Here is a 68,514-nt window from a genome sequence, read left to right on the forward strand (position 1 = left end):
GTGCCATGTGTGACCTACTAGTGGTAGGCTAATGGTTCATCCTAATCATCCCTCTAGCAGGATCGAGATGCACCTACATACCCCCACACCCTCCGTGACAGATGGGGGACACTCCAAGACCTTGGAACAAAGGTTAATAGCCCTACATAGGTATGTGTACTCATAGGCCTCCATGGTGAACCCCCTCTGCCTATCCAGGGTGGACAAACCCACAATAATGGCCCTCACACTCCCTCACATGGGTGGGTAGACCCACAACCAAGGCCCTCATTGAATGAGATAGGAGATGAAATCTAACAAAACCACCAAGTGTCAATCATGATTGCTATAGTGGCTAATGAATCCACCTCTTAAAAGTGTTGAGCCACTATTTGTTGAGAGTTGTGATGCCATGAGCACATGTAGAGCAAAGGTGTGAGCAAAGGGCAAGCTACCACATGGCATGGAGGATATATCCCACATGTGAGCAAGCAAATGGATGTAAGTACCCTCACCTATAAAAGGGAGGCTCATTTGAAGTAATATAAATCAAGCACTTTGCACTATCTCAAGATTCTCTTTATGAGTCCAAGCTAATCTATCTTGGAACCTAATTGACTTGAGATACATGTCATGAGCACTCTCTTCATCATGTTTCCACATAGGTTCCATCCACCTTAGAGTGCTCCATAGATCCTGAGGCACACATGTTTTGTCATGGTATCAGAGCATAGAATTAGTTCCCTAGTTTAGCTCATTAGTAGCTCACTAGGATTGCTTCCATTCCTAGATTAGTTGTAGGCATGTCTTAGGAGCTCATGTTTTTCTTCTAGGTTAGTTTCAATTTTAGAGTGAGTTTTTTTTCTTAAGTGATCTTTGTGAGAGAAAATTCCGTCCATAGTCTTCGGCTCTTTTCGATTCTTCTTGTGAGAAATTCATGAGTGAGGTTCTTTGAAAGAGAGGATATGTATCTGTGAGATTGAAAGGAAGCTAACATCCTGAAATAGATCATGAGCTCAAGGAGACGAGATTGAGAGAAGAAAATGTCTTAGGATCAAGATATAGAGGGAGATAGATTTCACGGAGAGTTTGACCGAAATGATTCAGTGTTGTTGATGAAGGAGTATATATTTCCATGTCCAATCCTATAGAAAAGGCAAAAGAAAAGTTCGTTGCCCATGCAAAGTATTTGCCCTGTGGAGGCTCTTCATGAATGGACCCTGCAAGGTGCCGCAACACAGAAGTATAAGCGAATCCTTCAACAGCCAGTCGCCACGGACAGTTCAACCACCTGCAATAGGCTGCACCGACCATCCTCGACTGAACGACAGTATTCACCGCAACAACAACTCTCAAACTCTGAGAGAACATAGTGACAAATGACCATCAGTCGACGGCTTCCTCAGCAACTCCAACTGCGCATCCACGCTGGGCAACAAGCTCCTACGAGGCTACATCTCTAGCATCTCCATCGATCTCCCTGTGACCTTCCAGCACACAAAAACTGACGTGATTGTCGTCGCCTTCTCTAGTCAGATTTCTTTCACAAAGATTCCAAGGTTCTTTACCAAAAGACACGTGGTAGGATAAGAACTAATCGTGGTTAAGTTAATCTAACTACAGTGAACCTTGGTTGAGTTTCCAGTCACTAGGGTTAGTTCAACCTTGGTCAATGGTCAAGCAACCTAAAGAAACCATGGTTAAGTTAACTCACCAAAAATAACCATGGTTAGGGTAGGATTAATTAAGTGCCACCTAAGCACAGAGTCCCTTGCTAAGCACAGTATGGAATTCAACATGTGAATCCCTATGCCACATCATCAGAGGCCCTCTTCTTCACAGAATCTTTGACAAGCCATAACTTGCAATCCAGGAAAAATTTGGACATGCTCCAAAAGGGAAAAGTGATCGTCTTTTTGAGCTCTATGCGCTGTCAAATCAGAATCATTGTATGCAATTAGACACTACCAATATTGAAAGTAATCAATTGGTAAGACCTTTGCAACAAATGGAAAAGCGACGCATGAATGCAAAAAGCATGCCAAAAGTGCAAGTGTATGAGATGACCATAGCACAAAACATGGCATCCACACATAAAGCATTAAGGCACATGGAAGAACAAAGCATCATGCATCAGGCTACGTTAAGAGAAGAAGACAATGACATCGACATGAAGCATTGAAAAGTAAAATCCTTGCCAACCTTGCCCATATGTTTGAAATCAAGCCTGACCATCTGAGAGTAGCTATGAAAGCACCCAGGGGAGGTATTGACATGTAAAAACCACACTTTACCACCTTAAGTAGCAATGTATGCACTAAGGGGAGGTGGTGAAATGTAACTCACATCTGACCACCTTGCAGTAGCCAAAGGATCATGGCACCAAGGGGAGGTGTTGAGAGTTGTGATGCCATGAGCACATGTAGAGCAAAGGTATGAGTAAAGGGCAAGCTGCCACATGGCATGGAGGATATATCCCACATGTGAGCAAGCAAATGGATGTAAGTACCCTCACCTATAAAAGGGAGGCTCATTTGAAGTAATATAAATCAAGCACTTTGCACTATCTCAAGATTCTCTTTATGAGTCCAAGCTAATCTATCTTGGAACCTAATTGACTTGAGATACATGTCATGAGCACTCTCTTCATCATGTTTCCACATAGGTTCCATCCACCTTAGAGTGCTCCATAGATCTTGAGGCACACATGTTTTGTCACTATTGACTCTATCAATTACTCTGATTCCAAACTTTGTAGGTAGCACTTCTTGGATCGGTTTGACCACTTGATGCTTCCTTCTAGTGAGATAGGAGTGAGGATTGCTACACTTGGTGCTGTTGATCAAAGGTTTGTCGTTGCTTCTATGGAGAGGGGCGACGTTTATAGAGCTAGATAACTATGCTTATGATTTGGAGCTAGATAATTATAATACTTATTATAGTGATAACACATATTTTTATATTTCTTGGGAGCTAGCTAATTAAATTTATTATGATCTATGGTGTCAAATATAATTTTAGTGATTGCTTAGAGCGAGGAAAATTTTCATGATTTGTACATTCTTTGACATGGCTAACACGTTCCAAGCTCAACCATACTTGGTATATGTATTCAATAGGATCCTATGGAGTAGCAAGAGATTTTAGGGGGCAAATATCATGTAGAACACCGAATTCACACTATATTTTGATTTTCCATTATTTTACAATTTATGCAGCTAGTTCAAGATACAATGGTTAACCGATATCATAAAAACCTTCAAATGTTTAGATTATACTCATAGAGTGCCTCTAATCATGAATGAGTGATACCAATATATATTTTTTAAATGTAGAGCACTTATATACAGGGTAGTTCAAAACTATAGAAATAAGATTTAATGTGCAACTTGTTTTAATAGTTGAGATCAAGATCACTTAATCTCGTTTAGTTGTAGCCTTTTTTGTAATGTGATGAGTTTCCCTTATGATAAGATATGACACTTTGTGGCTATTATGTGTAGTATATAAATATGGCTATTTCAATGTAGCCCACTAGGCTAGCCACTCTATTTAATTGCTAAACCAATCATGCCGAAATTATTGATTAACAACAGTTAGGTGTTTGATATACTTATAAACACTTTGTATATAAAATGATACTCAAGTTTTTTATATACTTATAAACACTTTGTGAAAAATGATAAATCATTGAAATCATTTTTATTTTCAAGCATGCTAGAAAACGATTCATGTTTGAGTACTATCTAGGTAAAAAACTATGTTACCATACATTTGTGAGCATTTTGTAATCACTTGTAATGATTTTATGTGCCCTTCTATTTCTAAAAAATAGTCTAGTGAGTCTACCTTAATCTAAAGAGAGAAAATTGTCAAAAACTAGATCTACATCACGTTGTAATTTTTTTGCCAAAACATAAAAAGGAAACCTTTGAGTCCCATTATTGTACCAAGTTGGTGTTAAAACGTTTAATTCATTAAAAAAAGTCAAGAGAGAAATTTAAATAGCTCAATAATTATTCTTTATTGAGATCATCTATTGGTGATCATCTAGTGGTCAATAATAACACTACATGGTAATATGCAATTATACCATGAGGTTTTTTTTTTCACCACTTGGTATACTATATTATATACCATGCGGCATAATCTTTATACTACATAGTATAATTATACTTTAAGTATATAATATAGCTTTCACCATCATCCCTCAGATTTTTACGCTCATTGGAGTCTTGAAAAGTCTAAGAAGGAATTTGAAAAAGAATAAAGAAATCTTCAAATCAAATTTGTAAGCTTTATTTATTATTTTAAAAGTATTTGTTGTCAATGGTGGGCTCTCTTTTGTTGGCTGATATTTACCATGCTTCGATACAAGTTGCATGAACATTGTATTTCTGGTTTTTTGGTTGATAAATTTCAAACTTTTTAAAATTAAACATATATTGTTTGTAAATGGAAGAAATACTAGTATCTTTTTAAAAATATTCTAGGAAATTGAAGTCCTTGTTTCAAAACTAGTAGAAGCAAAATTTTTAGATCAATAAAATTTTCATTTTTCAAAAATAAAGAAAACATCCAGTAGTTAGATTTTAAAAATATGTGCTGGTTGGAGGTTTGCTATTTCGCATACATATAAAATATATATATTATTTGCATGTTACCATTGGGGGTTCGGTTATTCTAGCTAGTAACAACTTTACACATGAATAAAATATATAAGTTAGTGCCTCTCTAGTGCTTGTAATGGTTGGGGGTTTGCTTATGTCAACCAGTAACAATTAGCACACAAATATAAAATATAATGAACTATTGGGAGTGTTTTGTTCATTTTCAAAATGATTTTATTGATGCTACACTCATGTTACTAATGTGGTGGGTGAACGTAGGAACAAAGAAAAAATTGGGAGGCACTTGACATGATTGTCCAAAGGAGGTAAAGTCAGGCTTTGCAAAGGAGCAGGCAATCATAGACCAACAACACTAGCTCATGCAAAAGGCACGGGACCTCATGGCGACCTATGCACACGAACTTCAAGAGAAAGAGAAGGAGCAAGAAAGTGCCCAAAGGTAGCAAATATCACCTTTCCCCACAAAACCAACAACAACCCCTCGGTCAATGGGACCAAGTGTAGCAATCCTCTCTCCTATCTCATCGGAAGGAAGCATCCCGCCGTACGTGCAGTTCAAGTGGCCGAACCGATCCAAGAAGTGCTACCTATAGAGTTTTAAATGAGAGTAACTAGTAGAGTTAATAGCAGCTCAATGCTTTGGCTCATGAAATGCCACAGAGATAGGCTGAACCCCAATGCAATGCGGGGCTAAGAAACACACACCAAGCTTTTGACACTATTGTATTATGTGTTACCTTTCATCCTAGTATGTCTATCCCAATGGAAAAATATCAAATTCTCTAAGTAGTGATGGTCATAGTTTCTGAAAGGAACAATTGTATTTACTATAAAAGCTCACTTTGACTTTTTGATATAAAACCCTCCTTGGAAAAAAAAGAAAGTCACCTACGTTTTGATTGTCCAATTTGGGATGAACATTTGAAATTTCTTAAAATAACATCCAGTAAGAAAGGAAGTGGATCTAGATTGCCAAATAGTTGTAGTTAAGCTACCAGATGCAGTTGATCCCCAAATGACTACTAGGTCAAAAGGATAAATTGCAACCACTGCAAACACTAGGTCCTCAAATAAATACATAAATTGGAAGGCTCAAAAGGAGTTGCCTACTAAAATTGCAAGGTATTTAAAGGAAAAAGATCTAGTGGTTGAAATACTTGAACAAAATCAATGGTCCATTACCAAGCAAGGAGAATCCTCAAAATACAAGGAAAATGTATGGGAACCAAGAATTTCATCAGAGTCTAGCGCAGAGTTAGCTCGAGCATGGGAAATATTCAGGAGCATTCAAGTAAATTTAACATTCATCGAGTTAATGTAGATAGCTCCATATTATTGGGACTTCTTTACCCAACAAATTAAGGAGTAGGTCAAGCAACCAAAAGAGGTGGACTTTTTAGCCACTATACCAGCCACATCATGATTAAGGAGTTAACCAAGAACCAAAAGAGGTGGATTCATTAGCCACTATACCAATCATGATTGACAATCTAGTAGTCGATGAGGAAGTATTGTTAATCACCATTAAAGTTAAGAAACAAACTATATTGGGAGTGATAGTAGATGGTGTTTTTGTTAGATTTCATCTCCTATCTCATTGAGTGAGGGCCTTGGTTGTGCGTCTACCTGCCCATGTGAGGGAGTGTGAGGGCCATTATTGTGTATTTGTCCACCCGGGATAGGCAGAGGGGGTTCACCATGGAAGCCTATGTGTACATATACCTATGCAAGGCTGTTTGCCTCTATTCCAAGGTCTTGGAGTGTCCCCCATCCGTGACAGAGGGTGTGGGGGTCTGTAGGTCCATCTAGATCTTGCTAGAGGGCTAATTAGGATGCACCATTAGCCCGGGTCCACTAGGTCTCACGTGGCACCTTGTTTGCTAGGCCTTTAGGCCTCAGATAGCCTACTACAACATCATACTACAAAAAAGCTTATGTCCTGAAAAAGATTTAAATAGGAGTGTGGTGGAATTTTCAAATTATTTTCAAAGGCAAGTCAATTTTTATCATAATAGCTTATGTGCTGAAAAGGTTTTAAATTATTATGGATTTAACTCATACCTATTGATTTTGAGTCCTACCTAAAGTTTGATGGTCAAGCTAACACCCGAATTTCAAGTTGTTTTCATAATTTTTAGATAAAATGGCCACAATTCTTAATTAGAATGAGTTTTTTAAGTTTTTGTAAGTCCTAGATTGGATAACTCTAATACACATGTTTAGATTGCTTTGGGAGCTAGATAACTATACTTATGAAACTTATGATCTGGAGCTAGATAATTATAATACTTATCACACTGATAACACATATTTTTAGATTTCTTCGAATCTAGATAATTAAATTTATTATGATCTATGGCCTCAAATATAATTTTAGTGATTTCTTAAAGCGAGGCCAAATTTCATGTTTTGTACATTCTTTGACATGGCTAAAATGTTATAAGTTCAACCATACTTGGTATATGTATTCAATAGGATATTATGAAGTAGCAAGAGTTTTTAGGGGACAAATATCATGTAGAACACCAAAGTCAAAATGTATTTTGATTTTCCATTATGTACAACTTATGTAGTTAGTTCAAGATACAATGGTTAACTGATATCATAAAAACCTTCAAATGTTTAAATTATACTTATAGAGTGCCTCTAATCATGAATGAGTGATACCAATATAAAAGGATTTATGTAGAACACTTACATATGGGGTAGTTCAAAACCATAGAAGAAAGATTTAATGTGCAACTTGTTTTAATAGTTGAGATTAAGAGCACTTAATCTCTTTAGTTGTAGCCTTTTTTATAATGTGGTGAATAGACTCCCTTATGATAAGATTTGAAAGTTTCTTCAACTTTCACAGTAGACACTTCCAGATTTGAAATTTTTTTCAATTGGTAAGACCCTTGCAATGGTAATATGCACCCCAACTATTGAGAAGTTGGCCAAGAAAGGATTTCACACCTGGTCTACACAAATGAGGTATCTCTTGATGCATCAAAAGCTTTGGCAGATTGTAAAAGAAGACATACCCACAGCACAAAATGAAGCCTAGAAGGAAAAAGATGAAGCAACAATATCACTCATTGGTTTGCACTTCGGTCCAAACATAATTCGTCATATAGACTCCAAGGATCATGCCAAAGATGCACGAGATGAGTTGAACACAATGCTGGTGCAAAAGCCAAAAGCTAAGAAATTCATCTTAAGATTGAATTCTATGGTTTGCACATGAGCTTCAATGAATCCATGGCACAATTTGTCAATAAAATCAAAAGCATTATGACCCAACTAGAAGGCATAAATGCAAAAGTAGGGGGAAAGGATGCACTTGCAATCCTCCTGAAAAGCATGCCTATAGAGTACAGCACACTGACAACCACTTTGAAGAATATCCTAGATCCAAAGTTTGAGGAATGTGTATCCTCTCTTCTTGCAAAAAAAAGAGAGTTGCAGGCACCAACATCGACATCTACATCAATACACAACAGTAATAATGAACAAGCATTGTTAAGTAAAACAACAACAAAGTATTACCATTGCAGAAGGATGGGTCACTATCAAAGTGACTGCAGAGACTGAAGAGCAAACCAAAGTGTCACCATTGCAAAAAGCTAGAACACAAGGAATAAGATTGCAAATTGAAGAACCAGCAAGTTAATTACATGGAGTCATCATCAAGCCATGAGTAGAATGGCAAGAACAACATGTATTGAGTAGCAAAAACCTTGCCACCTTTAGCCCACAGGTTTGTTAATCAAGCCTGACCACCTAAGAGTAGCTATGAAAGCACCCAGGGGAGGATTTGATCTTGTAACTCACATCTGACCACCTTGCAGTAGCCAATGGATCATGGCACCAAGGGGAGGTGTTGAGATATGGTACCATGAGTACCATTAGGAAAAAGGAAGCTCATTTTGGGGCCCTGTAAGAAATTCGCTATTTTCTCTTTTATCTCTCTTCTAAAATGTGAAAAAAGTAATAAAATACAGATATATGTCAGTTCAGGACCATAGGTATGTCAGTTGAGGGAGGAATAAAAAAGTCCTTTCAAATAATTGAGAAGATGCTGCATTAAACTCTCCATATAGATCTATTCTCTCTCCATGTAGATTCTGCATCTCTTTCGATGGTGGCCTCTCATAAAGAACCCATCACGCCATCACTAATCCTTTTTTTTTCAAATATTTGAATGGTTACTGCGAAAGATTAGATGAGTTTTATAAAAAGTAGACAAGATGAAGAACCAACCCTCATGAAATGGCTGCGTGCAACCATGTTGTTAAAGAAGAACCTCAAAAGAAGTGACTACACCATTTTCACATTGATTTAGAAGAATAATATGCACCGCTGCAGAAAAGAGGAAAGGTTCTGCTTGTGAATGCTAAGCAAAAGGAAAACGTGAGAAGAGCAGGCTCCCAACATATCAACTTATGGTGCAACAGATAGATTTACCCAAAATGTCCATTGAGAAATTCGAGCCCTCCATTTTCTAATCCAACAACGCTATTGAGGTTTGTGGGTGATGAGAACAATGGAATGTATAGATACATATTGACTCAACATTCAACTGTAGAAATGTACAAGACATTGTATGTCTAAGAAAGAATGGAGAAGGTGCAAGAAATGTCGATAAATTCAGACTTGAAAGAGCAGCTGCAAAGGGAAATCGAAGAGCATTCAAAGACAAAGAATGAGCTAAGGAGAGCAAGAATGAAGAGAACAGTTCTTGGAGAGAGACTACAAAGCAAGAGAATTCGAAACATTGTGGAGTTGAAAGCTGGCACTGGAGGACATAAGTGCAGAGTACAGAAAGCAAGGTAAGAGTACATCTTGTTTAGCCATTGTATTTGTATATGTGTGTCTGTCTTTCAAGAAAATTTGTAATATTGCAAAGTGTACTTGTTGTCAGGAAAATTTAGGACCTCAGAAAGAAAACATTAATCCTAATTTAATTCCCGTCAAACAAATGAAGAGTTCAGTCTCCACTATTGTTGGAAAGAACATGATGGAGGAAAAGAAGATTAAGAAGGTAAAATGTGAAGTTCTTGAAGACTTTGTATCGGAAAGTAAAGATGATGTCACAAAAATTCAAGAGGCTCTTGATGTGAGCAAAGTGAGTAGAAAGGGATATGCTTCAATATTTAGAGTTGTCATCAACATTAAAAGATCAACGGATAAAAGATGTGTTGTTACCAACACTAGCACAAGTGTGGAAGGAACGAGGTCATCTCAACCAAGAAATTGATAAGTTTATTGGATAGTACTTTCACATCAAAAGTGTGTATGAAAGTGAAAAGGGAAGCACTACATATAATGCTTGGAATAATATTTTTGTAGATCTTGAACAATTGCAGAGACTTATGGTTGAGTTCTACAGTATCACATTTGAAGAATGTAAAGGAGTTTTGAAGTTTGTTGTGAAGTTCAATGAGTGTGAAATTGTCAAGGAAAAAAAGATAGAGGGAGTTTGATGAATCAAGTACTTGATCAATCGATCACAAAGTCCAGCTCAAAGTACTTCAGTGTCCAATCGAAAAAGCACGTATGGTGGTTGGGCGCATTTGAGGTATGTAAACTATCGCCTTCCAAATTAGTCTTTGCTCGAAATATAATAAATTTTATATCATATATCTTGCAAACCTATGGTTTTAAATTACATGTGAAGACTGAGGACCATGCAGTACTTTATTGGGTATTTCATCAAATAAATATACCATCAATTATCAAGAGTCAAGTGCAAGGATGCCATCTTCATGTTCCAGGGAAGGGTGATTTTCAATTTGAATGGCATACGGCAGGTAAGCTGAAGACACTGAAGTGTATGTTCAATATAAGCAAAGGGGATAACTCAAAATCTCATTGCTTGTACTACAATGAACCAGCGCATGTCCTAGATTCTAAATGGTGGAAAAGAGCACCCAACAGAGATAAAGTAGATAAAGATTTCAAAGCAGTTCTTGAGATCCCATTATGCAATGTTCACATTTGTACATTACATGCATTATGTAAGATCATTGAGAAACTTGTTTTGAGAGCATAATAAAAGAGGCACTACAATCATTAGAAGTAGTGCTATCATAAATTGGTCTCCATGGAGAAGATGTACATATTACAAAGGATCTTAAAACATCTACAAATGGAAAATATGTTCCTATCAAGCCATCTATTGGTGGAGTAAAGGCTAGAAGATTTCTGTCTCATCTAGAGAAAAGAAAAATAAATGGCAATAAAACAACATATGTATCAAGGATAAAGTATAACTTGTGGAGAAAAGTACACAATGTTGTCAAAGATCATCAGGCAGATGGATTGGCAAGAGATGTCAAGGCAGAAGTGTGGAAATGCTTAGATAAACTTTTTGTTTTTTGTGACCAAGCCACCTTTAACAAAAATGATCAACAAGCATTTGAAGAAGAGGTAAAGAGTTTTGGAAAGGCAATGAAAGAGGCTTGGACAACATGTAACATCACTCATGACATGGTAAGAACAATATCATGTTTTTGTGCATGTTTTTTTTTTAAGCAAACAATCCTCAGGGGGGTCACTCATCATATGTAACCCTATCACGTGAGTTCAACAGAAGGATTTTTTTAATTTCTAAAATTTACAGAAATAAATATACATAAGGGACTATTTAAAATAGTTTTGGAAAAAATTTACAGATTTGTATAGAAAAGGGGTACATTTTATTAATGAAATTTTTTATAGATAAGGGACTTTAAATATAGGCCTTGAACGCACGTGATATAGAGGGTTTATACATAGTGACCCCCCCGAGAAACAATCTTAGTTTTGTATATTCTAATGGCCACTTGCCTATGTATCAAAACAACATATAATCTACAATCACCTTCCTTTCCTTGTAAAAAAATACAGATGCCTTGCAATTTGGTCCACATAGGGAATGGAGAAATCACACTACATGGCATGAAATGCATTCTTTATACATAACATTTTCGAGGAAAACAAAAAGCCAATAGTTTAAAAGAAGTCTTCCAATGGTTCTATCGAGGAATACTACAAAGACTTCAAGCCAAGAAGAAAGTTAAGACATCACAGGTTAAGCTAGCTTTCAGGTTGGCTCAAAAGGAAAGGAGGAGGCAGATTTTGGAGAACTCAAATGCAACACAAAGGCATGATTAGTGGAGACACTCAAAGATATTTGTAAACCACAAATGTGTAGATAGAAGCTAAGTGCTAAACCTTGTTCATCAATTGGTGTCATCAGATGTAACAAAGTTTTTTTTGCAATGAACAAGACTTGGATCTTTCATTCATAAGAAGTCATTGTATGCAACCATGAAATATTTGAAATGTACTACATATATTTCTATTTCAAAATGTACATTGTTTTTGTCACAAATACACATAAACATCACTAAGACATTCTAAAATGACAGTGTTCTCACAATTCAACCTTACTTCTATCTTGTAAAATATACAATGCCATACATGCTATCCTTCCAATTGTTTGCCAACTTTTCTTGGAATCTTTCGTGTCACTTTGATTGGAGACCTTTTTTTCTCGAGCTGAGGAGTGCAACTGAACTCTTCTCATCTTGTGCAAGAGTTGTTGTGGTCGTAATTTGCTCTTCAACTATTTTGTCAAGAAGGGCCACCAAAGAAGGCTCTCGATTCCTAATGAGCTTATGCTTTCCATAAGGTTCTAAGGAAAGGGGATCCTGTACACCACAAGCTAGTGCCCAGACAGTATATGTGAAAAAGTAGCCAGATTTTGGGCCTTGCTTTCTAGCATAACACCCAAAAATAACTAAAGAAGATCGCTTCTCTATCAGTATGATCTTATCTATTTGCCACACTATAGGATGACCACCCAAAACTTTTGACAAACACTTGAAAAAATAAGTAAGAGCAACTCCATTGTTGCTAAGCAATTTGATAAAAATTAGTATCTTCGCAGCAGATAGGTCTTTAATATAATGAGAAAGGCTTGATAGTTTACCAAGCCTAGGAATTCTACTTCCAGCTGCCCTCGGGAGGAATGTGTCATCTTCAACGAACAACTGCCATATGCAAAACAGACTTAGATTTAAAACAAACCATCAAATTTCATATCTAAACTCCAAATGTAAGAAAGGTAGGTTTCTTACCTCAATATTCTCATATCTCCTCCTTCCCCTTGGAGCTGTCACTGATATCCAAGCTTGCTATGAAGTTCATTCGTGCTTGGATTTCCTAGAAGATTGTCTCGTCCACTGCTTCATACATTTTGGCTTCCTCAAAACAGATGGACAATTCTTTCGAAGCATCGAATTTGTCCTCCAGCTCTAACAAAGTATCATCCTCAATCCTTACATCCTTGTCAACCCTACAAGATTGTGCAATAAGGGCAATTGGATAATCTTGTCAATCCAGCTCCTTATTGGACATTTCATGGTATTTGTGATAGTGCATTTGGCATTCTGACTTCTGTAGAAATTCAAAGAGCTGCAGTTGGGGTGAGTTCTTTTCCTCCTTGTCCTTTCCCTTAGTAACTGACTGTCCACCTTTGTTTGAACCTTGTCATGGAGCTTTCTTCTCTTGACTGCATCATACAAAATAAAAAATGAGTCCTGCACATATAGCTAAAAAGAAACAAAAGCACTCATAAAGATATTCTTACCAAGAGATTCCTCCTCCCTTATAGCATAAGCTGAGAGGTCAATGGTCTTTGTGACACAGGTCTTGGTTCATCACCTAGATGGGTAGATCCTCCTCTTTGGAAGTTTCCAAAAAAATGCGAGATGACTATCTTTTTAATTAAATACACTAAAATCGCGTTTTCTAGCAAAAAGTCCTATTGATGCAAAAACATCATGTCCAGAAGAATTCAAGTAAATATGCAAGATAGTTGTCTTGATCATTCAAAAGATGAGATGATGCAATAGAATTAGATAGATCAAGAAGACACTTGGAAAGGTAGATCAAGACTGTGGTGTATTTAAGTACCTGTATCCTTTCTATCCATGGCTTTTGTACAAGTATAGGTAGGTGGGGATGATGATGGGAGAAAAGCAAGGTCTAAAGTATTGTCCAAATGAAGATGAGGAAGAAGAAGAAGATTCAAAACTGTTGAATGCATGGAGAAAAGTGAAGATAAGAGGAGATGGCAGAGATATCTATTCAATTCACACTTGTCAGCCACACATGCCAAAACCGATCTTCAATTTGGTTTAAGTATAATTAAACTTTGTTCATAGGTTTTTAATAAGTTGGAATTTGAAAATTCTAACCCTATAAATGACTTTAGATGGCTTATGCCGATCGATTTGAGTACTTGGAGGGCTAAATTTAGACCTCATATGATAAAGTTATGTTAATTTTTGGGCAAATTTATCAAGTATAATTAAACTTCATTCACAAGTTTTCAATAAGTTGGAATTTGAAAATTCTAACCCTATAGATGACTTTAGATGGCTTATGCCAATCGATTTGAGTACTTGGAAGGCTAAATTTGGACCTCATACGATAAAGTTATGTTAATTTTTGGGCGAATTTATCAAATTTCAAGATTGAAAGATTAGCCACACCAGTTTGGAGAAGCTCCTAAATTCGTCTTTGGGAAAATATTTGCCCTTAAAAATTTATCTTGGGGAGGGTAGGGAAGAAAGGAAATTAATGGAATGGAGGAGAGGAAAGAGGGGGGTGGGAAGGGAAGAAGGGGAAAGGGGGGGAAAAAGGGGAGAGGGGGAGGAAGGGGGGGGAAGGGGGGAAAGGGGGGGGGGAAGGGGAAGGGGGGAAGGGGGGAAGGGAAGGGGGGGCGAGGGAAAGGGGGGAAAGGGGGGCCGGGGGGGGAGGGGAAGGGGGGATTGAGCAATGGACAATGGGGAATGGGGGAATGGGGAAAAGGGGGGAATGGGAAAGGGAAGTTTGAATTTTAGAGCAGGAAGTTTGAATTCCTTGAAGGAAGTATATTGACTCTCACCTCTCCCTCTCCCTTTTCAATCACACCCTCCCTCTCATCGTGTTCCCCTTCCTTCCCTTTCACTTTCCCTCTCCATCTCCCTCTCCCATGCATTGCATGCGCTTGCTCTCCCTCTCCCTCTCTCTCATGTTGTGCACCCCTTCCCCTTACCCTTCCCTTCCCCCTCTCCCTCTCCCTCTCCCTCTCCTTTCTCATCCCTTCTCTCCCTCCGTCTTTCTCCCCCCTTCTCTCCCTCTGTCTTTCTCCCCTATCTCTCCCTCCCTCCCTCCCTCTCTCTCTCTCTCTCTCTCTCTCTCTCTCTCTCTCTTCCCTTACCTTCATTCCTTCCCTCTCTTCTTTTCTCTCTTTCCCTCTCCATTCTCTTCCCTTCCTTCTCGTCACCCACCTATCTAATTAAATTTATTTTTAAAAAATTATTACTCCCTCCTCTACTCTTCCCTTCCTCTCTCCCTCTCCCTTCCTCTCTCCCTCTTCCTTCTACTCTCGCTCCCATCGTGGTCCCCTCCCTTCCTCCCTCTCCCTCTCCCTCGCGTTGCACTCTGTTCCCCCTCTCCCTTACCTTTTCCTCCCTTCTCTCCCTCTCTCTTCCCATTCTCCTCCCTTCTCTCTCTCTCTCTTCCCTTCTCCTCTCCTTCCTCCCTCCCTTGTCCAAGAGATCGATAATGCGGAGGTGGCAACAAAAATAAAATATAATAAAATAAAACAAAACAAAACAAAACAAACAAAACAAAACAAAATCAAACAAAACAAAACAAAATAAAATAAAATAAAAATTTTAATTCAAATTTTTTAAAAAAAACAAATTTCCCTCTCTTTCCCCCTCTATCAAGATATGTCATTTAAAGGTGTTTGCTTAAAAAATCTTTGTGACTATTGCAAGTTGTTTATTGGCACCATTATAAAGTTCTTTGAGATTATACCATTTTTGCTTTTTGAAACTCTGAATGGTGTTTTTTGGCACCGTTATTAACTCTTGGAGATATTAGAGTTTCGAAATTCTAAAAGGTGTTTATTAACACCGTTATTAAGTCTTGGAGATTTTAGAGGACTCTCATGGTAAATTAACCTAATGCATGGACCTTATAGATATAGACATACATATGTACGTACATACATACATACATACACACCCGCACACACACACACATACATAGTTTATCCATGGATTTAAATGATTTTTATTTATTAAAGTTATTAATAGGTTAAGAGAAAGTTAAACTTTTAAATGAAGATTCTTTAAAATGAAAATTTATACTAGGATTTCTACAAAACTTTGAAAGGTGTTTATTGACACCATTATTAAGTCTTGGCGATTTGAGTTCCAAAACTCTAAACTCTAAAAGGTGTTTATTAACACTGTTGTTAAGTCTTGGAGATTTTAGAAGACTCAAATGGTAAATTAATCTCATACATGGACCTTAACTATATAAATATAAATATAAAAGTCTTACGGACATGTCCATGCCACGTAGACAGTGCAGGGCACTGGTCCCACCATATGTATCAATGGCCTTTGATCAATGAACCAAGGACATGTACGTTCCATGCATGCATGTGCAGCGTTGTGTGTGACTCCATATCTACCAGATTTTAGAGTTTTTAAACTCTCAAAAGGTGTTTGTTAATACTGTTATGATATCTTGAAGATTTTAGAGGACTCTTATAGTAAATTAATGTCATGCATGGGCCATACATACATACATACATACATACATACATACATATATACATCCATCCATACATGCATGCATGTATGGATGCATCCATACATACATACATGCATGCATGCATACATATAATTTTTTCATACATTTAAATTGCTTTTATTAATTTAAGAGTAATTAAACTATTATTTTTTATTAAATTATTATTAAGTGCAATATTATCGAGAGATATTCTAAAATTTATTACATGGAAATGACACTACCAAAAAGTAAACTTTTGATTCTCGAACAACATTTTCATAAATTAAACTTTTCATTTGAGGAGGAGTTTTAGAAATAGTCCAAATGTAGACATATGAGTCCAAAATTAATGAAATAGATGTTACTACTAGAGGGATGGAGAAAAGTGTAGATAAGAGGAAAGGGTATAGTTTCTCTATAGTTTTCAATGCATGTCACATCTGTGGTGTTAGCCACACATGTGGAAAATGGCCTTCTAGGTACCTATGCATTTATATCCTCATGACTGCTTACGCAAATTTTGAGACAAAACCGCCTCTAAGTAGAGTTACCCTTCATTTCATCCCTATCTCTAGTTTCAATTGCCTCCAACCTCACCGCCTCCATCTCCAACCTCACTACCTCACCAGCTCCAACTCCAACCTCACTACCTCACCACCTCCATTATAGAGTCCCACTGCAGCTCCAACTCCAACCTCACCAGCTCCACCACCCACTGCAGCTCCAGCCACAACCTCCCCAGCTCCATCTCACACCTCCCCAGCTCTAGCTCGAGCTCTATACACAAGCCCAGGTAAGCAATCTATCACCAGTCATTGGTTTATCTTGTTGTTAAGGTGAAATGACCATTCCATAGCTTTCTCTCAAAGACACTCTATGAAATGTTTTTTTGAGCACATCTCATCCGCATTCTAGGGTTTAGGAGGATGGTGGAGTCCAACTGATTGATGAGATTAGGCTTCAACAAAATTTTCTCAAAAACATGATTTGAGGTCTTTCTTTGTTTTTCTCCTCCATATCGCATTTTCTAGCAAAAAGTCCTATTGACGCAAAAACATCATGTCCAGACAAGTTCAGGTAAATCTGCAAGATAGTTGTCTTGATCATTCAAAAGATTAAGCAAATGCCTAATAGCTGATGTAGTAGAATTAGATAGATCAAGAAGACACTTGGAAAGGTAGATCAAGACTATGGTGTATAAGTACCTGTATCATTTCTCTCCATGGCTTTTGCACAAGTATAGGTAGGTGGGGATGATGATGGGAGAAAAGCAAGGTCTAAAGTATTGTCCAAATGAAGATGAGGAAGAAGGTGAAGATTCAAAACTCTTGAATGGATGGAGAAAAGTGAAGATAAGAGAAGAGAATTTCACACGGACCCACGCTCTCACTAAAAGTTTTTCCAGCATCATGATTGCCACACTAGGATAATAATGAGACACAATCTTATCATTGTCAACAGCCTAGAGCTTGACACATGTGAAAAGACATTATGTATGCAAAATTATACCTCACATGTGGAAAGTCATTTACTTTTTGAAGAAATCAACCATCTATTAGGGATCAATGTTTGCTTGGGTGTAGCCAATCACGAAACTATTTTTGAGCCCATTTTGGGATTGCGACATGATGCATTGGTGGGTCAAATTTTGAATTTTGTGTGGACCCACACTCTCGCCGAAAGTTTTTTTAGCATCATGATTGCCGCACTAGTGTAATAATGAGACACAATCTTATCATTGTCAACAGTGGAGAGCTCAACACATGGCACTATATGCATTTACTCATGAGCACTGAGACTGTTGCTCTCTGACTACATCAGACAGCCTTTGCCTTGCCATTTGTCATTGTGCAACTTCGCCATCTGTCACTGTGCAACACAATCTTTTGTTGTGCTGACTACCATGCTAGTTTGAGCACAACCACATTAGCTTGACTACACCACAAAACTTTTGCCTTGCCACATGTCATTGCGCAGCTTCACCATCTATCACTACACAACACAATCTTTTGTTGCGCTAACCACCGTGCTGGTTTGAGCAATGATGTTGGCATGGAGAGACCACTATGTTGGCATGAAGACCACCGTGGCATGTCAATCTCTAAATGGGACCCCTCAATGTCCATATTTGCAACCACCGTGCTCGATGTTGGAGCTATTTTAGTTCTAAACAAAGGAAAATAGTCTTATTTTGGATATATTTTAGTCGTATTACTCCTTTTGCAACAATTTCTCAACCATCGCACACATTCTTGGAGCTATTTTAGTTCCAAGCTAAGGAAAATGTAGACATTTGCAATTTGTGATAGTCTCCTTACAACCACCACGTTGATTATTAGAGTTATTATAGTTTTAAGCCACCGTGCTGGTTATTCGAGTTATTATAGTTCTAAACCAAGGAGAAAATACTCCTATTTTGAAGTTTCCTTGCAACCACCTTGGTAGTTATTCGAGTTATTATAGTTCTAAACCAAGGAAAATATACTCCTATTTTAAAGCTATTTTAGTCCTACTAATCCTTGTGCAACAATTTTTGCTAGTTCTCGAAGCTATTTTAGTGCTATTTTAGTTCCAAGCTAAGGAAAACATAATCATATTTTAGAGCTATTTTAGTCCTTTTGCAACAATTGCTTGTGCATCAATCACACCGGTTGCACTGGTTGCAGTAAATCCTAAATGAGGGCATTTGTGAATCATTTTCATTATAGCAACAATAATTTTTTCAACAATTTCTTGCGCAACAATCCCTATGGTTGTAGTTAAATGTAAATGAGGGAAAAAATATGCCATTTGTTCTTCCTTAGAGCCACTTTCACTACCGAAGTAACAACAATAATAATTTTGGTGATAATGGTACTACATTGAAATTCAAACAAAAGAAATTACATTCGATAGTTTTTGCAATAATAGTATTACATCAAAATTGAAACAAAATAAATTATATCCAAAGAAAACATTTAACAAAATAGATTACATACAAAGATGCTAGCACTTTGTCTTTGTGACACTTCTTTGAAAACTTTTAGCACTTGTTAACACCACCACTGTGGCAGGACCAGGTGTCACTTTTTGCCCTTGTTAGCAGTTTCTTACACTTTTGACCTGGTGCCTCGTATGCAAGGGACAATATGAGCACCTCATAGTGATATTGTAGGTAGGACTTTCTTACAATTTTGACCCAGAACTCCTTGTATGCAGGGGACAATACGAGCACCTCATAATTGAACATAACCTTTTTCATAGCAACTTCTTTCAAGGCACTGGCAGAGGGGACTCAACTTGGTGGTGAGCTCAATCAAGTACAACATTTGATAGTGGACAGGGAACTCAATCTTGTGGCTCCAGCACACTGACGCATGCTGTTGGTGTGTTACATCTTATCACCAAGTTGAGTTCTCCTTCCTAATTGTGTTGTTACATCTTATCACCAAGTTGAGTTCCCCTTCCCAGTCCCAAAGGTTGTGCTCAATTACGAGAGTATCATCACCAAGTTGAGTTCTCTGCCAGTGCCTGACGGAACAACGATGACCCGTTTCCCTTGGCTCCCCATCCAACAATTGCATGATGTTCCAACCACCAGGCTGGTTTAGTAAAATAACAATATATTGCTACTTTGTTGTGAAATATATTACTGTTACTTTGTGTTCAATCACACCGGTTCAGGACAATCACATAACTGGTGTTTGAGCTGACCCAACCATGATTGCATGATGTTCCAACCACCAGGCTGGTTTAGGACAATTACATTAAGTCTAAGCCAGTAGCCTGGTTCTGGTGTTCAAGCTAAATGAGCCACACAATTGCATGATATTCCAACCACCGGGTTGGTTTAGGACAATCACATTACATTAGGGTAGAAATTGGGTCTCAAAATGGTCTCATAAGGATTGGATAAAGAAATGGATTAGTCCTAATAAAAGGGCCAAGGTAGGTCCCAAAAAGTCCTAAACCCCCCTCACCTAGGTGGGTTAGGCCCAAAAGTGACTTCACCTCTTACACCTCTTACATCTCTTACAAAACTCTTACTCCTAGGTGGGAACCAGCAAATTCAAAATTCAAAATTCAAATTTTGAATTCCTCCCTCCCTCTCTCTCCTCCCTCCCTCCCCCTCCCCCTCCTCGCTCCCTCCCCCCTCTCACTCCTCCTCCTCCTCCTCCTCCTCCTCCTCTCCCTCCCTCCCCCTCCTCTCCCTCCGCTGCCTTCCTCCTCCTCCCCTCCCCCTCCCTCCCTCCACGCCTACTCCTCCTCCCCTCCCCCTCCCTCCCTCCTCCATACCTGCTCCTCCTCCCCTTCCTCTCGCTCCTCCTCCACGCCTGCGCCTCTTCCCCCCTCCCTCCTACTCCTCCCTCCTCCTCATCCTCCCTCCTCCTCATCCTCCCTCATCCTCCATGCCTACTCCTCCTCACCCTCCACACTTGCTGGTACACCCCCCTCCCCTCCTCTTCAACTACTGTTCCTCCCTCCCCCATCCCTCCTTCTCCTTGCCCTCCCCCTTCCTACGTACTCCTTCAAGCCCGCTTCTCCACACCTTCTCGTTCTATACACTCCTTTACTCATGGCACCATTCAAGGACATCTCCAACAAGTACCAAGTTCACTTAGAGTTGGAGGCTAAATATGCAAGCACACGTATTCTGGGATTGAGGGGAGCTTCCAAAATCCATAGTCTTCATTTGCAAAGAAAGAAGAATCTCGATCTTTGGGTAGCAAGATCCTTGTATCCTTTAGATCCTACCAACCAAAAGAGCCCTCCTTTCCATACAATGCATGAGCTAGTTTGGTTTGTTGAAAATGGACATGCAGGGTTGCTTGGTTATTGCAATCAGCTAAACAATGCTCAGTTAATGGAGGCTATGCAAGCAAGCGAGATGCACAAAGCCCAAGCAGAGCAGCTAGCACATTTAGGAAATAGCACCATTGTTGCAATGCAGGTTGGGGAAGGTGGGGACATGTTGAAGGAGGGGGAAGAGAAGGGAGGGGCACAAGGCAGGGCAAAGGGGGGGGGATGCAATGGTAGCAAGGGTGGGGGGAGGGAGGGGGGAGGGGGCGATGGGGGGATGGGGGGTATGGGGGAGGGCAACGGGTGTGGGCGGGGAAAGTAGGGAGGAGGGCAATGGGGGGGAGGCCGATGAGGGTGGGGGGGGGTTGGAGGGGTTAGGGTGCGGCGGGGGGCATGATGAAACCCTAAACATGGCAATCAGCCCCTATACCATAGGAAGTGGTTAAATCAAAGGAACCTCCCATGTGGGGGCCTTTGTACTTATATCATCACTTATGTCATAGTCTAGACACCTCATAGCACTAGGTGTGCTTCTACTACACACACACACACACACACACACACGTGACTCCTCGAGATGCACACATGCACCTTAGAGCAAGCCCTTGATCACACTATTGAGATATCGAGCTCCACTCGTGATATGCCAGGGTGACCGTTGTGCATTTATGTCACCAACTTGTTAGCTGCAGATGCAGTTGGTACACCGCCCATGAATAATAGCTGGATGACAGCTATCCTTATGTACTCTAGTTCGTGGCTCAATTAGTATGCCACCTTAGTTAGCTGAGTTTGGTTTGAGACCCACATATAGGGTTCTTCTATTTCTTTATACTAGAGTTCTTTTGGCTTTCACAACTAAGAAGAGGAAAATTGTTTTCAGCCTCCACTTTTGTGTGTATTCCCCCATTGTGTATGTGAGAAAGCCGCAAGTGAGACTCCTTCCCTCTCTCCCACTAACTTTACACACACTTATCCCAACAATGAGCTCATTGCACTTTCAGTCACTTTAGATTTGGAGACAGGAAGGCTTTGGCATGAGCGGTTTGGCCACATCGGCTATGATGTGCTAAAGGAAATGCAAAAAAAAAAGATGGTTGCACATTTTCCTACAATGACCTAAATGGGAGCCATGTGAAGCTTGTTTGATGGGCAAGCAAGCCAGGAAGCCATTTCCACAAGAGACCAAAAATGGAGCAAAGGCACTCAGAGAGCTGGTACATGCTGATCTCTATGGTAAGATGTCTACTATTGCTTTCGGTGGATCTCTCTACTTTATGCTGATAGTCGACGATTATAGTAGAAAGATGTGGGTTTATTTCCTTCAAGATAACGCTCAAGCTCTTGAAAAGTTTAAATTGTGGCAAATGAAAAAGGAAATAAGGTCAAAAAGCTTCACACCGATCGAGGAGGAGAGCTCACGTTAAAGGAATTTGACAATTATTGCAATGAACATGGCATTAAACGGCGACTTACTGCTCCCCATAAACCTCAACAAAATCTTGTTGTAGAACGTCGGAACCGAATAGTTGTTGAGATGGGACGCTGCATGTTGAAGGCAAAAGGGCTTCCCAAAACATTCTGGGCTGAGGCAATAAATATAGTAGTCTATAGTCTCAATCAGTGCTATACAAAGGCTCTGAAAGGGGTGACTCCACAAGAGGCATAGGGTAAGAAACCTTCAATTTCTCATTTTCATACATTTGGATGTGACTATTATGCACACATTCTAGATGTAGTAAGAACCAAACTAGATGCTAAGAGTAGGAAATGTATCTTCTTGGGATATAGCATGGAGTGAAAGGCCTATCAACTCTATGATGTAGAGGCAAAGAAGATCATCGTAAGCTGAGATGTGGTGTTTGTTGAGCGAACACAATCAGTGGTGGATACAATTCCAGCCACTTCATCATCAACTAAAGAAATAACTCGCCATTTGCCAACCCAAAAGTATGAAGAAAGTATTAAGGATAAGGTGTTCTCTGATAGTGAGGACCAAGAAATCTAGCCTATTGCACCAATCACATGACAACGAAAGCCACAACCAAGGTGGGTGCAGTAGGTCTTTGATGATCAAAACCCATAATCTATGCAAGAAAGTCCACAACCCGATGGACCTCGAAGATCAAAGAGAATAGAGGAGCAACGCTGATTAGCTGATCTCATAGTTAACATGGCCTTGATGGCTAAGATTATGGAGACAGTCAAGGAGCCAACAAACTTGGAGGAGGCACTAGTAGATCCAAAATGGAAGGCAACTATGCAGTCAGAATATGATAGCATAATGAAGAACGACACTTGGGAACTTGTAAGTCAACCTGCAAAGAGAAAGGTAATTGGTACAAAGTGAGTATGGAAAGCCAAATATAAAGCTGATGGTAGTCTAGAAAAGTATAAATCTCATCTTGTTGAACAAGGCTTCACAAAGTGGAAGGTTTTGATGTAAGTGAAACTTTTGCACCCACAACCAGAATCACCACTCTCCATACAATGCTTGCTATGGCTGAATGGGTAGTTTGTCAAATGGATGTTAAGTCTACAATTATTGAATGCAAATTTCAAGGAGGAGGTGTATGTAGCTCAGCCACTAGGTTTTGAGTTGCCCCATTCATAGAATAAAGTTTGCAGGTTAAGGAAGGCATTATATGGGCTGAAACAGGCCCCACGAGCATGGTACCAAAGGATTTTTTTTTTTTTCTAAAGTGTGGTTTTTTGAGAAGTGCTTTTGATGCTAACCTCTATGTAATGAAGCAAGATGGAAAACAAGTTGTTATAGTCTTGTATGTGGATGATCTTGTCATCACAGGTGACCATGAGAAGATGATCTAGCAAACACGTCAGCTATTGAGCTCTAAATTTGAAATGACTGATTTGGGGCTCCTGCACTATTGTTTGGGGATTGAGATCTAGCAACAGCCAGGTAAAATCTTCATCTCTCAACAAAATTATGCTTGAGAGATTCTGAAGGCATTTGGCATGACTAAGTGCAAGCATGTGGTCACACCCATGGAGGTGAATACAAGGCTTTCTACAAAAGATCCTTCACCATTGATTGACATCAAGAAGTACAAAAGGCTGGGGGAAAGTCTAATTTTCCTTTGCAATACTAGGCCTAACATCAATTTTATAGTTGGAGTCTTAAGCAGGTTCTTGAATCATCCTCGAGAGAACCATTGGAATGCAGGCATGTGAGTTCTCAAAGGAACTCTTGACTATGGCATCACTTATAGATTAAGAGATTCCCTTATTGGCTACTACGACTTGGATTGGGCAGATGATGTTGACTCCAGAAAGTCAGTTTATGGATATTGCTTCTTACTTGGATCTGGGATTTGTTCCTGGGTAAGCAAGAAGCAACCTGGCCCTCTATTCTATAGAGGCAGAGTACAAGGCAGCTTGTTTTGCTGAATGCAAGGAAATTTGGCTTTGAAGGATATTGGCAGACATAGGAGTTCGAGTGAGAGAGCCTACAACACTAAGGTGCGACAACCAAAGTTGCATGGCCATCTCTAAGAACCCTATATTTCACGCTAGGACAAAGCACATTGAGATTCAATACCACTATGTATGGGAGCTGATCCAGGATGAGATAATTGATTTGGAGTAATGCTGCACTGAGGAGAAGTGTGCTGACTCTTCACCAAAGCTTTGGGGAAGGAACATCTTATTCAACATCATGAGCTTGACCTTGGGCCAAGAACCTAGTTCACCTTTGGGTGGACATTGAGAGAGGTTGTTGGTATATGTGCAATGCCCACCTATCATATGTAACCACCAATGTTCCATAGTGACCTTTTGTAAGGCCCCCATTATGAGGAGAAGCCATGGTGTGAGAACTAGGGACATTGGTAGGATCCTAGTTTTGACACTATATGAGGTCTCATGGTGATTGTTTGATGGTGAGGAGATGGTAGAAGGATCAACGTACTCCTCGGGGGTTTGGGGGTAGTGCCTCTAATCCTCGAGGTCTGGGGGCAACAACCCCAGTGGGGGTTTTGGGGGTAGTGCCCTCGATGGGGATGTGGGAGCAATGCCCCCAACCATGGGATCTGAGGCCTCCGTTGCATGCACGTGATCACTCGCATGTGAATTTGCCCTCGTGTGTGTGATCGATGGTTGATGGTCAATGGTCTTTGGCTGGTGGTGAAATTCAAGTAAACATGTGCCACCATCCTTACACTTAGTCACACACTGTGCTAAGTGAATATGCATGTGCCACCACCAATCCACCAATGTGGTGGAGTTGGTCTACTACGAACGGCTATATAAGGAGGCCACTTCTCAAGCCTCAACATCGAATGCCAATACCACTACCTCTAGTCCCTCTCCATCTAGAATCTATCTAGATCGCCATCAAAGCTCTACTGGAGAGCGCACGGGTGGACAACACCATCAATTGTCATCTGATACCAAATTTTTATTTTGCTCTATTGTGTCTATTCTTTAGTTATTGTACTATCATTGTTGTCAAACAATCTCTCCACTGCATCATATTTCTGCAAATATCAGTAGCTCTACTAGAGGGGGTGTGGGACGATGAGGCTTCTTCCTCTAAATTTTCTTCTTAGAGAAGAAAGATGAATGTCATCTCCCATGAAAGGAATTTAGTGCCTGTATTTCCCATGATCCTCGCTTCTAGGATGTTTTTTAATTATGCCATCCTAAACCCTTCCTCTATAATATTATCACAAAAGCAGGCCAAGCACTTCACAAACTTAGGTTCTTCTAAGAATAGATACTTGATGTAATCTATTGGAACCTATCTCTTTGAAGAGTAATCAAGTGCATGTAGTGGATGAGATCTATGAAGTCATCCTTGGCCCACATATATGTGCCTAGGACATCTAAAGTTCTATCAAACAAAAAAAAAATATTTATTTAGCTCTTCCTCGCGACTTGCAAATGTAGTTCGTGAGATGAAATCATGGAGCGCAACTCTACCTGAATCCATGGCAAATAGTGACTGATGGAGTGAGTAACTTTTGAGGGTGATAGTTTCTATGGCTCTCTAAAAGTGAAAGTGAGAATGTAATGTAAAATTGGATGTTACCCCTTTATATATATCAAAACCCTAAAGATTAAAACTACTAATAAAATCCCCAAATTTTTTGAAAAACATTTACCATGAACTCAAAGAAGAAAACATCAAAAGAAATAACATGTCAATTTAATTATCCATCATCTTTTGAAACAAGAACTAGGATTTGGCAAAAAATTAAATGCTACACTAGTCAAACACATTGTTACAATCTTCAAAGTTGCAGGAGGAATAAAATTGGCACTATGCATGTTCTCCACACTGCGGCTGATCTTACCACCATTTAAGGTAAAGTTTAAGGACTCTGACATGCCATCCTTCATGACCAATAGGTGTTCTCACACATCCCTTAGAGTCCATTGCAATGTGGCATTCACATTCTTGACATCTCCCTCTTCAGCATCAATAGACAAACTTACCCCTGTATTGTCTCCATCATTAGAGTCTAGGGGAAGCCATTGGCCATTTGTTTTCTTCCAATGCCTATATTAAAAAGCTAAATACAACATTTGGCATTTCATCCCAAGTAAATCTTCAAGAGCATTTTCATCTACATGCTTGCAGGACTGCATAGTTTTTGTTCTATGCATATGTATATTCTGAAACAAAGAAGCAAAAATGTGTAGAGGCATAATTCAAGATAACCTTGCCCATTTGGATCCAAATGTAAACTTCATGGACATGTCCACATCCTTTGCAATCTTGTCCTTGTACAATTGCAATATCCTCGAGTCCACATTGTTGCAATCCATGTCTTGAAGTTGTGGTGGTGCAATGGTTTGCAGACCGCCATAGCTTGATGATGTCGTTGGAGTGATGCATGTTGCATTATACCAATACACATTCTTCTTTCGCAAGGAGGCCAACTTCTCCCCTGCATGCATATGCTTACCTAAATCCTCATGAATCGCAGTGAACTTGTCTATGAATGATTGAAATGGTTCCCACTACTCGAAGTCTGAAGGAAAAACATCTGCCATGAATAAGAGCTCTTTGAAACCAAACACAAAATTTTCAAATGGACTCATTACACTTACAGATGAAAAAGGTACATAGGTAGAAAGGCTCATAGTGTGATGGTATCCTAGATTGATTGAATGATGGAGGAAGCCACATATCTTTTCCCATGTAGACATGTTGCACTTTGCGAGACATCCTTTCTTCCCAAACTTGAACTTTAAGGTGTGCCCCTTCGACTCATGCAAGATATCACCTCTCTTGCTTTTGGGAAGCCTATGTGGACCTTTGCCTGATCCTTTAATCACTATCCACTCATTCAAGCTGTAGGTGCAAGGGATCCACTCATCCAAGGCATTTCTAGTGTTGTGGAAGACACAAGAGGTCACAACATTGCATGGTATTGTAGCCTTGCTCCTCACCATGCTTGCAAAAGTTGCAACAGCAAGAATCGGACTCCTACACATGGCAATACAGCTCCAACAGAGGCACAAAAGAGGAAGAAGGAGAGGTACATAGCAGCACCAACAAAGGCACAAGCAAGAGAGAGGGGAGAGGGAGAGGGAGAGAGATAGAGAGAGAGGGGGGGGAGTGGGGGGGAAGGTATGCAGTAAATGGAAGAGAGAGAGAGAGACAGAGACAGAGAGACAGAGATAGAGACAGAGAGGAGATGCAGCAAGTAGGTCAAAGTAGGAGGGAGCAGAGAAAGAGGCAGAAGAGGGCAAATGCAAGGGAGGGCAGCCTCACAATTCAAAAATGGAGGGAATGGTAGGCTGGACCAGAACAGTGGGGGGAAGAGGCCCTAGAAAGAGAGAGGGGAGAAGAGAAATCCACCACAAGGGGCCTACCATCTCATTGAAGGCAGATTTGGGCTCATGTGGGGGAGGTGCACTTGCTAGGAGGGTCAAACATGGTTTAGGGGGGGGGATGGTTTGGGTGGGGACCTAGTGTAAGAGTGGGAGGACCCTGACAACATCTTACTACCATGCAAGTCATCTCCCTATGAGAGCCCTGTGTATTAAACCAATCAAATTAGTCATTATGTGATGCAAGATGAGGAATACATTTCTATGTACCAAACGGCTCTTGCAATGTAGTGAGCAAGGGACATGAATGTCGTAAATTACAGCCCATCCATCTAGTGTTATACTTGCCAAGGTCCACAACGTGCTAGGGAGCGTCTGTACAAAACCACTATTAGCTAGGCCATAGCCTGTTATAAATGTCAAAGGGCTCACTTGCTTAGATACTGCCCATCTCGGGGGGTGCACAACTGATAAACCCTATGTATCACATGTGTTCAAAGAGTTTAAAAAACCCCTCAACTAAAATTTCTCCCACAATAAAAACACTCCTCTTTACTTATGAACTAATTGAGTTTTTTCAAAAATTGAATTAAAAAACCCCTCCTGTTCTTGTAATTCTATTAAATTTTTTCAAAAACTTGGATTAAAATACCCCTCCTTTTGAATGCACGTGGTACACTAAATTTTTTTAGGTGAACCCCTCGAGCTTCCCATACAAGGATGATCAACCAATCAATTTTAATACCCCATTGTGCTCGAGTTGTGGGGTGGATCATCTTTATAAGTATTGCCCTGTGAGAAGGAATCCTGGATTGGATCCCAACCCCAAAGCTAGTCTTAACTTACTAAGTATTGAAAGGATCCAAGTATCCTCAAAATAAGTGAATGTGATCATGAGGGCCCAGCAGGCCAAAGCCATGAGTAAGGAGCTCTGTAAGCATGCCAATAGGGAAGGGATAGTCATGCTCTAGTGTAAGGGAAAGGATTAATCAAATGCAATCAAAGTGGGGGAAGGTTCATACCGAGTCACTATCCAAAGTGGTTGGGACAAAGAGACTGCAATAGTCTTCACCTCAACATTAGCAAGACCTGGCCAAGCTCAATGGGCCAAAGTGAATACCCCCACCTAGCCACCAAGAAGCAATTCCTTGTTGAGGAACAATGGTTAGTTAAGGATTCCAAGAGACATTTGAGCAATGGCTTACAACGCTTAAGAATATGGACACCATTCACCCCAATCATCAATTACCAAAGGGAGCTACAAAGCCCCTTCCCACACTGGATAAGGTGGATCAGATCATTGTGAATAGCACTTCACCAAGGAATTCTCTACTATGACACAAGATGTTCTAAGAGGACCCGACTTGGCCTCAAGCTATAGAGGTCCAAACCAACTTCTTTTTATGGGTTTTAAGAACCCTAGTTTGAGGGTGGAGAATTAATTGGTCAACCACGTGATGTGACTGGGCTTGTCGCGTTCCTATCCACAAAAATAAAGATGCCCATAGTAGCCCTGCTAAAAGAAAATCCCATCCTTTGGAGAGATCTCTCTGATTGGATGAATGGGTAGGTGGTTAAGCCAAAGAGGTGGACACCAATGCTATCGAGGCCTCGCATGATGAGCTGAATGTGCTAAATTTAGTACCTTTCAATAAGTTGGGTCAGGACTTTCAGAGTGATGACATAAACATTGTAATTCCAATTTTCTACCATAGCAAGAAGGCCATTGACAACTTGGATGGCAAAGTGGGTGTGAGTATCATCACGAAGTAGTGCTAGGAAAAATGGGGAAAACCTAAGATGGAGAGCACCAACCTAATTGTGAAATTAGTCGATGGTGCAACCACCCAGCCAGTGGGGGGGTCCTAAAGGATATAAATTTTACAACCTTCAATCTCACCTACCAAGTTTGGTTTGTTTCCATGAGGAACTAGATGGCTATGATGTTATCCTAGATAGACCCTTCATGCACACCACAAGCCTAGTGCATGATTGGTTCTCCAATCAAATTTATATGTGCAAGGACCATTGTGCAAGGACAAGCGAATTCTGAGGGTCAACCTACAAACTTGGAAGGCACACCCTATGACTGGCAATATGTTTGTAACCCTATGACTGGCAATATGTTTGTAGCCAAGTCAAATATGACTCAGAGAAGAACCCCCGTGAATGTGTTCCAAGCCTACAATGAAGAAGATAAAGGTGAGAATCAGGATGAGTACTGGTATGTTCCATTACCAGATCCTAAGTTCTCCCAAAGCTAGATGCATGTCTTGGAAACCATAAACCTGGTTGAAAATTTTGGAACCAAGATGGCAACTCTTGATCCTAAGGGAATAGTCATGGTGGTACCCCTTAATATGATAAATGTCTTGATAGCCAAGAATAGTGGTACCCCTCAAAATGGTGAGAAGATTTGTTTTTTATTCTTTTACGGTTCGCTTGTCCTATCAAGAGATGTGGACCCAAAATCAAAACAAAGCTCCATTTTGAAACCTTCCCGCGTGGTGACCCAAAACAACCATCCACTTTCTCTTTTTGTCAGGTGCCATTCTCTCTTCAACAAGCATTCCTCTACTTTCACCACCACAAGCCATTCTATTCTCTCTTCGACAAGAATTCCTCATTGCATTATTGTTGTTGTGATGCTCTTAAACTTTCAAAACAATAAGTTCGTTTAACCTTTTATTCGCTTGTTCTTGGTTTCGTCCAATTTTGTTAATGTCTTACTATTTTGTTGTGTGTTTCTTTGACTTTGCAGGTATTAGAGTGAGGATTTCAGATGGCAACCAAAAACTTTGGTCGTGCCACTAGGAAATGGTCTGTTACTCTACTTGGCAAAGATGTGGATGTACAAAGTATCTCTTTGCCATGAATACCTACCTCACTAATCTCATGTGTAGAAGTTTCCAATACTATGAGTGTGGATGGTAGCTAGAAAAGGATATCAGTGATGAAACGAGATTGGGTGCTAATGCAACCCAACAAGTGGAGAAAGCAACAATCAACTAACACTTTTTTGGCTTCACTGGGACAATGTTGCACTCTCTCTCAGCTACGCAATGACATTATTATGGAGACTGAGAACAATATCCATAAAGAATTTTCATTCATTTTGAACAACAAGAAAGTAAGTTGGTTTCCACCCTGTGTTTCTCCTAAATCGATTCTCTTTGCATTTGCATAATACATTTACATATTGCTAAAAAATTATTTTTGTAGATACTTAAAAGGAGCGAAAGCAAAATTCAATGCAAGGACATTGTAAATAGAACAATTCAGATAATTCAAAGTTATTGACTCCAAGTATTACTTGCAATACAAAAAAAAAGAAGTTGGCATTTAATGTATTAATACAAAATGATTTCATGTGTTTTTCTATTGTTGCTCAAAATCTCTCTCTTGACTTTCTTGCAGTGGACACTCCTTCTGAGAATCTTTCACATGTTGCTCAGGTTACTGCTACTATACATCCTCCTATTGTACATCCTGGTGCTATACATCCTGTTGATGTACCTCCTCTATGGGTACTTCCTCCTCGTTCATCAACTCCTTGTGCTCCTTTGGTAACCCTGCCTCCTCATGCATGGGTTTGGGCTCATGCTGCATTGATATCCATGCCTCCTTGTGCATAGGCTTGGGCTTTTGTGGTAGCTTTGCCTATAAAGGATCAACTGCGGCTTCTCCTTCCACATCCTTGGAGAATTGTTCATGCAGCTTCAACATCAACACCTTCTAGAATATCTTCTAGATTGCTACTGACAGGGACATTTTGAGCCTCTTGTTCAACCTAGAGATGTTCAAGGCCTTTTGAGGTCTCTCCTGTATGGGTTGTTTGGTCTAGTGCTGGACAAGGGGAAGAGATCTCTAGCATCTTCAAAATTTTCTTTACTTAGAAGCTACTTACATAATTAGAGCCAAAACTATCCTCTTTCATCTACAATAAAAACAAAGAATGTTTTCAATCTTTTTTGTGTCAATGCATTGAATTTAGAACTTCTTAAAAAATATGCAATAAGAGTGCTTACAAATTCAGCTTGTATCTCTAAAAAGTATGTGTCCATTATATATTTTGCACTTATTAGAGTCCTCCATCCACAAGAGAAAGTATCCTCGTATTGTGGTGTCTGTTTTATAAAATAGAAAGCTAAGGTGTACATTGGACTATTTACCGATATTTGCTCACCCTGCAAGTCATCTCTATATCATTGTTTCCCACACTTCGGACAACTAGCCAAATCTCCATGCTCACGACAAAAGAGAATACAGTGATTACGACAAGCATGGATGTTATCATAATCCATACCCATCATTGTTAGCATCTTCTTCGCTTCATCTCTTGATGCGGGCATGGTATTTGGTGCAGGCAACATCTTTCGGAGCAACCTATCACAATTCAAACATACATAGGCTTTGAATAATCATGATTCTTAAACATACATGATGATTCTCACCTCTCTTTTTCTCTTTTCTTTTTTTTTTCTGTACACTAATCCTACAGCTTAGAATACCTGTAAGACATTGAGCAAGCTTAGAATCCTATAGCCTAACATTGAGCAAACATTTACAAACTCCTGCATTCTTTGGAGTGACAGAAATCTGTATATCTTACCTCAATGGTAGTCTATTTCTTCTTCACATGGGGAGAAAGAGAGGAGGAAAGAGGAGAAAAAGGAGAAAAGAGAGGAGAAAAAAGATAGAAAAAGAGAGGAGACAAGAGAGGAGATAAGAGAGAAAAAGAGAGGAAGGAAGAGGAGAAAAGAGACGAAAAGAGACAAAAAGAAGAATAAAAGAGAGAAGGATAAAAGAGAAATAATGATGATTCTCAAACATACATGATGATTCCCAATCCAAATAATGAGTCAAATTAATGCGGAAGCTAACCTCATTAAGGCCGAGACACTTGTATCTGACCACCCATACTTTGCTTGCAGATTCAAGATTGAGAGACAAGCCCATAGTTTAGACATCCTAGCACCCTCATACAACTGTGTTGATTGCAACTCTCACATCTTGACCTCAGACTCTAACATCACATGTACATGTGATGTACTGCCCCTAAAAATGGAATCCATCATGTCCACCATACCCTCCTCATGTTGTTTCAAGATTTTCTGTAAATTATAAGATCTTGTCTCAAGGTTTTGTGTCATAATGGTATCCAATAGCATTGACTTACCAATGATCCATCACCACGTGCAACACCAATGGTGGGTACTGGTTCGAGCTCCTCCCCATACATCCACAAGTGGTGCATGACAATACGATGTTGATGTCATACTTCTCGCTTACAATGAGTGCAATGATAATACAACCTCTTTGTAAGCCACTCTTCGCTCCCAGGTATTGGCGCATCATCTGACGAGCTTCCACTTGTCCCTTCCATCTACACATTTTCAAAATCACAACATGAATTACAGGAAATCTATTAAGATCCCAAAAATACCACCCATGAGCTACTTTTTTCTCTTTTAATAGAAAGTGCCCTGAACCATCGCTATATAGCAACTTTTGCCTTGTTTCTATATAGCAACACTTTGCCCTGTTCTATCCTTATATAGCGACACTATTTGGATATAAATGTCGCTATATAGCGACTGACTAGTGTCGCTATATAGCGATGCTGGGGGCTTAAACCCAAAACCCCACGACGTGCGCCGTTTTTAGCTCACAATTCTATTGCAGGAAAAGCTCCTCCCCCCTTATATTCGATGACCTTGCTTTCCTTCTCTCTATTCTCCACTCCTCACTCCTATCCAGCCCCTCTCCCAACACTTGTGCTCCCTCTCCACCCTTCTCCCTCTTTGCTTGTGTAAGAAGAAGTTTTTCAAGAAGGTGAGTCTCTTTAAGCAATGTAGGTTCATTTCTTGTGAGATTTCGTTTTGTAAGTGTTGAAGCATGTTTCTCCTTGTATTGCTAGGGCTATGTGCTAATTTTCATGCTTGATTTTAAAAGGTTAAGGAGATTTGGTGAAAGAAAGAAGACTCACCTCTTCTATTTTTAGTATTTCTCTTCCTCCTCTTTCTCCTTGTTTGTAGGCTTATGCTTTCTCCTTGTTTGTAGGCTTATGCTTGTCTCCTCAATCCAATCCTTTTGAGAAGTTACTTCTCTAAACTCCTCCTTCCTCTAACTAGTTATCTAAAAAATGGTATGTTTCCTCTCTTTTGTAGGGCCAATCCATGAAACACCAAGCGGGACTTTTCTAGGTAAGAAAGTGCTTCCTCTTTTTTCCTTTTGTTATTTTCGTTATTTGCATTGGCTTGCAGCTAGCACCTTACATGCTAGCTACAGTGATGGGTGTAAAATCCCTCTCTCCCCCTCTCTTCTCTTATTCCCTCTCTTCTCTTATTTGCCTATGCTTATGCTCTTTTCCTTTCTTTTTCTCTTCTTTTCATAAGCCTATGGTATGCCTCTTTCAATATCTTTTCCCCTCTTCCTTCTCTTCTTTTCCCCTCTTCCTTCTCCCCTCTTTCAATCTCTTTTCCCCTCTTTCAAACATATGCTTCCTCTTTTCCCCTATGCCTATGCCTATGCCTATGCTTATGCTTATGCTTCTCCTTCTCCTTCTCCTTCTCCTTCTCCTTCCCTTCTCCTTCCCTATGCCTATGCTTATGCTTATGCTTCTCCTTCTCCTTCTCCTTCTCCTTCTCCTTCCCTTCCCTTCCCTTCCCTTCTTTTCTTCTTTTATGCTTATGCTTATGCATGAGCATATGTCTCCTTCTCCTTCTCCTTCTGTTCCCTTTTCCTCTCTTTTTCTCTTCTTTTCATAAGCCTATGCCTATGCCTATGCTTATGCATGAGCATATGCTCATATGCTTATGCGTAAGCATAAGCATAAGCTTTCTCTCTTTTTCTCTTATGCAAATGCTTTCTCTCTTTTTTTCTCTTATGCATATTTGGTTCTTTTTTCTTCTTTCAATCTCTTTTCATAAGCATATGTATTTGCCTACGCTTATGCTCTTTTCCTCTCTTTTTCTTTTCTTTTCCCCTCTTCCTTCTCCCCTCTTTCAATCTATGCTTCCTCTTTTCCCCTATGCCTATGCCTATGCCTATGCCTATGCTTATGCTTCTCCTTCTCTTTCCCTTCTCCTTCCCTGTGCCTATGCGTATGCTTATGCTTATGCTTATGCTTATGCCTATGCCTATGCCTATGCCTATGCTTATGCTTCTCCTTCTCCTTCTCCTTCTCCTTCTCCTTCTCCTTCCCTATGCCTATGCCTATGCTTATGCTTCTCCCTCCTTCTCCTTCTCCTTCCCTTCCCTTCCCTTCCCTTCTTCTTTTATGCTTATGCTTTCTCTCTTTTTTTCTCTTATGCATATTGGGTTCTTTTTCCCTCTTTCAATCTCTTTTCATAAGCATATGCCATTTGCCTACGCTTATGCTCTTTTCCTCTCTTTTTCTCTTCTTTTCATAAGCCTATGCCTATGCCTCTTTCAATCTCTTTATGCTTATGCCTATGCCTATGCCTCTTTCTATCCCTTCTTCTTTTATGCTTATGCTTTCTCTCTTTTTTTCTCTTATGCATATTGGGTTCTTTTTCCCTCTTTCAATCTCTTTTCATAAGCATATGTATTTGCCTATGCTTATGCTCTTTTCCTCTCTTTTCCTCTTCTTTTCATAAGCCTATGCCTATGCCTCTTTCAATCTCTTTTCCCGTCTTCCTTCTCTTCTTTTCCCCTCTTCCTTCTCCCCTCTTTCAATCTCTTTTCCCCTCTTTCAAACATATGCTTTCTCTCTTTTTCATATATGCATATGTTTTTTCTTCTTTTATGCTTATGCTTATGCATGAGCATATGTCTCCTTCTCCTTCTCCTTCTCCTTCTCCTTCCCTTATTTCTCATAATCCTATGCCTATGCCTATGCTTATGCTAATGCATGAGCATAAGTATATGCTCATATGGTCACTCATAAGCTCATTCTCTTATGCTCATATGGTCATTCATAAGCATAAGCATATGCTTTCTTTCTTTTTCTCTTATGCTTATGCTCTTTTTCCCCCTCTTTCATAATTGTCTCAAGTAATTAATTGTCCTTTTGCTTCTTATCCGATCTTGTTTTTTGTTTTTTATTTTTGTGTTTGTGTCTACGTTTGTTCAATCCCCCCAAATTATACATGGGATCACGTCACACATCCGACGAGTACGAAAACCCTCGTAGGAGGAGACATCATGATCTCTATTCTCCAGAGGACTTTAATCCCCCTCAAGCGACACCTCAAGGGGCTACCCCTACGACTACTCCTCTCAGACGTACCAGTGTCACTACCCCTCGGGGAACTCCTTTGCTAGCAGCCCATGGCTTTGTCGGGAGTCCCAATGAGTTTGTGGCACAGATGAGTGATGCGAAGGCAACGAGATTCTTCTCTCTACTATCCCAAAGGACCTCCCTAAATCCCTCTCCTACACCGACGGCTAGACCTACTATTCAGCCCTCCCCTCTAGTCCCTTTGACTGAGGGATCATCACCTAGGCATGCCCTATGCAAGAGAAGGAAGAGTAGGAGGGGTCGCTTATGTTGTGCTGACTCGGGAGATGTAGATGAGTCAGCATGCTCACATCCCTACAGGTCTCCACTTGGTCCCAAGACCCAGTACCAGTCAAGTCCCTTGCCCTCTCCTACTCCCATTGCTACTCCTCACTTCGGAAGTGCTCGCAGTAACACCACCAGCTCTGACTCTACCACTACCATGAGTCCTCCTTACCCAGTCGAGGACCTCCCCTATTAAATCACAACTGCTGGAGAGATAATAGAAGATAAAAAGGGCAAAGTAGTGATGGCCACTATGAGGCGGTTGATGAGCCACCACTTCAAGAGCGGGATAGCTACTGATTGGCCATACCAAGATGACCAAAAGAAACAAGAAATCATCAATGAATTGAAAAGACAATACCCAAACCCCCCAAATTGGGAGTTCAATGAGAATTACACGCTAGAGCGCATGGGTTTGGTCTTGAAGCATCATAGGTCAACCTTGCATACATTTATCGCAAAGGGGAAGGCTAAACCCAGCTGGGCAGACAAAGCTGATTGGAAATTTTTCAAGGAGTACAACAAGGACCATCTTGAAATGCTCGAGGGTCAGAGGAGGGCTGTGAGGAGATGGCTAGACTCCGTAGATACTTTGCACTTTGGTGCAGGTGGACGGTTGGTGTTCAAGGCAACCGTGGTAAGTCGACTTCTTCTCATTTAATGTATTGTTCTATTTGTTTTATTACATATTGCATGCACTTTATCTAACTCTCGTAAATTGGACCCACAGCAAGCTACGATGGGTCATCTTCCTACAAACTCAGAGACGAGACGCCCGTTTTGCATAGGAACAAAGCCATGGTTTATTGAGCAGGAGGGAATGGGGGCGATGGTCAATTGGGCTGAGGTGGCTTCTCACACGGTATAAGTCTACTCCTACTTGTAATCTCACTTTTTAAACTGTTTTATTCTTTAAGTTCCAATCGAATTTCCAATTAATATGGCTTTACTCTTAGAGTGCAAGCTCAAACGTCCCATCAGTGGAGGTGAGCGGTGACGATGATGAGGGATTAGGCTTACACAGCTTCGACGAGGGCCAAGGATTAGGCGCAGCTAATAAGGGCCAGGGATCAGGCACAGCAGCTTACGAGGGTCAGGGATCAGATGCAGCAGCTCACGAGGGCGAGGACGACGATGATGATTCGGATGAGCAGCAGTAGTAGTAGTAGTAGTAATAGTATTAGTAATAGTTTGCATATACATCGCCATGTATATGCTTTTATATATCGGCTCTTTTGAGCAATTTTGTATCACCCTTTTCGAAAGGGTAATTTTGTAACAAACAATGTTGTATATCTTCGACATGTATATGCCCCTTATGCCTTTTCCAAGGGCTTTATTTCAATCCAAACTTGCATGAAAAGTCCATCATTTTTGTTTAATCCTGCAAACCGACTAACTTTCAATTTAGTGGCTATTTGAATGCACTGAATTAAGGGCTAGTTCAACATCCTAGCTATTTTAATGCATAGGGTTAAGAGCTATTCGATGCACTAGGGTATCTTGGCTATTTCAATGTGCTAGGATATGGCTAATTTGGTGCATGGGGATACAGCTAATTCAGTGCATGGGGATACAGCTAATTCAGTGCATGGGGATACGGCTAATTTGGTGCATGGGGATATGGCTAATGTAGTGATAGGAACATGACTAATTTGATGCACTAGGATATGACTAATTGTTCATGCAAGGATACAACTAATTCAACAAGTTGTTTAATGGCTAATCAAACATGCAAGGATATGACTAATTATGTGTGCTATTTTGCAACTTTGATACGTTGTTTACAGCTTATTTTTGTGCATTGAATTAAGATTTCTTGAGTAGTTACATTTAATGGGCTAACTAGCAGTCAGGACAACTTGTCCAGGAGTAGGTGTGTCATAGGTTAATTCAACATGCTAAATTAACTAATTCAGGATGGCGCAAAATTAGATGGGCCCTATGTGGTCTTATCCGCACAATAAATCAATAGGTTTTGGGTGATGTTCTCAATTTTAATGATTTTCATGTAGAGTTTTCTAGGCTTGGGGGATGTTTCCGATATGTGACAATTTTGTCAATTCAAATCACTTTGAAATTCACAAATAACATCATTTTTTAGTGTTTTTGATTGCCTTTGATAGAAAAAATGGCTTAGCAATCTCCTTAACTACCGTTTCCTATGATTGGCACCAAACAATACTTCAAAATCACTCCAAACCACTAAAAAACACTTCACACTCCTCTTTCATCTCACACATTTCTTATACTCCAAAACAAATTGCCTTATTACTCTACTAAGAATTGGAGAAAGGTAAGATAACAAGAGAGACAATGTAAGAAAAACCATACATAGCAGCCTCCCTAGCTCCTCCCTAGCAACGATGCCAAAAATGTGTGGTCTCAAATGGTGACTCACTTGTCGTGGGAAACATCCTAATACGTTGATGAGGTAAACTATCCAAGAGACTCTAGGTGAAGAGAAATGTGTGCAAATGTCTTATGATAGTGTCACTCTAGTGACTCGTGGCTTGTTGCAATCATGAACAAATAAGAGAAAAGGGGGGAGAGCAGAGGGGAACACAGAAGGGAGGGGGAGTGTGCAAGGAAAAGGGGGAAGAGAACATGTCATTCACAAAATGCATGAAGAGGAAACAAGAGAAAGCTTCAATAGAAGAAAGAGAGCTTGTATTCCAATTGTGAAGCATATAATAAGTGAAGATCAAAATAAATTACTTAGCCTTTTATACATGCCACCTTTTAAAGAGAGGGCCAAACCTGTTCTCTCTCTACCAATCTCTTTCTTCATTCTTTACAATCATCTTGGGCCCCTCCACATGAAAGTCAAACTATGTAAGGTGACATATGGGGAGCGGAAGACCTATTAATGGCATCACTCTATTGTAAATCATGCTATGAACTATCAAAACTAAAGAATAATTGTGTATACTAAACTCAATATCTTTTATTTGGATAAGGATGCTCTTAGACACCGATAAAGGCTCAACGTTTCTAAGGGACTTGACTTTATGATGTGACATTGTCCTTAGAAAAGTCTAGGAATGAGAGATCTAGCAGTAATACACATAGCTCCACTAAACCATGGTTGTACATGTTGGCTTTGAATAACTTGTAAAGTCTGGGAATAAGTTTGATTTAAAGTACTCTTGATGTTGATGGGCTACATCACTTCTTGATGATACTCTATTCCTTGTAGTCCTTGTGACTTGGTTCAGCAAGGCTATTGCGGATCCCTCCTTACTCAATTTCAAGTGCATCTAGTTTTCCACCAAGTTTTAAATGAAATGAAATTGAGTCTCTAGGTAAGTTTTTCTTGGTTAGCTAGTGTGGGAGTCCCTCCACCTTAAGAAGGGGTTATATGCTTTTGATTTAGCCTATTTTGGAGCAAAATCTTTAAAAGAAGGAGATGCTCTTGTTCATATTTGTTAGATCCTTAGGTTTTGTAAACTACTTTTTTTTATTGAGAAAAGAACCTTCTATACTATGTTTTCCAAATCAATACAAGATCAATAATGTAGATAAGAAAGAGAGACTAGGTCCATTATTAGAGATTCAGTTTGAGTGGGCCTTTCTTTTTAGACCAAACTTAATACCATGAGATCTTACATTGATCTAGATCCTACCAACTATATGCATACAAGCACCTTACAAGCACTAAATAGACTCCACACACAATTTGTAAATAGAAAGAGAGGTATGCAATTCACTCCACTAGTATTTGGTTGCTCTTGCTCAATAACTTAGGAAAAGATCCATGGCAAACTTAATGCTAGAAGTTGTCCTTGACGTGTTTTGTTACATCAATCGAAACCTGTTTTCTTACTTTGGCACTTTCCTTTGGCCTTTAGGGACAAGTTTATTCTTGTGAGACACTTCTTCAATGTATGGGCATAAGTTTGTCCTTGTAAGATACTATGGGTAAGGGCCTTTTTTTCCAGATCGGAAGATAACCTTTATTGATAAAGGAGGAATTGTTAATTGTAGCTCTAATGACTCGTGAGATCAAAATTAGACTCAAAGTCATCATGATTAAGCATTAATCTAAACTTCTTTTACTTTTGAAGATGTCAACACTCTCCAAAAAGGGTCAACAAAAACCAAGGAAAATAATAGGAGCGAATATCAGCCGAATGGCATATCTAGAGCCTTGTCCAAGTTGCTCGAGCTAATGTTTATAAATTTGCCCAAAAAATAATATAAATTGCTCATATAAGCTTTCAATTTAGCCCTCTAAATACTCAAATCATTCTCCACAAGTCATCTGAACCCATATATAAGGTTAGTTTTTTCAAATTATAGGTTATAAAGAACCCTCTATGTGAAGTTTAATAAGTATACTTAAACCCATTGAAGCCTTGCAAATGCTAGTTGCAAATGGTAGCATGGGATGATAGGAAAGTTTTGTCAAATGGCATACACTTCCATAGTTGAGTTGTGGAAAGGTTTCCTCAATGACCTACACTTCCATTTAACTATGTTGCCCCCTTATTTTTTACCTTCACAAAAACCATGTAAACACTGTCAATGTTGTTAGGACCACACTTCTCTTTAGTGCCCAATACTAAAGCATCCCTCGTACGTTATGACGAATACTAAAGCATCCCTTGTACGTTATGGCCATATAAATAACTTTGAAATTAAAACTTGAGTATTGTAAGGCCGAAGCTACAAGGTCAACCTCACTATAATCAAAACCTGAAGCCACTAAAATATCAATTGACTTTAGAAGGAACGCAATAACAAGTGAATGACACTTTTTTTATTTGCCAAAGAGGAGGGAGAAGAATGCTTCATGGGAAGTGGCTATGGCGTCCTCCGACCAACGCCACAACTCTAGCTGAAATCATTACCAGATGTCCTCCCTGACGACCCAATGCTTTCGATCGATGCTTCCGCGCTTCCGGTTCCAACATCGGTATGCTTCCAATGAATGCAATTATAGTCAAGAAGTAGTGATGCATGTAAAGAGTAATATGATTCGATCGGGCCTTTTGCCCATCTGCAAGCTCTCCAGCTAGATCATGTTACTAGTTGAGATTGAAGTACTGTGTGTGTACGCGTATACTGTCCAGCGAGCAGCTGTAATATTTCGATGGCGGCTCTTCTTTATTCGGCGATGAAAAAGGGCGTATCTTTAACGTTGCAAATTGAAGTTTCTTGTGTTTGCAGCGGAAGGACTCTTTGATAGGCTGGTGAATCATGGGCTAGTATCTGCAAGCCTGGTGATGTACTTGATGACGGAGAAAGCGCTAGAGATCAGCAATGCATTAACGGCGTCCGTGATTGTAAATCAGTGGATTGGAACCACATTCCTGACGATGATCTTGGGAGCCGATGAGTGTTTGGGGCGCTTCATGTCGATTGTTTTCTTCATTACAGTATATTTGATTGTGAGCTTATGAGATACGAGCAAATTATATCTGAATGAGAGATCACTAGGAAAAGACAGACGGAGATTGATGAATGAAGTTGTTTCTCTTAGGGACTAGCTCTGTTGACGACTACGCTTTCCCTCGACAAGCTCCAGCCAGACTGCGATAATGATCGTACCACGCAATGCAGCTCCGGAGCACATCCTGGGTTTCTGTTCTACCCAATCTACGTAAGCCTTGTGCAAGCGGGAAGTCCTATTAAGTCTCGACGTAAGCCTTGTGCATCGGCCTCGGCCTTTGGTGGCGACCAGTTCGACGACACTGATCGCTCAGACAGGATCCGCAAGGCTTCCTTCTTTAACTGGTGGTATTTCGCACAGTGGTTTGCGAATGTGATAGCCGTCACTGCATTTGTGACCGTTCAACAGAAGGTGGGCTGGGGCTGGGGTTACGCCCGTATTTTCACCGTTTATTTGCCGGCGACAGCGCTTCTCGTCTTTCTACAAGCGGCTCCATTCCACACGTCTGATTCTTTAGCCCATCCATGCTTCTGCAAAATAGTTCTGTTCGAGTCCAGTTGATCACAGTTTGCAACTTTGCACCCCAATTCGTTGTCATCGGAAGCGATTGTGTTAAGATCCGATGTCATAGCACGCCGGAAGGGCCGACAAAGGTGTCAAAATGTGTCTGCGGTGTTTTGCTAACTTCTCTTCTCAAGTGGCTTCTGACTCCTGAGAATTGCAGTGTAAATGTGTCCTCATCTTCTTGCAGGTACTTCCCCGTCGATGGGAATCCTCTAACGCAAGTAGCAAGGGTGCTTGTCGCTGCCATTAGTAATTCCAGTGTTCCTCTCCCCACATCGAAATTAGATGATCAAAGTCTTCTTTATGAGGGCGAGAGGGTGGATTTCCTGATGCCGGGCGGAAGACGTAAACTTCTACACGCAACAATTCAGGTACTCCTGAAGCTCTTGATTTCCTCCTTGAAGCTCATGAGTGAGAGACTTTTCCGAATGGTTCAGGTCTCATATGGGAGCTATTAAACTGGTCGCAGGTTTCTTGATAAGGCTGCCTTAGATTTACACGACGTCTCAGGCAATCCTGGTCGAGGTGTGAGCAGGTGGAGGCTTTGCTTTGTGACGGAGGTGGAGGAGGTGAAGCAGATCGTGCGAACAATTCCCATTTGGCTCTCGCTCATCCCTTTCTCCGTCGCCACCGCACAAAGCCATTCCCTGTTTATAAGACAAGGCAGCACCATGGATCGACGGCTGGGGCATACGGCCTTCGAAATCCCCTCTGCATCCGTGGCGGTTTTCCTCACCCTTACCATGGTGTTGTTCCTGCCGCTCTACGATCTCGTACTCGTTCCTGTGGCTCGGAAGTTTACGGGCCACCACCGCGGGATTTCCCTGCTGCAGCGCATGGGAGCAGGCATATTCGTGGGTATGGTGGGCATGATAGCCGCGCCATTTCTGGAGAGGAGGAGACTTAGGACGGCAGCATCCAGCGGCCTGCTTCATAATCCTACGGCAACGCTACCCATGAGCGTGTTTTGGCTTGTTCCACAGTATGCGATATTCGGTATCGCAGAGTCTTTCACGTCGATAGGCATGCCGGGATTCTTCTACGACCAGGGCCCAGAGAGCATGAGGAGCCTAGCAAGGGCGATGTATTTGAGCAGCATGGGGGTGGGGAATTTTCTGAGCAGCGTGCTAATCAACGATGCGAGCGGGCAACAATTAGCAAGGGGAAGCAATCTCAACACGAGCCATGTAGATGACTTCTACTGGCTAATGGCAGTGACGCTGATGGGGGAGCTGGGGCTCTACGGGGCTGGCGTCGTGGGATCGCTACAGGAACGCCGGGTCGAAGATCAGCCTCGTCTCGAGATGAAGAACCATCCTTTAAGCTTCGCTCATTCAGCAGCAAGTATTGCAGCATGCTTTTACTGGATCTAAGAAAGTCTTACAAAGTACATAAAATTATACGTTAGGTGCTCTTTAGCTATCTTGCGTGATTATTATATGAACGAGTAGCATGACCCGTCTACGACGAGTTAAAGACCCGCTCGGCTGGGTCTCAAAGTGAGATCTTAAAATGTTTGTAATTTCCAGTAATAGAATTTCAAGTTTCAAAATCCTCCACCATAGGCACCACTTGGCTTGGCTCTATGCTCAGTTTTACTGAACTATTCAGTTAGAAGAGCGACCATGTGATGTTGATGGAGAGGCAAAGCATTCGCACAACACCCACCCCCCTTCTTGCACACACACAAATGCTCTCTCTCTCTCTCTCTCTCTCTCTTCCTTTGATTGTGTCCCTCATGATGCACACGCACATGCACTAAACTCTCTCTCTCTCTCTCTCTCTCTCTCTCTCTCTCTCTCTCTATCTACATCTATATATATATATATATATATATATATATATATCTCCATTGCAAGTTTGCTAGAATTCTCGGTCAAAGCAAGCAACATCTCAGTTTGTCAAAGGAAAATAAGAGTTCTATGTTGGCAATAATCCATGCACTATCTTAGAACATAATAACGATTAACGCAAAAGGAATGACAACCAAAAAGAGAAATAGCAATTCTATGTTTCTCAACTCGATGGAGCCCATAGCAATATAATAAGACAACCGTTAGGCTGCTAGGCTACCTAATAAAAGCATCGCATGAATGCTCTGCTCGAGTAGGAATAGTGGCTCAAATAGAGAAACGTCAAGTGGATGATTTAAGAATGTATGGAAGGTCCCCTCATGAAACATGAAAAGACTATAACATCCGAAGATCTTAAGAGCTAAGTATGAACTATATATAGCCTATGTTATCCCTCAAAAGTGCTCATAAGTAACCTACTGTTTTGGCGATGTGCAATACCTCGAGCTACATGTAGCTTCACTCTAAAGAGTACCCACACTACATCACGCCTAGAGTACTCACATTCTCCACCCTTTTCATAAACATTCCATCCATAATTTAACAGCCCACCCAAAGTTTGATATAGTGGTTTGAACGTCTCCTCAAAATTCATTCTAGTATCTATCCCATCTAAAGTTCTCAACCTATTCATTCCATGTCATGGACTCTAAAAGTATGAGATAGAAAACATAATGGAATCCATGAGATAATCAACTTAATGCAATCCATGATCAGCAATGCCTCAGTACCTCCTAGTCATATTTAACTCATCAATACATATTGCTGAGTTTTCTTTGTAATAACATCACTGGCTCTTGCTTCAGAGGTCCTTGATCTTCCTTCCATTTGCAAAATCTTAGCAAGAGCCATACTACTCCTTCAGTAATAGGAGACCATACATCTTCTACTTTTATTGACCGCTTTGCCAGAAAATTTCAAACTCTTTGACTTTTATCAATCGCAGTCTAGCTTTGAAACCAAATTTCAAAACCTCCTACCTTTATCGATCGCATTCCGGCTTTGATTATATAGAAGAGTTAGAAGAGTATACAAACCTACCTTCATCTTGTGTTTGGCTGTGGTTCTTGCCTGGACCTATGGCCGTGGTAGTTGTATTTCTGGTCCTTGCCTTGAGCAGTGGTGGTTCAAGATGATGACTGCCAATTATTGTCCGTGCTTGTCAAAAAATGTTAGGATAGAAGCTCCATCCACATAGAAGTGGAATGCATGCCTTCCCAAGCACTAACACTTCTTCACTCATTTGAGATTGAGTGCACCACGTTGTAGCTAGCTTTCGTTCCTCCCATGCTTGAACAAAACAACACCAAACATGTTGCATGCAAATAGAAGAGAGAGGATGTTAAATCATTACAGACATAGAGCTATAGCCATACAATACCCTAATGATCATTCTATGGCAGCAACATCCCCTAATATTCTTAAGCAAATCCTCTATTGAAGAAGCGCAGCTCTTGGGAAGCAGGGAGGGGAAGAGACAATCATTGAAAGTTGAGGCACAGTTCCTACCCGCCGATGTGCAACTCGGGTTGGTTGGCTACCTCTACCTGGCCTATAAGCAAGCCTTCATGGCATTGCCTGGCCACATGGCTAGCTTACATTGGCCTACACCTGCTTAGCCAGGTATACATGTATATGAGACCCTTTCATGGCCAAATCTGGTGTGCCATATCTTGCAACGTATTCGCCTTCTTCTAGGTCATATTCCAGCTCTAAATTGATCCACCTTTTGCCTAATGGATGTGCCAATCCGCCCTTGTTCTGACTATTTCTCAGTACTTTCTAGCATCCAATAGCTCCGTACACCTTGTGTAGATAGCTTGATAAATACCTGCCTATCTTGCTCACTGTTTGGACTACTCTTAGTCTCAGATCTAGTCGGTTATCTACTGCTGCAAGCAGTCACATTTGTCTTGCAAGCATTTTGCCTCTAATCTATGATAATCCAGTTCTCCAAAGAGCCTCTAACATGCCAGATATGTCCTTTATTGTGTTGCCCACATGGCAACCTGTTTGCTGCCCATGTGGAAGCCCTTCTTTATGACTTTCTCTCAAAGCTTGTTGCCATGTGACAACCCTAAGCTGAACTCCGCCTCCCCACACACTCCTCATATGGGGGCTTATAGAGGGTATCCCACAACGAAGGCTAATAGTGTGTCCCAAGAATTACACACGAAAGTGTTTTACGGAATCAAAAACTTATTTACTTATGTGTACTTCATAGTCGTGAATGGGTCTCCTAACTCCCAGTCTCCTTGCTACCCTTGAGCATAGCAAAGGGTCTTGATCCTCATGAGCTCTTTGTCTGTTGCTGATGGCCACCTCCTTTGTGCATGTCTTGGTCCTTTAGGCAGGCTACCTGCAGCTTCAATCTACTCCTTAGGTGAGTAAGTAGTGAGGCCCCAAAGGCCCCTTTATATAGGGCAAATCCCTATCCAAAGGTAGCCAACCCAATAGCCCCAGTGGGCTGACATATGCTGTCCAAAAATTGACCCGGGTCCAACCCTAAAAACCAACCAGCAAAGCCGTACCATCTAACATGCAAGTTGGCCTGGTTGGCTGCCTCCGCCTAGCCTATAAGAAAGCGTTCATGGCCATGCTTGGCCACGCCTATATATGAGGCCTTTCCTAGCCCAAATCTAGCACACCTTACCTTGCAGCCTAGTCACCTTCTTCTAGAGCATATTCTATTTCTGAATCTAGTCAACCTTTTGCTCCATGGTGACACACATCTACCTTGGCCAATCCACTCCTGTTCTAACTATTTCCCTAGCCTTTTCAGCCTCCAACAGCTCTGTACACCTTATGAAGATGCCCATATAATACCCACATGTCCAAGCCTCTTTTCAACTACTCTCAATCCCGAATCTAGTCCTTAACCTACTACAAACAGCCGCATGTGTCCTCCAATCAATTTGACTTTGATCCACGCTGGTCCAGTCATCTAGATATCCTTTTCCATGCCAATTATGTCCTTCATTGTGATGGTTGCATGGTAGCCTATTGGCTGCCCATGTGGTAGCCCCTTCTCTATGGGTTTTTATGAGAGCTTGCTGCCCACATGGCAACCTAGGTACTGCCAACTCCCTCTTCATGCTCTTCCTCCTGTATTTGCTGCCCATATGGCAAAGTGTTGCCTTCATTTCCTTGCCACATCCCTTGGTCTTGTGGAAGCCCTTCTAGCAGACTATATACTACTCAATCGAAGCTTCCACACTGGATGGCTGAAATGGCTTTCCTAATGCCCTCCTTGCTGCCCTCGAGGAAACTGAAGGGTGTTGATCCTCATGAGCAATTTGTCTGCGGGTCTCATGGCCACCTTCTTTGTCCATGTATTGGTCCTTGAGGGAGGTTCCATGCAGCTCCAATCTGCCCCTCAGATGGACTCCTCGTGAGTAGTGAGGCCCCAAAAGGCCCCTTTATATAGCAAAGATCCCCCTCCAAAGGTGGCCAACCCAACAGCCCTAGTGAGCTAGCCTATGTTGTCTTGAAAGTCGCTAGGGCATGGCCATGATCAACATAGTCCCTACCAGTGGACATGCAAGTTGTCCTAGTCAACTGGCTCTACCTGGCCTATAAGCAAGCCTTCATGGCCTACCTCAGAACAATACAAAACTCTCCCAGGCCAACCTCAGCTAGATAGGCGAGTATATGAGGCTCTTCTTGGCCCAAATCTGGTGCGCCATATCCTAAAACTCGTTTACATTTTTCTAGGGCATACTCTAACCCTAAACCTTGTGTTGCTTTTCAGCTTGGCCAATCTGCCCTTGTTCTTATTGTTTCTTGGGCCTTTCAGCATCCAACCGCTCCGTACACCTTGTGTAGATAGTGCATAAATTACCTACCTATCTTGCACTCTGTCTGGTCCACTCTCAGTTGCAAATCTGGTCCTTTACTTGCTGCGAAGGGTTGCATGTGTCTTGCAATCATTTTACCTCCGATCTATGTTGATCTATCCCTCCAAAGAGCCTTGGACATGCCAAGTATGTCCTTTATTGTGCTGCCTACATGGCAGCTTGTTTGTAGCCCATTTGCAGCCGCTTCTCTATGGTTCTCTCTAAAATCTTGCTGCCAACATGGCATCCTAGGTGCTACCCATGTGACAGCCTTGTAATCATTCTGGCTCTGTCTAAAAGCTTGCTGCCTACATGGCAGCCTAGGTGCTACCCATCTACCAAATTCTTGCCAATGTGACAATGTGACAACCCTAGCCCGAAGTGAACATCCTCTCCATTTGTAAGACCCCAAGCCTACCTTGCCCTCGGACTACTTTTAGTCTCGGAGCTGGTCTTTTATCTGCTGTAAACAATCATATGTGTCCTGCAATCATTTTGCCTCTGATTTGTGCTGATAGAGTCCTCCAAAGAGCTTGACATGCCAAATATTTCCTTCATTATGTTTGCCCACTTGGTAGCCTGTTTGTTGCCCATGTGGCAGCCCCTTCTCTATGGCTTTCTCTAAATGGTTGCTGCCCACATGGCAGCCTAGATGTTGCCCATGTGGCAGCCCCCAACACTGGATGGCTGAAATGACTCTCCTGATGCCCTCCTTGCTGCCCTCGAGGAAACTGAAGGGTGTTGATCCTCATGAGCACTTTGTCTGCGGGTCTCATGGCCACCTTCTTTGTCCATGTATTGGTCCTTGAGGGAGGCTCCATGCAGCTCCAATCTACACCTCAGATGGACTCCTCGTGAGTAGTGAGGCCCCAAAAGGTCCCTTTATATAGCGAAGATCCCCCTCCAAAGGTGGCCAACCCAACAGCCGTATAGTGAGCTAGCCTATGTTGTCTTGAAAGTCGCTAGGGCATGGCCGTGATCAACATAGTCCCTACCAGTGGACATGCAAGTTGTCTTGGTCAACTGGCTCTACCTGGCCTATAAGCAAGCCTTCATGGCCTACCTCAGAACAATACAAAACTCTCCCAGGACAACCTCAGCTAGATAGGCGAGTATATGAGGCTCTTCTTGGCCCAAATCTGGTGCGCCATATCCTAAAACTCGTTTACATTTTTCTAGGGCATACTCTAACCCTAAACCTTGTGTTGCTTTTTAGCTTGGCCAATCTGCCCTTGTTCTTATTGTTTCTTGGGCCTTTCAGCATCCAACCGCTCCGTACACCTTGTGTAGATAGTGCATAAATTACCTACCTATCTTGCACTCTGTCTGGTCCACTCTCAGTTGTTGCAAATCTGGTCCTTTACTTGCTGCGAAGGGTTGCATGTGTCTTGCAATCATTTTACCTCCGATCTATGTTGATCTATCCCTCCAAAGAGCCTTGGACATGCCAAGTATGTCCTTTATTGTGTTGCCTACATGGCAGATTGTTTGTAGCCCATTTGCAGCCCCTTCTCTATGGTTCTCTCTAAAATCTTGCTGCCAACATGGCATCCTAGGTGCTACCCATGTGACAGCCCATGTGTCTTGCAATCATTCTGGCTCTGTCTAAAAGCTTGCTGCCTACATGGTAGCCTAGGTGCTACACATCTACCAAATTCTTGCCAATGTGACAATGTGACAACCCTAGCCCGAAGTGAACATCCTCTCCATTTGTAAGACCCCAAGCCTACCTTGCCCTCGGACTACGTTTAGTCTCAGAGCTGGTCTTTTATCTGTTGCAAACAATCGTATGTGTCCTGCAATCATTCTGATCTGTGCTGATAGAGTCCTCCAAAGAGCCTGACATGCCAGGTATTTCCTTCATTATGCTTGCCCACTTGATAGCCTGTTTGCTGCCCATGTGGCAGCCCCTTCTCTATGGCTTTCTCTAAATGGTTGCTGCCCACATGGCAGCCTAGATGTTGCCCATGTGGCAGCCCCCTCCTAGGTTTGAAGTCCACATGGAAACCAAAGTGTTGCCCATGTGACAACCCTAGCCCAAAGTCCATGCACTTGTCATATGGGGGCTTATAGATGAGGAGCTAACCTCCAATCCCTCTCACAGACACATCTCGTTTCGATCCCAAATCATCAATGAAGAAGCTCCATTGGCTTCCCTCTTGAAACAATCTTGTAGAATTTGGTGTGGGTCTTGATTCCTAGCTTTTCATCCAACGGCTCCCACTCCGCCAGGTCTAGTCCCATCCAAGAAAAACTCCCTAGTACATAGGTCCATCCATGGTAGCACCTGATGGCCCCACCAACTTCAATCACGTACCTACATTTGACCTCAAGCAATCCAACCTGAGCCCCTCCTCCATCTGGCAAGGTCTACAACCAAATAACAATTCTCATACACCTATCTCAACCTGAACATACTCTTTCCCGCAAGGGTACAATCCTCCAAACATCCAAGTAGATTCCCCCAAACTTTGAATCAAGGACGTCCATTAGAAATGGCCCCCACAAAGGGTATCCCATAGCGAAGGCTAATAGTGTGTCCCAAGAATTACACACAAAAGTGTTTAACTACGGAATCCAAAACTTATTTACTTATGTGTACTTCACAATCGTGAATGGGTCTCCTGGCTCCCAATCTCTTGTGAAGTGAGGATGCTTCCCTGTCTACTCAAATCTCGGCTACCTTTTCCTTCGCTGCATTTGCTGTTGATTCCAAGCCCGTAGTTTGCCACCATGACACCATTTGATCTCCCCGTTTTATAGCCATCACCATCAAGCACAAACAACAATGATCTCTCTCTCTCTATCTCTCTCTCTTTCTCGGGATCGAGGGGCTAAACGAAGGTAGGAGAAAGGGGTGAGGTAGGCTCGAGGGGCTGAGCATTGGCAAGAGAGGCAACAGGGAGGAGCTCTCTCTCTCCCTCTCTCTCTTGGGCTCAAGTTCTGAGTGGAGGGATGAGAAAGGGGAGAGGCAAAGGGGAAGACAGCAAGTGTTCGAGGAGAGAGGGAGAGGTGGGCTCGAGGGGCTGAGTAGTGGGGCAAAAGAGGCAACGGGGAGGAGAACTCTCCCTCCCTCTCTCTCTTGGGCTCAAGGCGCTGAGTGAAGGGATGAGAAAGGGGAGAGGCAACGGGGAAGACAGCAAGTGTTCAAGGAGGGGTTCCATCACTTCTCCTTTGCACCCCACTCCATCTCTTCCCTGATGACCATAAAGACGGCTCTCCAACAGTAGAGCCTCTAACATGCCAGATATGTCCTTCATTGTGTTGCCCACATGGCAGCCTATTTGTTGCCCATGTGGAAGCCCTTCTTTATGACTTTCTCTCAGAGCTTGTTGCCATGTGAGAACCCTAAGCTGAACTCCGCCTCCCCGCACACTCCTCATATGGGGGCTTACAGAGGGTATCCCACAACGAAGGCTAATAGTGTGTCTCAAGAATTACACACAAAAGTGTTTAACTATGGAATCAAAAACTTATCTACTTATGTGTACTTCACAGTCGTGAATGGGTCTCCTAACTCCCAGTCTCCTTGCTACCCTTGAGCATAGCAAAGGGTCTTGATCCTCATGAGCTCTTTGTCTGTTGCTGATGGCCACCTCCTTTGTGCATGTCTTGGTCCTTTAGGCAGGCTACCTACAGCTTCAATCTACTCCTTAGGTGAGTGAGTAGTGAGGCCCCAAAGGCCCCTTTATATAGGGCAAATCCCTATCCAAAGGTAGCCAACCCAATAGCCCTAGTGGGCTGACATATGCTGTCCAAAACTGACCCGGGTCCAACCCTAAAAACCAACCAGCAAAGCTTCTACCATCTAACATGCATTTGTGTGTGTGCAAGAAGGGGGGTGGGTGTAGTACATAGGTCCATCCATGGTAGCACCTGATGGCCCCACCAACTTCAATCACATACCTGCATTTGACCTCAAGCAATCCAACCTGAGCCCCTCCTCCATCTGGCAAGGTCTACAACCAAATAACAATTCTCATACACCTATCTCAACCTGAACAACCCGAACTTTGAATCAAGGTCGTCCGTTAGAAATGGCCCCCACAAAGGGTATCCCATAGCGAAGGCTAATAGTGTGTCCCAAGAATTACACACAAAAGTGTTTAACTACGGAATCCAAAACTTATTTACTTATGTGTACTTCACAATCGTGAATGGGTCTCCTGGCTCCCAATCTCTTGTGAAGTGAGGATGCTTCCCTGTCTACTCTACTCTCGGCTACCTTTTCCTTCGCTGCATTTGCTGTTGATTCTAGGCCCGTAGTTTGCCACCACGACACCATTTGATCTCCCCGTTTTATAGCCATCACCATCAAGCACAAACAACAATGATCTCTCTCTCTCTATCTCTCTCTCTCTCTCGGGATCGAGGGGCTAAATGAAGGTAGGAGAAAGGGGTGAGGCAGGCTCGAGGGGCTGAGCAGTGGCAAGAGAGGCAACGGGGAGGAGCTCTCTCTCTCCCTCTCTCTCTTGGGCTCAAGTCCTGAGTGGAGGGATGAGAAAGGGGAGAGGCAAAGGGGAAGACAACAAGTGTTCGAGGAGAGAGGGAGAGGCGGGCTCAAGGGGCTGAGTAGTGGGGCAAGAGAGGCAACGGGGAGGAGAACTCTCTCTCCCTCTCTCTCTTGGGCTCAAGGCGCTGAGTGAAGGGATGAGAAAGGGGAGAGGCAACGGGGAAGACAGCAAGTGTTCAGGGAGGGGTTCCATCGCTTCTCCTTTGCACCCCACTCCATCTCTTCCCTGATGACCATAAAGACGGCTCTCCAACAGTAGAGTGTTTCTTAGCAAACCTTGGAGAAAGACTCTCTGGAATTCAAATTCACACTCCCTTTGATGCCTTCCCTCCACTCCCCGTCAGAGTCTCCAGAATTCAAATTCACACTCCCTTCCACTCCTCATCAGCGTCCCTCCTGCAAGCTCTCCTCCTGTCAACCATGTGACACGTGGTGCCCTCCAGTCTCAACCACGCAACATGTGGTAGTTGAAGGCTCTCCCTGAATGACACATGGTAGACTATTGCCTCCCTCCTCCTTAATCTATGTAGAAGCCTGCTCGGAGGAATATCTCTATGTCTCCCAATGACCCCACTTTCAAGCTCCGCCTCCTCTTTGCTTTTCATCCCAACTCGGTTGTTTTGGTGGTGCAGAAGAAGCCTTTGCCCCCTATGATTTTCCAACTCCCTTGCTTGAACGCCCGCTGCTCGCATGTCCACCATAGTTGCTGCCATAGCCTTCCTTGGCACCATCCTCCACCACCACCACGTCCATGATAGCCAAAAGAACCAGAATTAGAGCTTGCTTGCTAGCCTTTTCCCCATTCCTGTACATTTAACTTTTCTATGCTAAAGTCTAACATTCCTCTCGCTCCAATTTACACCCACAACATGATACATGATTCAACAATATTCAAAGAGTGATCTTGCAGCCAAAAACAATGTGCTGCTAATAATAGCTAAAATGGATATCATATGTAGCCACAGCTTTGAAAGAAAAGCAATAACGTAAAAGATCCTGCCATAATCAGACAAACTTTATGTAGTCTAGCCTGGTTGCAAGAAATCTTATAGTGCACACGTTCCACATTTAGGGCACTTCGAGTCGGTTCGAGAGAGCCTAACGAACATGAGCCACTTGGCTCAGGGTGCAACATCAGAGACGACACTACAGTAACATAAAAGATCCCGCCATGATCACACAAACTTTAGGTAGTGAAGCCAAGTCTAGACCTTTTCATAACTGGGTGCAAGAAATCTTCTAGTGCACACATTACACATTTTGGGCACTTCAAGTCGGTTCGAGAGAGCTTAACGAACATCGCACTTGGCTCAGGGTGCAACATCAGAGATGACACTTTCGATCTCGGAGACCTTGCCTATGCTGCGGTACTCTTAGCCTCACCAGTCCATCAAGCTCTTGAAAACTGATGTTTTCCTATGCCAACATGCAACTTGACTTCTTGGATCTGAATCACACCAGTAGCATCTTTGAGGCACACCAGTAGGATCTCTGAGACGATGATACATATTGCAACACTTAGGACTAATGCCAATATCTCCCGAAATGCACATCTCACCACATTTTAGGACACACTAAACCATAGTTAGAGGTGTGAGCATGGCAGCTTGCAACCGTGCATCTCCAGCAAGATGCAAAGTAATAGCTTGTTCTATAGCGGAATGCTAATTAAGTATGCAATTTAGCAAGACATATGTTTACATTTCTTACCGAAAGAAATCATAACGGGCCAACAGGGACAAAAAAGAAAAGCAAATATGGTCTCCGATGCTATGCTCCTCATCTTACGCCTTGTTGCTACTGCTTTGACTCAACAGGGCTGGAGAAGCCTTGTCCCTATAGTAGGTTGCAAGGTACGGCTTATCCACAGAGCAAATCCCTGGCATCATTCCGTAATGGAGAGTTCTCATGTAAAGCTGCAAGGGGGATAGGAACAGAGAGATGAAGTAGACGGCAAGATTGAAGGGAAGAAGGGCAGTTGCTACAAATTGGGCTTGCTTGTCGAGCTGATAGTCTTTTTTGAGTTAGCAATCGCCTCTCCAAACCATCCCAGGAAGCTTCATCATGGTTTTCTCTCAAGTCCCTTCTCAAAAGCTTCAAAACACACATGCCTTGGATCCACACTACTAGAATTGAAATCGCAAATGCTTTGTCTCCTTGATATTGGGAGGATGGTAGGTAAATACGATGCAAGGGACATAAAGGATTGCTAAGGAATTGTTGCTGAATTATTCCTTGTAATAGGGCCTGCAATTACCACCATCAAGCACAGAATGCCGATTCGCATCGACTTGAAGGAACCTTTAGAAAAACACAGACCGTAAGTTGGGGAGGCGATGAAACGGGCAAATAAACTCACCATGCAGAGTGACCGTTATTGCTTGATAGTGCATAGCACCCTTCCTCCACAGCCCACCATTTGCATACCTCGTTCATCTCATGCTCGATAGAGGCTAATACCATCTCGAGCCCTACCTTTGTAGCAGCAGCTCTGGCAATGGCGACTTGCACCCTTCGTTTGTCTCTAGCCTCTCCACCAGCTTTTTAGACTGATGTGGAGGGTGGAATTGGCACGTTGAAGAGCAGCAAAATAGGTCGATTGATGGTGGGCTAGGGGAAAAGCAGAGGTCGATGGAGCTGAGAAGTGAGCTATGTCCGGGAAGAATGGAACCCAAAATTGTGGCTCACATACACATCTTGCAGAGTCGAGGAGGTCCTTCACGATGACATCTCCGGCAAGCTAAGACTTGGGCGGCAAACTCAAATTCAAATTCTAGAGGGAGCGTGGTGGACAAGGCAATTGAAGGCTCTCCCTGAATGACACGTGGTAGTTGAAGCTCTCCCTCCCTCCTTAATATATAGTATAGAAGTATAGAAGGTAGTTATGAATACAAATAATCGACTGGTATATGCCATACCGAAGTCTATATTGTTAATTGTGTTTCATCTATGCAGCACTTAGTTATGAATACAAATAATCAATTGAAATCGTTGCTGTATACATTGTTCATCACATTCCAATGGTAGGAGCTGTGTGTCCACTAACTTCGAGTCATGAGTTGACTTCGAGTCATGAGTTGATTCATGAAATTCTCAGTTCGTGCAGCCGAAATCAAGGTTCTGCAGCTCGTCAAGAAGTATTCTTTGATATCTTCACAGCAACCATAGCCCGAAATTGCTTCCATATAAAGATAGCAGCCATAGGCCTCAATTCCTTCAATATAATGTTAGCAGGCATACGTAGCCCAATAACTTGCTTACTGGAGTTGCGTTTTACAACGGAAAATTTGAAGCGCCCGTCCTACCTACTTCAGAGCAAACAAAGACAATCAGTTCGGACTCATCCGCACAAATTACGTACGAACAGGTTTATTTGTTGAGTAATAAATCCATGTGAGCCTTGGGATGGTTGAGGAGATTCTCTGGTGAATGCCATACATCTAACTCATGGAATGCTAAGAAAGCCAAAAACAAAGCTCAGCCATCTCAGAGATGATCGCTTCTCTATGCATCGTTCATTCATTACGTGCAGACCTAGCAGCAGTGAGCACAATCAAAAGAATAAAACGCTCTTGAAAAGATCTCACACCAGTAACAAATCCAGATAATTATGGAAATCGGACCGTATCATCTGAAATTCAACCCCACTTCAAAGACTATCGAAGTCGAAGTTTGAAAGTTTGAAAGTAGCTCTGTAGCATGGTAGCACCAAAATTAAAGGTCAAAGGAATTGGAAGGGCTGGGCAGGACCGATCACCTGGGGCTATGGCAGCTCTCAGAGATGATGTCCTACAAGCTGGCAGGCAAGCTAAGCAGGGCGAAGGAGGGAGTGGGCTTAAAGCAAGGAACAGGGGGAAGAGGTGCCTCGTCGGTCAAGATTTGCAGCACCTGACGCATGGTTGGGTGAGCAAGAGGATCAGGATGTGAGCACAGAAGCCCAACCTGCAACAATCTCTTCATTTCCTCTTCGTCAAAATCTCCTCCCAGCTTCCGATCTGCTGCCTCCAACAATTTCCCAAACCTGTGCAACCCCCACACCCAATCCACCAGCACATTCTCTTTCGACGGTAGATCCTTCTCCAAGGGCCTCCTCCCGCAGGCTACCTCCAACACCACCGCCCCAAAGCTAAACACATCCGTTTTCTCTGTGGCTTTCCCTGTGTGGATGTATTCCGGTGCCAAATACCCCATCATCCCTGCTGTTAGCGTTGCATCGATGGAGCTGAGAAGTGAGCTATGTCTAGGAAGAATGGCTCACATACACATCTTGCAGAGTCGAGGAGGTCCTTCACGGTGACATCTCCGGCAAGCTGAGACTTGGGCGGCAAACTCAAATTCAAATTCTAGAGGGAGCGTGGTGGGCAAGGCAGTTGAAGGCTCTCCCTGAATGACATGTGGCAGTTGAAGGCTCTCCCTGAATGACACGTGGCAGTTGAAGCTCTCCCTCCCTCCTTAATAGAATAGATAGATTGAACGTATTATTCAATATACAGTAATCAGCATACATTTGCATTTCGGGAGATAATCACAAGCCCTATAATAGCTAGTAATCACCATACATTTGCATTTCGGGAGATAGAGAATCACAAGCCCTATAATAGCTCTACGAGTAACCTCACCTATCTACCAAGGGCTAGAGACCCAGCAGACCTCACCTATCTACGATGGGCTAGAGATTGTGATAATGGATTGAGTTTAATAAAATTTAAGGTTTCATTTATAAATCTCAAATGTTCAGGAATTTTAAGAAAATTTGTGAAAAACACATACATACATACCAACACGCACACACACATACAAATATTCAAAAAAATTTTGTTGTCTTTCATTAAACCAAACTTCTAAAAACACACACACAAAACACTAAATATATCTTATAAACTCTCTCTCTCTCTCACAAAATTAACCTCCTCTGAAAATTAAGGCATGTGATCTGCCACCAACTCACACATGATTACTGGGTAACTTCCCAACATGATAGGATCTAGAGACTTATAGAGAATTCAAAGATAATGATCAAAGACTATTTCCAAGACATCCAAAGCATGTATCACAAGCTTTACATTCAAGTTCCAACCTTATGTTTTAGCTTAGGTCAACCAAAATAAAAATACAGGCTTCGTTTGACATCTTTTGCATCTTGTGATTTAAAATTTCATGGAGGAACAAAGAAACTATAAACACATTACCTAATCAAGTGGGGAACACTTGTCCAACTACGTCTTGCACATAAGTTATTTCAAATCTTGCCTGATGATTCTCATGATGCTCTAACAAAAAAAAAATCTCTATAACAGAGTACTTCAAAATATTACATCCAAATTTGGAGTCACATGTTCAAACATGAATTATCCACTACCAAGAACCGAGTAATATGTCCAAAGACACATCCACAAACAAAGTCATAGCTGAACAAAAAAAACATCCCTAGAAAAGCCTGATGCCCATAAACATCCCTAGAAAAGCCTCCGTCTATTTATTGTAGTCTCACGCAGTTGTCGGGCATGTGAGTACTCTAGATTCTAGGAAATCCATACCGTACCTATGCAAGGCAAGTAAATCAATTTAAGAATAACAATTATTAAACAAAAAGACTTTTGCAACTCATTAGTTAGAATACTTACGTGAAGGAATATGAATCAAATACAAGAATTGATACATGTAATATCCATTCTCCCCCCGAAAAAATGCATGCCATCCTTCATGCTCCATGTATCCCAAGAAGCCCACGAAGATCCGTCGTGGTCCATTGGCATCCTCAATTAGCCGAGGAACAACACGATAATACCCTTGGTGCATATATCCCCCAAAAACATAGTCTCTTACGGAGTTCCAACAAATAACTTGAATCGGAAAATAAAGCAACAAAAAAGGTAGTTTATTCACCCAAGGTAAGAGGCCATCTCCAGCAAGTCCATCAATAGCCGTGGTCTCACCCGAGCTGACCAATACATGGGAGCTGTATATTTATATTTATAAATGTTAATAAATATATCATTAAATAGATCAAGTTAGCATTTAGCTATTAAACAAATATGTAGCTCTCATATTAGCCAGCACTGAGTCAGTGATGAAGGCAAATGCATCATCCATTCTACCATGTTACAATAAAGATACACCAGTGTCAAAGTATACATAGAGGAGAAAACCACTAGAATCGCCAAACCTTAAATCGCATTTTTTAGAAAAAGTAGTCTATAGTATATTGCAAACCCACAAATTTTCTTCGACGTTCAGTAGAGAGATTGGAAACTCTAGAGAGAGAGAGAATGCACTAAACTCATAGCATAGAGATGTAGTCCAATATATGTGTTGAATCAATTGTCTGATTGCATATCAAATTCAAGGACACATGAATTTAACAATTAGATTCTAAAAAATACACCGAGTTTGCATCCCTATAGTGGATGATTAAATGGCAGTGTAATTTCCCTATCCTGCAAGTGTTACAATTCCTAGATTCTACACTTAACATACTGACAATTTATACTACAAAAGAATAAACATAGAGTGGATTAATTTTCTTAGCACATAAGTACTGCTACCTTGTATAGACCCACAAATGCTATATTCTCTACCTTCATTTCCTCCTCGACCTTAGCAAGCTCCTCACATTCCTTCGCTAAACACCCTAAACCTTTGGAATTTGTTATATTTAAGGTTTTCAACATCATAGGCAAAGCCACTTAGAACATGATCAAGGGTTCCGATGAATAGGTCTAGGAGGCTAGTTAGGGGCATAGGAATATTCGAGGACCTCATGGGGAGCTAAAAGTTCCTGGGTTGGAGGGGCAAGAGCAAAGAACATTTCTTAGAGGTAGGAGGGGTAGAGAAGAGTAGATCATCGAAAAAACAATATATTTCCTTTCGACTTGCAAAAGATTTTTCTGCTGAGTTGCCTCCTCTTCATCTTTGAATTTGGTCTCTCCCTCTACTCTCCATCCTCCATTGTGGACTCACATACCTAAAGTATCTTTACCCAAAGACCCTATGTTTGATGAAAAGTGTGTTTATCATAGTCAACTTTGTATACGCTACCAAATACTTTCAAGATAATGAATTAGCAGCAAATTTTGAAGCCATGTATGCTGTCTTTGGTGGTGTGACATGCTCCAATGTACTTGTCATTTTTAGAGGAAAGAGCAAGACATTGTTTGAAGCTTGACTATGTGATTGCTCTTGTAGAAAACATATAAACACACCCTTTATGGGACTATGATGATGCTACTAATGAATGAGGCTGCACATAACCTCTATGGGGAGGCATATGGACTAGTTTATATGGCCCAATGGAGGGGTAATGGAGCTAGGGTAGAGCCCAATAGTAGCTACAAGCAAAAGGGCTTATCGTTTACTCTATATATCTACCATGGTACTCCTAAGGATTGTCTTCACACCCAACTTTCTACATATTTGAAAGAGATTGGAAATATATCCAACAATTCATCCCTCTGCATATTCGAAAGAGATTGGAAATATATCCAACAATTCATCCCACAAAATAGCCTCAAAATAGCATTCCACAAAAAAGACTGAGAGTTATAGCTCTTACACAGGAAGAGCTAGCATTCCACAAAAAGAGAAGGGTTACATCTCTTACACAGGGAGAGCTAGCTGATTAAGGGATATCATTGTACTTTGTCTCTGCCTTAAATAGAAAATGTACTTCTATATAGACAAAGAGTTACACACACACACACACACATGCGTATAATAAAGAATATAAAAAGGGAAAGAAATTTCAGTTTGCAACTTCTCCTAGCAAACCAATCTTTGTGCATCCATCTACATCATCCCCCCCTGAAATAAATGCTTCTCTTATTTTTTTGAAATTGTGGACGACTACCACATAAGCCGTACGACCCAAAAAGTACAAAAAATAATTTTTCATAGAGTACATACAAAACTCCAAAAAAGCTAGACATTGTCAAGAACAAAGTTACGAAACATTACATCTCAGTCAATATTTATATATACAGCTGGCATTCACTAATACATATGATAGTTCTTGGATTGAATATTGAATGAATAAAAATGAAGCTATAGAAAGCTTACACAATTGAAGATTTTCCACCCAAGAAAGTCTTAGGAGGGCTTGAAAGAACAACAATGTACTCCTAGGCTCTTGTTGTTGCCAATTGCGAAACTTTCCTATGTACAACATTTGCGGTAGAAGTCTTTTCCTCATCCTCATCACCGACATCAAACACATTCTCTGGAATGAAAACCTTGATAGGGTTCGATGCTCGAACACATGAGAATGCCACGTACAACTAACCATGATATCGGAATACCGGTGTCGGTAAGTACAGTCCCAAAAAACACAATGTTTGGCCCTGTGCCTTGTTGATCGTCATGCTGAATGCCAATCATATAGGAAATTTCCTTCTCCTCATGTCGAAAGGAAGTTTTAGGTTGGTCGGAAGGAATGCTATCCTTGCAATGAACGTTCTATCTTTAGCATTGGTACGAGTAATTATCTCAGCTTCCAACACTTTCATGTGAGACTCAGTGCAAATCAACCTCATCCCATTGCACAGTCCTTGGTGAGGATTCAGATTTCGCAACAACATCATAGGAGCATTCTTTTTCAAAACCAATTGATGGGGGGGTATCCACCACCAAGATCCAAACTATTCAAGTACTCGACTACATATAAAAAAGAGACCCCACCTGAATTATCCACCATCGAGTCTGCACTAAGATACTCATGTTCCTCCTTGGGCATTGCCTTCAATGTCATAGCATTAACTGCATCAACCTCAAGGTTCCAAGGTGCAAGAATAGCACACTCTCGAAAATATGATGCATAGTCCAAAATTGTTGTAAGCCCTCTATAAACCCATCCAATGAGGCCTTCCATGGACTTTGTCTCTAAAAGCATATCCGATAGAATTACAACATATCTTCTTTTATACATTTGTTTATACCATTGCCAATGTCCAAGACCGATTGTGTGAACTCTTGCGTAGCTAAGTTACCACCATTGCGGAGGACCCCCATATTCTGCATTAGCTTCAGTACTGTACTGCAAACCCGAATCCTTGAGTGGCATAACGTAGCATTGACAATGTCTTCTCGTCTTGCCTTTGGAAGCACTGGCAATACTTCTCTAAAATCCCCCCCCAATAACACCACCTTTCTACCAAAAAACTGCTCATTTGACATGATATCCCGCAAAGTTTTGTCAAGTGCCTCAAAAGCAAATTGATGATTCATGGGTGCCTCATCCCATATTATCAGCTTAACCATCTTTAGAACATCTACAAGGTGACTATTCACCTTAATATTGCAACTGCTAGTACCATCCAGCTCTAATGGTATCTTAAATCATGAGTGTGCTGTGCATCCATCGGCTAGTAGCAACGCTGCAATCCCTAAAGATGCACATGCCAGAGTGATGTGCCCCTTCCCACGCAACCAAGAGAGTAAGAAATTGTAGAGGAAGGTCTTTCCACATCCTCCTGGACCATAGAGGAGAAAGACCTCAACACCATCTGCATAAACCCTTGCCAAAATTCGATCGAAGGCAGCACGCTTGCAAGGATTCAAGGTACTTTCCATCTGTTGGTCACTTTGTTCTTCTTTCACAACATCAAACATTCTTTCTTCTTGCAATAAGCCATTTGTAGCTTTTGACAAAGATGATCTATCGACAATAGGCACTCCATCAAACTCTGATAACCTTCGCCCATGTTGTCGAAGAATGTGCTCTAAGTGTAGTATAGCCTTATTTCTTGCCAAGGCACGATGACCAATTAAATTCCCCGTACTTGATTCCAATGTGTGGAAAAAATCATCTGAAAGCTCATCAAAAAATCTATCCCACAAAACACCAGGAGACATTGGCTCACAAAAAACCAAAATTGTGACAAACAGGTGCCTCAACTAGGCACTATTTTGATAGAACATGGCCTCTTGCATACACACGAACCATTCATCGTCACTTTCCAACAAACCCCTAGCTATGCATGCTACCTTGAAAGTAGGATAGACTTGCCTATTAAAAGTATGAAGGTTATCCAAACACTTCCAGCCTCTGCACACATTAAGCAACATATGCATGAAGTAGAGTTCACTAGCTGATGGAGAAATGTTGTACATTCTACCAATGGTATTGCCCCTCTTTCTTCTAGTCCACTACTTACTACTCTTGTTCTAGGCCAACTCGCATGGCAAGTCACCGTACAGCAAGGGCATCATGTTGTAATTGACTGTAACTGAACCATTCTATGAGAGTAGTCTTTTGACTTTGTTCCCAATCAATTACATTCTGCAAATCATCATCATGATCATGAAATATGATGTTATTGCACATTGGAAAATGGCCTTCAACATTTGCATACTCATAAATCTGCCAACATGCTTCTAATGCTGACACGTAATGTGCATCTAGGTAACTACTGATCTCATCAATGCCATCATTGATTGGGTCGTGTATCTGCCCTTGTCCTTTCGCATGATTTAGCTACATCCTAATGATTGCCCTATCATGGCCCTTGTATACATACTTGTATAAATACTTAGCTGCGGTAATAGTGGAGCCAATTTCCGCATTGATGTGTGCCTTGTACTTCACGGACAGGAAAGGATTAAATGATAGAATCCAGCGACTACTATATCCCCTCTTACCCATATATTCTTGCCATCATCACGCTGCATGTAAGTAGGATATCCATCATTGCCAAACATAATAGACTAAGAGAATGCACGTGGATAGCGGTGAATACATTTTCCTTCAACCATGCAAGTTGTAGAGACATTCATTGCACCACATGGGCCATGTACATTGCGTTGTCCAATAATCTCATGCAACTTTGGGAACAGTGTTTTATTTGGTAGCTCTACGCACACCAATCGATCATAGTGGCTGATCTCCACAGGTTTGAAGGCACCTTCTAAAATTAATAGTATATGTGAGTGCAACAGACCTCTCTTTTGGAAGTCAATGACACATACATATCCAGCCACCTTCCCAAAAAAATTATATTTTATAATCGATTGCATCATATCCTTATGTTTTTCATAAAAAACGCAAGCTGTCAAATCCAATCGATCTTGTGTAGTTTGTCCTAGCAACAACCTTTCAGATATTTCTGGCCATTTTGTATTGCAAGTGAATGTGATAAATAAATCAAAATTTCCCTTATTTCTCACAATCGCCATTGCATCCTAGTAGAGCTGACACATATATCGAGGCCCTCTTGTAAAAGAAGATGGGAGCACAACTCTACACCCTGTAGCGTTGCCCAGTACTGTGCATGCCACATCAGTTGCATTTATCATGTCCACCAATCCTTGATAGACTTCTGCATGCAAAGAGGCTTGATTGTTGTGTATCCATACCAGCCTGGACTATTCTATGCTATTGTATGCATCAACAATGTATTGCTATAGTAATCTCCCCCCACATAGAAAACATGCATTCATTACAAGGCACAAGCCATTTTTCGATGGAAATAGCGACCTTTTTTACACTAGAAAGTTTTTTTAACAGGTGCAGAAGTCACTATTTACATCGCTATTAACGTTGGAAAAGAAATGTCGCTATATAAACATCATTATATAGCGACTCTGGTAAACGTCACTATATAGCAACACTGGTAAAGCGTCGCTATATAGCCACCCTTAATAGAACTTTAAAAAAACATTAGTGGGGTTAAACATGGCCACAACACACCCTGTTTTTTCCCATTATTTTTTTTTTTTTTGCACTACAAAAGAATGTTTACAAGCACACAGGCGAGATAAAACTCTCAAACCTTGTTTGTTAAAAAATTTCCCTTGTGAAAGGAGTGATACAAAATTGCTCAAACGAGCCAAGAGAAAGAAGCATATACATGCTGAAGTATATACAACCTTGTTTATTACAAAATTTCCCTTTCAAAAGGGTGATACAAAATCACTCAAACGAGCCGACATACAAAAGCATATACATGCCAAAGTATATACAAACTACTACTACTGCTGCTGCTGCTCATCCAAATTGTTGTCGTCGTCGTTGTGGTTGCATTGGCCTGATCCCTGGCCCTCATCAAAGCCATGTAAGCCAAATCCCTTGAGAGTTACCTCCTCATCATCACCGCTCACCCCCGCTGATGGGATGTTCGAGCTTGCACCCTAAGAGTGAAACCATATTTATTGGAATTTAGATTGGAACTTAAAGAATAAAATAATTTAAAAAGTGAGATTACAAGTACGAGTAGACTTATACCGTGCAAGCAGCCACCTCATCCCAATCGCCTGTCGCTCCCAATGCCTCCATTTCAATAAACCACAGCTTTGCTCCTATGCGTAGTACACATCTCGTCTCTTTGTCTGTGGGAAGGCGACCCATCGCAGCTTGCTATGGGCCTAATTTACGAGAGTTAGATAAAGTGCATGCAATATGTAATAAAACAAATAGAACAATAAATTAAATGAGAGGAAGTAGACTAACCACCCATGCAACTGTTTGCCTACACCAAAGTGTGAAGCACCTACAGTGTCCAACCATCTCCTTGTAGCCCTCCTCTAATTGTCAAACTTTTGGGGTTGGTCCATGTACTCCTTCTTCAAAAACTTCCAGTCAGCTTTGTCTACCCAGCTGGATTTGGTTTTCCCCTTTGTGATGGAAGTTTGCAAGGTTGACCTATGATGCTTCAAGATAGCACACATGCAAGTCATCAACTCTACTATGGATTTGCATCAGAACATGTGCTCTATTCTTGCAATGATGGGAAAGTGTCTCAAGATCGTTATCCATAGTATATTGCATTGATCATGTGGTCTACAGTTTTGACCTTTATAGTGAACATTTTCCATCTTTTTGAGTTGAATTCATATTTCTTCAAAATGTGATGAATATAAAATACAATTTTTGTCAATGCAACTAGTTATTACTAAGCAACAAAAGGGAAACCGTCATATTATATTGTTTTGCCTAATTGATGTGAAGTGAATGAGCTTTTGGTATTTCTTCGTATAAGAACTCTTGATTAATGTGTTGTAGATGGAGTCCAATACTAGACTTGGATCCCGCTATTCCTTGCAATCTCATCAAAGATTGTAGGAGACTATAATGACAAAAGGTCTAGAGATCACCTTTGAAGCAGTGCCTGCATCTCAAATATCTTCCTTGGAGAGGATCAATGAGGAAGAAGTGCCCAATCCTCCTACATCAGAAAAAAGTAAGGCATCTCAAAAAAAGAAGGGACTAGTAGAGAGTAGCGATGCAACACATGAGCTTCAAGGTAAAGGTTATGAATTTGTTCAGAATGGTAAAAATTTATTTATAATATCGTGTTGTTCATGTGATGCTATTGGGTATTGAGGTTGATAATTGAATGATTTTCTAAAATTTGACATTTGCTTGAAGGTAAAGAGGAAGGAGATATCCGCCTTCCTAGAGAGCTAAGTAACCGATATGGAAAGCGCATCAAGGTGCACTTGTTACAATAGGTCATGGACACACTCATTGTCAAGTAAAATACAGAGATGCCTATGATACCCTTGTGCAGGCTCATCTTAAACGAAGCCATCAGGATGGTGGGAGACAACATAGGTGTCTTGGCAGAGATATTTGAGTAGTAAGGGTACATTGATAGCAGGGGTGACTTCTTGGGGTCACTCGGGCATCAAGGCGGAGCTGCAACTCACTTGGACAGATGAGGATCGATAGCGTTTAGGCCCTACATGGGAATTGGTAAACCATGAATTTGAGAATGAACTGGATACGAGACCACACATGATATATTTATGATGTAGAAATTCGACACTGCAAACAAAGAGACACTCTCCAACAGAGAACAAAAGATTTGTTGAGGGTATGTTGTTGAAGGAGAGGAGTGGGACCTTAAACGCATGGTACAACTTTCCCATGTCTGTACTTGGACAGTTTGTTTTTAGGGTGAGTGCCTTAAAGATCTTGGTTAATTACTTGGTAATTATTTCTAGATTATGTTATGTCAAAAAAGTTATGGCTCCTTTTTTGTAGGATGAGTACCAAAAGAAGTACCAGGAAGAGATGGACAAAACAGACACTTCGACCCTATCACTAGAGTGTGATAAGGTACAAGCTGGTGAGGCATTGGAGAAGGTAGAGGAGAAGGTGAGGAGTAGAGGATATCATTTGCAATCGATTGCCAATCCAACGAATGGTGAGGGATTTTTTAGTGTCTTGTTCTCCATAAACTAGGAGTAGAAAGGAAAGATCATAACAAAGGACAAGCTTACCATTCTTGGTGCATCGAAACTATCTACAGAGAGGTTTCTCTTCTATCTCTTTTGTTTATTTCTTTGTGTTGTATGCTTCAACTTGTTGGAAGATGGGTTTGATTGATGGGTTTTCTAATGGCAGGGAAAAAGAGGCCTTGAGAGTGCTTGCAGGAGATACAAATGTGCGGGTGGAGCTAGCCATGGCATGTGACAATAAGGAGTGGAGGAGGTACATTGCAAGGGAGACATATTGGTCTCAAATAATTGAGAAGGCATGTGAGATGATAGGACAAATGAATGTGCCATTTGATGGTCTAGGCATTCAGTTCCATGGTGATGCAATGAAGTCTTTTAGAGCATGCAGACAGATTCACTTCCAGAATACGTTTCTGGACTTAGTAGGTGAGAAATTTTGGCTTTGGAAACATGCTGGAATATTCTCTTATAAAATTCCTATCAATAACATACCAAGCGATATGAAGAGCTCACTAGTTGTGGAGAAGAAGCCATAAATGGATATGTCTGTACGACGTCTAGTGTACAGGTAATGAATGTTGGATGCTCTAGTCCATACAGAAAGTCACATAATAGTATATGATAATGGATTAATAGTTACATGAATGGAATGCAGGTGGTTTTTCAAGCTAGTGGGAGAGTGTACTCTAGAAGAGATGCTAGTGGAGTGCCATGATTAGCTGATAATGAAAGGGGCACTATGCATGTTTCCTAACGCATGGTTACAGTGCCCTGGTGGGTTGTCAGCATGGAAGATGCAGAGATGCCCCTGGTGGTTGGATTATCCTCTCAACAAGGTTCCCGAATTAGAGAAGGAGCTATGCAAAGGTAGATATGTGTTCCTCTTGGTCCATTGCTTGTCAAAACCATTCATATTTCAAGGAATGCATTGGAATCAACATCATTTTTATGCATGGTTTAGAATTTGTCATGTGGAGGCAAGCACCAGGGAAGAGGACAAGGGACATTGGTTGCACTACCAAGGAGCTATGTACCAAGAGAAGGAATGATGGCAAAGCATCACAGGTAAGTAGGGTGTTGCAATTTGGTACTATTGATGAAGGAAGGGGTATTCTCGAAGATGAGGGGGACAACGGATCTGATGACACGATATCATAGAGGGGAGATGGTAAGGGAACAAAGGTGCCTCCAAGTAGTGAGAGTTGACTGGCTGGATGTGCACTTGTTGTCACTAGTGGATGGAAAGTGGCACCAGTATGTATTCACTATTTTACAGGTGTATTTTAATAAAAATGGTATGAATATGATTATTGATGTGGATTATTGACGTGAATGTCATTTTTTTTCAGGCCTCATGTGAAAGTAAGGAATTTTCTGAAGCTACTAACCCCTCCATCCATCACAATTGAAGAGAAAGAAACAAAGGCAACTGCAAGCATGATGTGGGTAGACTTCCCTACATCATCCCTGGTTGAGTGCATCTCCGAAAAGGAGATTCTGGAGTGGAACTAGTCAAATATGGGTCTTGTGGAGGCTATTCCAGCATTTGCAAACCATATAATAAAAGATAGTGGGTGGCTCATCAGTACTTGCTTGCCAGAAAATATGTGTTTTTTTCAGTTGGGGGAAATGGTTAATCGATTTGAGCTACTTTGCACGCTAATGGTATACCTTGACTATGGCTACATGCGAAAGAATCCCAAGGAGATGGTATGTGAAATCTCATTTAAATGGTAGTGCACTTTCACATATGTTTATGCACAAATTTGCAGAAGTTTGACTTGTTTGTGTTTTCTGGTTATAGATGACATGGCTAGTCTTGGGTATGTGGCAGTGCCATGGATGCAAGATCCC

General features: G+C 41.3%; 1 protein-coding gene and 1 pseudogene across 1 annotated transcript; both read left to right on the top strand.

Annotated features, from left to right (window-relative positions):
* The first annotated feature begins 41,203 nt into the window (after positions 1 to 41,203).
* On the top strand, positions 41,204 to 43,659 carry LOC147898457 (protein NRT1/ PTR FAMILY 8.2-like; annotated as a pseudogene).
* A 23,513-nt stretch (positions 43,660 to 67,172) lies between these two features.
* LOC147898458 (uncharacterized) lies at positions 67,173 to 68,069 on the top strand. Its single transcript, XM_087379174.1, has 4 exons — positions 67,173 to 67,228; positions 67,316 to 67,527; positions 67,622 to 67,725; positions 68,010 to 68,069. The coding sequence occupies exons 2-4, from the start codon at positions 67,386 to 67,388 to the stop codon at positions 68,067 to 68,069; spliced, it is 306 nt and encodes a 101-aa protein (XP_087235300.1). The 5' UTR covers positions 67,173 to 67,228; positions 67,316 to 67,385.
* Positions 68,070 to 68,514: the final 445 nt, after the last annotated feature.

This window comes from Dipteris shenzhenensis, chromosome 9 (genome assembly GCF_047967505.1).
Source record: "Dipteris shenzhenensis isolate YYH24624 ecotype China chromosome 9, Dip_SZ_1.0, whole genome shotgun sequence".
NCBI classification, from domain to species: domain Eukaryota; kingdom Viridiplantae; phylum Streptophyta; class Polypodiopsida; order Gleicheniales; family Dipteridaceae; genus Dipteris; species Dipteris shenzhenensis.

Bases quoted from the DNA above. Each gene is read 5' to 3' on its own strand.
- LOC147898458 (XM_087379174.1), top strand. From the start codon at position 67,386: ATGAAAGGGGCACTATGCATGTTTCCTAACGCATGGTTACAGTGCCCT. The intron at 67,528-67,621 runs GTAGATATGTGT...TGCATGGTTTAG, and splicing joins AGAGAAGGAGCTATGCAAAG to AATTTGTCATGTGGAGGCAA. The intron at 67,726-68,009 runs GTAAGTAGGGTG...ATTTTTTTTCAG, and splicing joins ATGATGGCAAAGCATCACAG to GCCTCATGTGAAAGTAAGGA.